Genomic DNA, 71,707 nt, shown 5'->3' with positions numbered 1-71,707 from the left:
CTACACTCAATTTGTCAGCAAATTTGGAAAACCCAACAGTGGCCACAGGATTGGAAAAGATCAGTTTACATTCCAATTCCAAAGACAGGCAGTGCCAAAGAATGTTCAAACTATCGCACCATTGCACTCATTTCTCATGCTAGTAACGTTATGATTAAAATTCTACAAGCTAGACTCCAGCAGTATGTGGATCGAGAACTACCAGAAGTACAGGCAGGATTTCGAAGAGGCAGAGGAACAAGAGATCAAATTGCTAACATATGCTGGATCATGGAGAAAGCTAGAGAGTTCCAGAAAAACATCTACTTCTGCTTCATTGACTATGCTAAAGCCTTTGATTGTGTGGATCATAAACTGTGGCAAGTCCTTAAAGAGATGGGCATACCAGACCATCTTATTTGTCTCTTGAGAAACCTATAAGAAGCAACGGTGAGAACTGGACACGGAACCACTGATTGGTTCAAAATTGGGAAAGGAGTCCGGCAAGGCTGTATACTGTCACCTTGCCTATTTAACTTATATGCAGAGCACATCATGAGAAAGGCAGGGCTAGATGAATCAAAAGTTGGAATTAAGATTGCCGGAAGAAACATCAACAACCTAAGATATGCAGATGATACCACTCTAATGGCAGAAAGTGAAGAGGAACTGAAGAGTCTCTTATTGCGAGTGAAGAAGGAGAGTGCAAAAGTTGGGTTGAAACTAAACATTAAGAAAACCAAGATCATGGCATCCGGCCCTCTCAATTCCTGGCAAATAGATGGGGAAGAAATGGAGGTAGTGACAGATTTTATTTTCCTGGGCTCCAAGATCACTGCAGATGGGGACTGTAGCCAAGAAATTAAAAGACGCTTGCTCCTTGGGAGGAAAGCCATGGCAAATCTAGACAGCACACTAAAAAGCAGAAACATTACCCTGTCAACAAAAGTGCGTATAGTCAAGGCTATGGTCTTCCCAATTGCAATGTGCAGCTGTGAAAGTTGGACCATAAGAAAGGCTAAGCGCCAAAGAATTGAGGCCTTTGAACTGTGGTGCTGGAGAAGACTCCTGTGAGTCCCTTGGACTGCAAGGCGATCAAACCGGTCAGTCCTAGAGGAGATCAACCCTGACTGCTCTTTAGAAGGCCAGATCGTGAAGCTAAAACTCAAATACTTTGGCCACCTAATGAGAAGGAAGGATTCACTGGAGAAGAGCCTAATGCTGGGAATGATTGAGGGCAATAGAAGAAGGGGACGACAGAGAATGAGGTGGCTGGATGGAGTCACTGAAGCAGTAGGTGTGAGCTTAAATGGACTCCAGAAGATGGTAGAGGACAGGAAGGCCTGGAGGAACATTGTCCATAGTGTCGTGATGGGTCGGACATGACTTCGCAACTAACAACAACAAAGTCTACACAGAGACGAAGAGACCCATCTTTTTTCTCTTGGAACAACACGGGCTCGCTCCCACAGTAGACTTGGTCCGTTCAATGAATCCCCTCACCATTTCAAGGGGGGATATAGCGTACTTTCTTGGTCGTGGAAATTTGGCCCCTGGCAACAGTTCAATGGAACAATCATTGGGCTGGTGTGGGGGCAAGATATTGTATTTTTTTCTCACTAAATGCCTCCGCTAGGTCCCAGTACTCTCTGGGGATGAGCAGCTCGCCTGGTGGCCGTGAGGCTGCCATGTGCGGTCGCTCATTGGATGGGCTAAAATCCCCTGTAACATCTGTTGAATCAACAGGGGGATTGGGCCCTGTGGGTAATCTCACAGTTCTGATTCCTTTCTCCCACCAGATAAACGGCTTCCATTTGTCCAACCAGGATAATCCTAGAATCACAGCCTCAGTCATTTTTTGAGCCACCAGGAAGCGAATAAATTCCAAGTGCTCACCTATTTCTAGGCGTAGGGGCTCCGTTAATTGCATGACTAAAGTCCCTCCTATCAGAGCCATCGGCTTGCTCGAACCTCACAGGTTTGGAGAGTAGTTTTGCTCGTATGCCCAGTTTCATGGCAAATGGCAAGCTAATGATGCATCGGGAGCATCCAGAATCAATTAGCACCTTTAAATCTACCTGCATACCCGAGTTAGGGATTATGAGCTTGGCAGGTAACGAGAAAGGTGGGACATGTCAGCTTACCATCGGGTCGTTCTCTCTGTCATTGCTGTCGAAAGAGGGTAGAACGGGGGTGGATCCAGCCTGAGTTCTGGCGTCCTCCTGTGTGGGGGATGTGACCTGGGCAGCAGGTTTCTGCACCATCTGGTTGGACTTCTCTCCAGTTAGCCGCTGTGCAGGTTTCTTTTTCACTACTGGTCCTGGTCTGTTCTGCTGTTTTGGGAAGGGGACCGGGCATTTTGCTGCCCGATGACCCTGCTGTCTGCATTGGAAACACTTAATTGCCTGGCCTACAGGTGGCCTGGGTCTTTCAGCCATCACAGTAGCTGGAGATTTTCGTGGGGTTGATTGCAATTTGGGTTGTTCTGACCTTGGCTCGGCTTCAGGTAGGAGAGGCTTCTTAGAGCGGGTGAGCTGAACATCTAATTTCACCACTGCCTGGTACCATTCATGCAGCTGGTCAGGCACAGCTCGGTAGATACATGCCTGAGAAAGGTGGTCGTCTAACCGTTCTCTGAAAAGATGAATTATGGATTGCTCAGGCCATCTGTCGAAACTCCCACACATACTCCAGGGCAGGCCAGCCAGCTTGTTTTATCTTGTGGATTTGTTCTTCTGCTTTGAGGGCAATGGATGGGTCCTCAAATCTTTCCCTCAGCCCTAGAAGGAAAAGGTAGGGGTCCTCCAAGTCAGGTCCTTGCTCGTTATATAAATTGTTCAACCATTTGGATGCTTCTCCCTCTAGGCTGGACGCAATCACATTGACCATAGCACCCGAATCCGGGTAGAGATGGGCCCAGTGATTCAAATGAGAGCATACTTGGTTGTGGAAGAAAATCAGTTTCTCTGGGTCCCCATCGAAGGTTGCTCTGAAGGGTGGGCTCATCATTGGTTGCTGGGGCCCCCATTGCTGCTGGCCCCACCCTGGTTGTTGGTTAAATGGTTGCTGGGTCCCCCACTGCTGTTGTGTTTCCAGTTGCTGCTGGCCTTGCTCTGGTTGTTGATTTAACGGCTGCCAGGGCCCCCACTGCTGCTGCCCCCACTGGTCCTGCTGTATGTTCAGGTTTGCACATTCGGGCCCTGCTGCTGCGACCCTTGCTGCTGTTGTCCTCCCACCAGCTTCTGATCTCCAGGCTTCTGCACCACCCCCAGCTGTTGCAATACTAGCTGGGGCAAGCTCAGAGGTTGTTGGCCTTTCATTTGTGGGGGTTCCCCAGCCTCTCATTGCTTCAGAGGCCCCAGGTTGGGGTCCTCTGTCTCTGTGGGTCTGGAGGACCTGGCAGGGGACAGACAGGATTTTCCACTCACCCAAATTTTCAGTTGCAGATGGTCTGGCAGCTCTCCACCATTCTGCTTTTGGAGGCTCCAGCAGTGCAGTCTCAAGGAACCACTGGAGTGGTTCCAGCCTGACGACCAGCTGATCTCTGCTAACTGCTTGGGTTCTGCCCCCATATGGGAGTCCTGCAAAAACTCATCTTCCCACATTCATGCTCTGAGCTGTCAGCAGCTGCCAGGTCACCGTCTCCAAGCCGATTCTCTTTTTCCATGATAAATTCTCCCCTGAATCTTTGCCAGCTTCTCTCAAGGCTAGAGACAGCGGCAGATTCTGGCATGATGTCATGGTTCCGATTAATGAGACAGTTCAAACAACATTCAGGCATTGCTTTATCTAAAAAGTCTATAATAATGAAACAAAGCATTGGCACTCATGGATGGATGCCAGAATCTGAATTCTCCCCTTGACCCCCACATCATACAGAATTTCCTTCCCTTATTTACATGTCATGAATCACATTTACCAATTAATTTAACACACGAAGTTTCACTTCCTTTCTGAAGTGGCTCCCTTATCTTGTCAAAACATCCGGGTTGCATTTCTCCTGCGTTTTAGTGATTCAAAACCCAACAGTTAAAGCAAAAGGCTGCTCACTCACCCTTCCTTACTTGCTGCTCCACTTGCTGTTCCTCTGAAAACAGGACGGTCTGCCCCTTTTATACTTTTTCTTCTCTCCGCCCTCCTCCTTTTCCGGGTGCACCGGAAGCTCCAATTAGCATGTTGCCACAGATCCTGGGGATTCTGGCAAGCTCTGCAGCTCCAGCTAGTATTACCATCTACAGGTCTGTGCGGCTCTGTTTTGACTCGTTCCCTTCCCCACTATAATTAGCTAGGCTGGGCTCGCGTACCACTGGACTAAACCACTTAGGGCTGTAGAGCACCGTGAAGTACTACTACTACTACTATAAGTCTAAGTGCTATTGCTGTTGTTATGGAAAGTTTGAATTTTCAGTATTTTTGAATAAATACAACCTTCAAAGCAATATGATCTCCACACACAAGCTCTTAAGACTACATAAGAACCCAATTAATCAAGTAAAAATCATTTTTCGATTGAGGAAAATGATCCAAAGGTATAAAAAGGTAAAGGTTCACCCGCACATGCGTGCTAGTCATTTCCAACTCTAGGGGCCGGTGGTCATCTCCGTTTCAAAGCCAAAGAGCCAGCGCTTGTCCGAGGACGTCTCTGTGGTCATGTGGCCGGCATGACTAGCCGCCAAAGGCACACGGAACGCTGTTACCTTCCCACTGTAGTGGTCCCTATTTTTCTACTTACATTTTTACGTGCTTTCGAACTGCTAGGTTGGCAGAAGCTGGGACAAGTAACAGGCGCTCACTCTGCTATGCGGCACTCGGGATTCGACGTGCCAAACTGCTGACCTTCTGATCGACAAGCTCAGCGTCCTAACCCACCGTGTCCCTAAGGTATAATTTGTGGCAAAAGTATGTGAACCTTTGCTTTCAGCAACTGGTGTGCCCCTTGAGGCAGCAATTATTGTTGTTAATTGTGAAGTCGTGTCCAACCCATCGCAACCCCATGGACAACGCTTCTCCAGGCTTTCCTGTTCTCTACAATCTTCTGGAGTCCATTTAGGCTCACACCCACTTCTTCAGTGACTCCATCCAGCCACCTTTCTCTGTTGTCCCGTTCTTCTATTGCCCTCAATCTTTCCCAGCATTAGGCTCTTCTCCAGTGAGTCCTTCCTTCTCATTAGGTGGCCAAAGTATTTGAGTTTCAACTTCAGGATCTGGCCTTCTAAAGAGCAGTCAGGGTTGATCTCCTCTAGGACTGACCGGTTTGATCGTCTTGCAGTCCAAGGGACTCGCAGGAGTCTTCTCCAGCACCACAGTTCAAAGGCCTCAATTCTTTGGCGCTTAGCCTTTCTTATGGTCCAACTTTCACAGCTGCACATTGCAATTGGGAAGACCATAGCCTTGACTATATGCACTTTTGTTGGCAGGGTGATTTCTCTGCTTTTTAGTGTGCTGTCTAGATTTGTCATGGCTTTCCTCCCCAGGAGCAAGCATCTTTTAATTTCTTGGCTGCAGTGCCCATCTGCGGTGATCTTGGAGCCCAGGAAAATAAAATCTGTCACTATCTCCATCTTCCCCATCTATTTGCCAGGAATTGAGAGGGCTGGATGCCATGATCTTGGTTTTCTTAATGTTTAGTTTCAACCTAACTTTTGCACTCTCTCTCTTCACCTGCAACAAGAGGCTCTTTAGTTCTTCACTTTCTGCCATTAGAGTGGTATCATCTGCATATCTTAGGTTGTTGATATTTCTCCTGGAAATCTTAATTCCAACTTTTGATTCATCTAGCCCTGCCTTTCACATGTGCTCTGCATATACGTTAAACAGGCAGGGTGATAGTATACAGCCTTGCCAGACTTCTTTCCCAATTGTGAACCAATTTAATCTCTTGTTCCTCTGCCTCTTCAAAATCCTGCTTGTACTTCTGGTAGTTCTCGATCCACATACTGCTGGAGTCTAGCTTGTAGAATTTTAAGCATAACTTTACTAGCATGAGAAATGAGTGCAATGGTGCGATAGTTTGAACATTCTTTGGCACTGCCTTTCTTTGGAATTGGAATGTAAACTGATCTTTTCCAATCCTGTGGCCACTGTTGAGTTTTCCAAATTTGCTGGCAAATTGAGTGTAGCACTTTTACTGCATCGTCTGGAATACAGTCACCTCCACTAGCTTTGTTGTTGCTCATCTTTTCTAAGGCCCACTTCACTTCACATTCTAGGATGTCTGGCTCAAGGTCAGTGACCACCTCATTGTGATTATCAGGGATGTTAAGCTCATTCTTATATAGTTCTTCTGTGTAATTTTGCCACCTCTTCTTAATCTCTTCTGCCTCTGTTAGGTCCCTGCCATTTTGGTCCTTTATCATGCCCATTTTTGCATTAAACGTTCCCTTCATCTCTCCAATTTTCTTGAAAAGATCTCTGCTCCTCCCTATTCTATTGTTTTCTTCTATTTCTTTGCATTGTTCATTTAAGAAGGCATTCTTATCTTTTCTAGCTATTCTCTGGCATTCTGCATTCAATTGGGCGTATCTTTCTTTTTCTCCCTTGCCTTTCGCTTCCCTCCTTTCCTCAGCTATTTGCAAAGCTTCCTCAGACAGCCATTTTGCTTTCTTGCATTTCTTTTTCTTTGGGATGGTTTTGGTTGCTACCTGTTGTACAATGTTGGGAATGTCCATAGTTCTTCAGGCACTCTGTCTATCAGATCTAATTCCTTAAATCTATTTGTCTCCTCTACTGTATATTCAACAGGGATATGATTTAATTCATACCTGAGTGGCCTGGTGCTTTCCCCTATTTTTCTACAGTTTAAGCCTAAACTTTGCAATGAGAAGCTCATGGTCTGAGCCACAGTCAGCTCCTGGTCTTGTTTTTACTGACTGTATAGAGCTTCTCCATCTTTGGCTGCAGAGCATATAGTCAATCTGATTTCTGTGTTGACCGTCTGGTGATGTCCATATGTAGAGCTGTCTCTTGGGATTTTGGAAAAGAGTGTTTGCTATGACCATCGTATTCTCTTGACAAAATTCTATCAGCCTGTGCCATGCTTCATTTTGTACTCCAAGGCCAAACTTGCCTGTTATTCCGCTTATCTTTTGGCTTCGTACTTTAGCATTCCAATCCCCCATGATGATAAGGACATCATTTTTTGGTGTTAATTCTATAAGGTGCTGTAGGGCTTCATAGAACCGGTCAATTTCATCCTCTTCAGCACTGGTGGTTGGGGCATAGACTTGGACTACTGTGATATTGAATGGTTTGCCTTGGATTCGAACTGAGATCATTCTGTCATTTTGAGGATTGTATCCCAGTATTGCTTTTCCTACTTTTTTTATTGACTATGAAGTCTACTCCATTTTGTCGGAGGGATTCTTGCCTGCAGTAGTATACCTGATGGTCATCTGAATTAAATTCACCCATTCCTGTCCATTTTAGTTCGCTGATACCTAAGATGTCGATGTTCAGTCTTGTCATCTCTTTTTTGACCACGTCCAGCTTTCCTTGATTCATGGATCTTACATTCCAGGTTCCTATGGAGAAAAAATCTTTACAGCATCGGACTTTTATTTCACCACCAGATACATCCACAACTGAGCGTCCTTTTTGGCTTTGGCCCAGTTGCTTCATTCTTTCTGGCGCTACTAGTACTAGCCCTCTGCTCTTCCTCAGTAGCATATTGTACACCTTCCAACCTGAGGGGCTCATCTTCCAGCATCATATTGTTTTGCCTTTTGGTACTGTTCATAGGGTTTTCATGGCAAAGATACTGGAGCGTGACAAGAAAGGTTATAAAATAGGGCAAACCTCACTTAACAAATGTCTCGCTTAGCAATGGAAATGTTGGGCTGAACTTGGTCATAAGTCAAGGTCTACCTGTACTAGCTTTTCCAGTATGAAGTTCTCAGGAACATTTAGTGCCTTACTTGCACAAATGGAGCTTTGGGCGCACGCGAGTGCCTGTTGCTCATGCAAATGGAGTTGTGCGCATGACTTGCTGCTTGCAAGTCTTCCCCTGGTCTGCAAAGCCAGAAAGGTTGGGGACCCCTGTGGTCTACCCATTTCTTTCAGGCTTGTCTGAAAGCTGCAGCCCAACTATGTTCTGCTCCACTTTATTGTGAAAGGGAAGATTGGAGATCAGAAAATTGTCCAAAATTGTTGGATCCATTGCTTCCCTCCCAGACTAAGTGGCCAAATTAACAATCACACAGTCCTGTTTATTTCTTAGAAGTCACAGAAACAAATACTTCCAAGTATTTGTTGAGACAACAGGACATCACCACAGCAGTTTTATACTTAGAATATTCTTTACAGTAACTCGATATTCCAGCATCATTTTAAACAGAGTTGCTGACTGATTATCTAAATAATGACATTTTACAATACTTATTGCAATGGTGTAAGCCTTGGCATGTGCTTACATGTGCTCAGATCAATGGTTTTGGCAGGTCACAACACTTTCTGGGCACACCAGTACAAAATTGTCAGTTATTAGCAGCAATGAGAATAAAGTTCACAAAAGATTTTAAAAATCTTTTCCAAAGATTTTGGAAGTTGAATCTGCTTAAATGTAAATTAAAAAATAATAATTGAAATATCAAAAAATATCAAAAGGAGTTGATGAAACTCCTTTTTCTAGAAACCATGATTATTAAATATTTTAATATTTCTCATTGGAAGGGTTAGCATAATTAATTATAATCAGATGCGGTAGTTGTCTAATTTAGACAAAACCATGACTCTGAAGAGGTTTGGATGTGCCAATTGCAGTAATGGCATGTAGGGAATGCTGGAGAAAGACAAATTGTGCTGTATATTGTGACGGCTGTGCCCTAGGCAGAGCAGTGTGTGTGTGTGTGGTCTCAAGAGAGTGTGTGAGTGTATATTAGGGGTTGAGGAAGGGACATAACTATGCAAAGAGAATAAATCATTCTGACCTTCTGTTCTTGGGAAATCTTTAGCAAGGACAATATATTGAGCAGCCTTTCTCTGTTTTCACAAAAGATATCATAAATCCTGATAGATTGCAGAAAAATCCTCAGAATTTCAACATGGTCACCAGCTTCTTGGGTTAGGAATGAAGTTTCCAGTTTGCCAGCAGTTCTCTGGATCAGAATGACCCCTGTCCTGTGATTGATCAGTTGGTCCTCCCAGGCTTCTGACCTGGAACTCTGGAATGGGATGTTCTTTCCATCTATTCCATGAACTGGATGTTCCACCCTTCTCTCGTATTCAGGTTCTGTCCATCCATTGCCCTCATACTTTGGGGGTTCGTTTGGGCTAGCAATACTGATTAGCTATTTTGTTTGGGAGAGTTAGCAGGCCATTGAAGAAGCCAGGCCATCTGTCAGGACCCACTTCAATCCCACATCTTAAGAAAGCAGAATTCTTGGAAGCAATTTCTTCCAAGAAAGAGTAGTTGATAGTAGGCATAATAGACAAGATCTGAGATTTCCTGCACAGAGCGATAGATTAAAGTATCCTCAAACAAGACCCCAAAAGGGGAGATAACATTGGCTCGTCTCAAGTTCACACAGCGATGGTCAGTAGCTTCTTCACACAGGAAGAGCGTAGAAATAAACCAGGCACTGAGGTTACATTCCTTATTTCCTCCTTTGTTCTAGCTGACAGTTTAGGGAGATAAGTTCAGAGAGAGAGAGAGATAAGGCAGGAACGAAATTGTTACATTGCAGCTGGAAGAGGACACAGGCAATAAATGAAGCAAAAGGTTACATTGTAGCAAATAGAGGAAGCAAAGGCACATCCCCCCTCCCCCTTGGGAGTATGGCAGAATCCAGGGAAAGGTGAGATTTGATTTGGGTCAGAGGGGATAGATAAAAATGAAATAGGAATGGGTTCTGACACCATCCAAGAACATGGCTTTGCTTCCTATGCTTACTCAGAGAAGGAGGATCTGAATGGTTTACACTCATGCAAGATAAGTCTGACTAGTGTAAACATGTAGTTAATTGAAAGTTTATTTTCACTATTATGTATTTAAATACATAATAAATATTATATAGAAGATATTTAATATAGATTTTCTACATTTCTATTAAATGAAATAATTCTGAATATTTATACATTCTCAATATTATAAGCTTATGATGCATACCTTTTCTTCATAAAGTTCCTCTTGCCTTTTTCTTGTTTAGGGAGTGGGTGTGGAATGTGTAGTCCCTGATGCTACAGGGACTATTTATGTTGCTGGGAAACACAAACTCAGGTGGGGGACCTAAAGTCTCTTGTTCTCTAAGTCAGAGGTCCCAAACCATTTGAACATCAGGGACCGGTTCTGTGGAGAGGTATTTCTGCGGACAGGAGGGGGCGTGGTTTCATGTACTGCTTGCATCCCACAGATGGGGCTTTGCTTGTTTGCATGGACTGGTTTCTGGCATGCCACAGATCGGTGCTGGCCCATGGACTGGGGACCGCTGCTCTAAGTCCACCATAAATAACTGGGTTTATGTGCCATCAAATCATTGTTGACTCTTAGGAACAAGAGTTGACTCTTAGGAACAATAGTTCCAGAAGGAACTATTACTAACCTGGTTCTTCAGTTCTCACAACGATGAACTCATTGCCACTGTTCTCCTCTGGTTTGTGTTCTCTAGAGAATTGTCTTTGATCAATTCTCAGGGACTCCATGGTAGCACATGACTATGGCTACTTGCAGAAAAGGAGCTTCATGTGTATGTGAGAGTGCCTGCTGCTTGTGCAAATAGAGCCTCTCTATGCTCTTGTACTGATGTCACCTGATGCTGACAAGGTTGACAGCTGTTTTCCAGGCAGGTCACGGACATCCCTCTGATGAGTAATCCTCTGAGAGATGCTTATTAGAGCATGTAGCCAAAGAGAAAGATCCTGTGCAGAGGGATCCCTCTGCAGATGGAAGAGAGTTCCATTGGAAGCCACGGGCAGGTCTGTGCCAGGAGGGAAGTAAGCAGACAAAATAGCTGTGAGTTGAGGAGGGAAGAGAGCTGCAAGCCTCCAACCTTTGATTAAAGTCAGAAAGGAGAATTTTCCAAGTAAACTGGTATATAGTTAACATTTACTCCAAAAGAATAGGAAAAGGTTAGAATTAATTTATTATTAAACTTAGAAGTTTAAGAAGTTTAGCTAAAAAGTAAGTTTTTGAATGTATTTTTTATCTTTGTAAAAATCAGTTTATAAAATTTTCTTTATGACTTCTAATAGCAGATCAAGATGATAAAGCATCTTAAAAGAATTTTCTCATGTTCAGAGTAAATTTAATGTTCTTCCATTTAAATTTCCATTGTTGCATCTCTATCACTGTATTCAAATTCTGCATCCATTTGATCATGTCTTTACTTAATCTGTACTTTGACTTCTTCAAATGTCCCACGTTATGAATTGAATATTTTATTTAGCCAAGTGTGAGATGGGCACAAGGAATTTGTGTTGTGGCCCCAACCCCCGTGCCTGTCCTAACCGAGGAAGAGGACTCTGAGGATGACGGGGAGGAACTGGCAAGGCCTCCCTCTCCGGGACCCTCCGCTCTGGCAAGGCCTCTGTCTCCATCTGAAGGCCGAGAGGAGCAGCCTGGGAGCCAGGCTGGGACGGAGCTCGAGCAGCTGCAGCAAATAGAGTCTAGTGAAGATGACTCATGGCTAGACCCTCAAGAAAGATGCAGGGCCAAGCGTTTGCAGCAACGTAGGATGAGTAGGAGGGCCAGGGAGTAGCTGAGTCATTGAGCCACACCCCACAAGGTACAAAAGGGCGTGTGGCTGCTCTCAGAACTTTGTGACAAACAATTAATTCACCACAGCTTCTGGTCACGTCTGTCGTCTCTACCTATGTGAACCCTGGTCTGGATTTTGTGACTACGCTTCTTCATCTCTGCTTTTGGGTTTTTTTGTCTGGACTTTCTTGGAATTACTTGTTGGCAATTATATCAGCGAACGTTTGAGATAACTAGCTTATTTTGGCTGACTGTGGGTAGCTTGCTGCCAAGACTTTATCAGACAGCAATTATATTGTAGTATAAAGAATTAACCCTTTTGTTTCGTACCTGCTTGTACGGCTGTTTGTACCTTGAGGGAGGGGGAACAGAACAATTTGTCTCCCTTGCAGAAGCTCAGTGTACATGCAATAGAATAACGATAACCCATAATTATACTAATAAGATGGGATAGTAAAGAAGGATAAGACAGATAGTTCTCAACTTTCAACCGTTCAGTTATAAAGGCACTGAAAAAAGTGACTTATGACCATTTTTCAGTTACGACCTTTGCAGCATCCCCTTAAACAAGTGATCAAAAGGACTTCCGGGTGGCAAGGCTTTGTCGATGGCGGTCATTTTTGACCGTCAGCCCCGTTGTTCCGTTCAAATCACGAAAACAGCGACTATCAGCTGTCTCACAGTTTGGAAATCCCCCCTTTGGGAGAAGAGAGGGGGGTGAGTATTCAGGTAGAGGTAGAGCTCCCCTAGATCCCCAGAATGATTAGTCTGGGGAGCGAAGGGCGAGAGCTCCCTCGGAGCCTGAATTTAACTCTGGACTCGGGGACTCCTCTGTTTTAAGGCTTTAAAACAGAGCAAGACACTGCAACCATCCTTGCACTCAATATTGTACTTTGGATTACTCGGATTCAGGCAGAGCTGAGCAGGAGAATATTGAAACAGCAAGTATATGATCTTTAACTCTGGTTTAACTTAAAAGAAGGGGAGGAAGATGGCGCTGGAATAAATTTTTTGGAGAAAGCGCAAAGAACAAAAGAAGGAAAATAAAAGATCAAGGAGGAAAACAGAAAGTGGATTTTTAAAGTTGTAAAAGACTGTTAAAAACATTTGAAGTTGGCTTAAAAGAGATTTAAAAGATTTGGATATTTAACAGTGAAGCAACAAAGTTGCAATTTGGGCGGAAAAGTGAAAGTGAGAAACGAAAGTTAATTGGATGTTACAATGGCTTCCAAACCTCCTAGATATACTGTCTCTAAAAGTGCGGGGGCATCACCAGTTCAACAATCTGGACTTCAGACATTGATGCCATCCCCTGCAGCACCTACACTCACATTAACATTAAAAGATTTACAACATGCTTTAAAACTTCAATCTGAGCAAATGGCAGAGCTTATTAATGAGAAAAATAAGGAAATACGAGAGGATATTTTGCTGGTATTTCAGAGACTGACAGTTTGTATTGAGAGTTTGGATGAACGTGTGGAAGAAGTTAATCAAAATAATTTGCTATTGGAGGCTAAAATGTGTGAAGCCGAGAATAAAATGGATAAAATTGATGATGAGGTGGTAATGATACAATATAGAGACATGGAGTTTGCCTTGAGGATAAGAGGTCTGAAAGAAAATCCAGAAAAAAATTTGCAAGAGATATTGGCAAAAGCTGTGGCGCCTATTCTGGGTTGGCGAGTTGAAGATTTTATATTGGAAATAGATAAAATATTTTGTGTCAACTCCTGGATTGCTAGGCAAAGAAAACTACCAAGACATGTGGTTGTTTATTTTACAGAGAACGATCAGAAAGGCGATTATTCAAGCTTTTTATAATAACAGATTTAAAGTGGCTGATCAAGAGGTTTTAATTTTGAAAGAAATTCCAACAAGAATTTTAAGAAAAAGGAAAGAGTTTGTTTTCCTGACAGATGAATTAAAAAAACGACAGATCCAGTTTAGATGGGAGATACCAACTGGGATAGTGGTGAATTATGCTGGTACAAGATATCGTCTTAATACAGTTCTGAAGGCATGAGACTTTTATTGTGATATACTGAAAGCAGACTCACTGCCATCCCCAGAATCTGAAAGAGGGAAGGAAGAAGGAGCGCAACACATGCAATCGGAAGGTATACAGCGAGATGAAGAAATCACCTCACTGATTCCAAAAGAAGTACAGCAAACTCTGGAAACTGCGCAGCCCTTGGTCTCATTAGAAGAATTAAAGGCTCCGACAGTGACACGGGCTGCAACCAGACAAAAGGCACAACAACAACAGAAATAGTATTCTACAATTATAACTTAAGAATCTACTAATAGTGAAGTAGTGGGGGGAGCGAGATCAAGATGCAAATGCTTGAGGATTAGCAAGACACGCTCCGAAAGCTTCAAGTTGTAAAAGATGGTAACAAAGTTTCTAATATGAAATGTTAATGGTTTAAATTCATCGCAAAAGAGAACTCTTATATAATAAAATAGTTCAATGGGATTATAAATTGTGTATTTTAATGGGAGATTGGAACGGAGTGCTGGATAAACAGAAAGATTAAAAAAGGACCTTTTAAAAATACTCCAATCATGCAAGATTGCCTAAATCCTTTTTTGATATGAAAGATGGGATGTGATTTATATGGCTGGCATGTTTTATTGTATGATAAAAAGGTGGATAATGTTTTTATAGAAAATCTAAGTTTGGGATTTAAATATGATGTGATTACATATAAAGGTATTCTTAGACTGGAACCCAGAATATTCAGGAGTTAATAACGATGGATACCTGGAAAAAAAATGGGTTAGAAATGTAAAACTTATTCAGGCACAAAATTTATGAGAGAATTTTTATAAAATGTTTTATAGATGGTATTTAGATCTTAAAAAAATTGTATGTATTTAAATTATCAGTCTAAATGTTGGAGATGTGGTTGCAAAGATGCAATGTACTATCATATATGGTGGACTTGTTGGGTATTATTACTGATTGTACTGTTATAGAAACTAAATTGATGTTGAATTTAATAATGGCACCAAGACTTTTGGTTTCGCAATACTGGAAGAAGGAGGAACTGCCTACTATAGAAGAGTGGACTTTAAAAGTTTCAAACTTGGCAGAAATGGTAACAATTTTAGCATATTTGAAAGAGCAATCGCAACAGAGATATATTTTGGAATGGAGAAGATGGATCAATTATATTTAGAATTTATATGGGACTAAAAAAATTCATTTAATATATGAATATTAGAATTATAAGATGTATTATTATTTAGTTATGTTTAAGTGGAGTTAAAGTGTGATAGGATTTAAAGTGTATTTATAGTTGGTTAGCATATTTTAGCTTAAGTTTGTTAGAGGCAATAACCTGTATTCAGCTCTGGGTAGTCAGGGTGGGGGAGGGGGAGGGAAGGAGTTTATGTTTAAAATGTACTGTAAAACTTTTCAATAAAAAAAACAAGTGGTCAAAATTCATATACTTGGCAACTGGTTTATAGTTATGACAGGTACTGTGTCCCAAGGTCATGTGATCACATTTTCTACTTTCCAACAAGCAAAGTCAATGGGGAAGCCAGATTCACTTAAAAACCGAATTACTAACTTATCAGCTGCAGGGATTCACTTAACAACTGAGGCAAGAAAGGTTGTAAAATTGGGCAAAACTCACTTAACATAAATTTTGAGATCAGTTGTGATTGTAAATGTAGGACTACCTGTAGTAATACTACAGCCATACAACATGGGTAAATTTACTGAGAATAAAACACAGTAGTGCTCACCAGAGTGATGGCATGAGGGGAAAAAAGTCCGTGTTCTGTGGCTTCTGCATGCAATGCCCTGTAACAGATGCAAAAGGCAAACAGAGAAACTGGAACAGTGGGAAATAAGAGGCTCAAAAGAATTTGCCTTCGTTATATTCATTATCACATCTTGCAACATTAAGCAAATATCTTCACGCTTGTCATGAAAATGTATAGGTGAGAAAGGAAAAATGACGGATCTCCCCTCCTGGGGTAGGAGGGCATGGAGATGCCTCGAGCCCCTCTAATCCAGAAGACGCCAAGCCCTCCAAAGCTCCTGCTCGCCCAGCGCCCCTCTCTCGTCACCAGCGACTCCAAAGAGCCAGACGGACCAGCCTCGCCGCCTCCCTCCCCTTCGGCCCTGGTCCCGGAGCAGCGGCGGCCTTGCCGTCGAGGCGCGGCTGCAGCGCCGCCCGGAGCTCGGCCAGGGTCAGGCCGGGGCCGGGGCGATGACTAGCGGGCAGCCTGTGCGGGCTGGCCAGGGAGGGGCCCTCGGGCTGGGCAGGGCCGGGAGCCTCTCCCCCGGCCAGGGGACGCAGCGGGCAGTCGTAGCCGAGGCTTCTCCTCGCCGCCACCGCCGCGGAGATGGGCAGCGTCCCCCTTGAGGCCCCATGGGCCACGGAGTCTCTCTTCCCGGCCGCCCCCGAGCCCCGCGGCCCCGTCAAGCGGGACTACCACCACCGGTGAGGGCGGGGGGGGGAAGGCGCCGGGCGGTGGGCGAAGGCAGAAGCCGGAAGGGCACCGGGCGCGCTCCCTCCTTCGCCGGCCGCCGCACCCCGCGACCCCCGGCACCTTCTGCGCTGCGACGGTGTTGTCGAGCGAAAGCGCCTCTGCCTCGTAGGCCGGGGAGCAGCCCCCTGCCGCAGAAGCGGGGGTCCCGCGGGTCTGCCCAGCGCTGCCGTCTCGGGAGGCCGCGGCGTTGGACGGGCAGCGCGGCGAGGCTCGGCCCGGAGGCCGTCGAAGCGGACGAGCGCAGCTGGGAGAGGCCACGGAGGGAGCGGGCGGGGGCGACGGCTTTGCCAGCGAGCCCCTCCATTCGCCTCCGAAGCAGGCGGCGCCCGGCTGGGGTCCTGGAGGGGCTCGCTGGGAAAGCCGCTCGGGACCGCCTTTTCTCAGGAGTCTCCCCCGGCTAAGCCCTGAAGGCCGACCGATCTCCTGGCCCCCGTGTGGTGGGGGGGTGGGCGTCCCGGATCTGCCGAGGAAAAAGTCCTTGTTGAGAAGACGCCGCCGTTGAGGAAGGAAGGAGACGCCTCTGCGGGACTGCCCAGCCTGCCCTAACCCTAACCCCCCCAGCAAAGTCGCCTCGAAGCGGAAGGGTGCCGAGGCAGTCACCACTTATTCATTTGGCCCCACTTAGCCAATTCTTAATTAAAATGCGTGGAATGCCACGCCCTTCCTTATTCAGCAATGAATAAGGTTGTGAGTTCATTATGGGATGTAGGTGCTCCATCCCTGGAGATGTTTTCAGAAGAGAACCATTGTTGGAAATGGTAGAGGGTCTCTTGCTTGTGCAGGGGTTGGACTAGAAGTCCTCCAAGGTCCCTTCCAACCCTATTATCCTGTTTTGTGAATAAGCATTGGAATAAGGTCTGTTTCTATTACATACTTCTCCTTGGAAAAATGTCAGAATCCAGTGTGGTTGTAAGATTGTAAGAACATACATATAGGATTTTATGAATGGGATATAAATGGATTTTGACATTGGCTCTATATGTACTGATAGGCAGATTCTGATCTCATTTTTGTCTCCTGTTGAAAGGGCCAGAAATGGAGGGGATTTCACTTAACCCATTATCGCTGTTAGTTCGTGCCCTGGGCCAGTTACTATTGCTACTCTTGTGGAACTTCCTTAAGGGAGAGGAACCAGTTTGGATGGTTTGCCTCCTGTTGTTTGGGGATTCTCCTGGATTTCTGATGAGGAAATTCTGTTCAGGTAGTAAGCCAGGTGCCTTTTTCTGGGTCTGACTGGGAATGGCACCTTGGTTTACTGAGGGAAATGAAATGCCAGAAACAACACGTGGAGCAGCTTTGGAAGACGTCTCCAAGTGAATCTGGCTGAGCATGTATACATGTCCATGTTTGGGTCTACACCATGTCAATGTGTGTGTGTGTGAATTATCCTGTTGTTAGCTGCGAAGTCATGTCCGACCCATCGCAACCCTATGGACAATGTTCCTCCAGGCCTTCCTGTCCTCTACCATCTTCTGGAGTCTATTTAATCTCACGCCTACTGCTTCAGTGACTCCATCCAGCCACCTCATTCTCTGTCGTCCCCTTCTTTTATTGCCCTCAATCTTTCCCAGCATTAGGCTCTTCTCCAGTGAATCCTTCCTTCTCATTAGGTGGCCAAAGTATTTGAGTTTTAGCTTCACGATCTGGCCTTCTAAAGAGCAGTCAGGGTTGATCTCCTCTAGGACTGACCGGTTTGATCGCCTTGCAGTCCAAGGGACTCTCAGGAGTCTTCTCCAGCACCAGACTTCAAAGGCCTCAATTCTTTGGCGCTCAACCTTTTTTATGGTCCAACTTTCACTGCCATACATTGCAGTTGGGAAGACCATAGCCTTGACTATATGCACTTTTGTTGACAGGGTGATGTTTCTGCTTTTTAGTGTGCTGTCTAGATTTGCCAGAAGTAAGCATCTTTTAATTTCTTGGCTACAGTCCCCATCTGCAGGATTACTATCTTGGAGCCCAGGAAAATAAAATCTGTCACTACCTCCATTTCTTCCCCATCTATTTGCCAGGGAATTGAGAGGGCCGGATGCCATGATCTTGATTTTCTTAATGTTAAGTTTCAACCCAAGTTTTGCACTCTCCTTCACCCGCAACAAGAGGCTCTTTAGTTCTGTTTCACTTTCTGCCATTAGAGTGGTATCATCTGCATATCTTAGGTTGTTGATATTTCTTCCAGCAATCTTAATTCCAACTTTTGATTCACCTAGCCCTGCCTTTCACATGATGTGCTCTGCATATATGTTAAACAGGCAGGGTGATAGTATACAGCCTTGCCAGACTTCTTTCCCAATTTTGAACCAATCAGTGGTTCCGTGTCCAGTTCTCACTGTTGCTTCTTGGCCCACATATAGGTTTCTCAAGAGACAAATAAGATGGTCTGGTACACCCATCTCTTTAAGAACTTACTGCAGTTTGTTATGATCCACACAATCAAAGGCTTTAGCATAGTCAATGAAGCAGAAGTAGATGTTTTTCTGGAACTCTCTAGCTTTCTCCATGATCCAGCGTATGTTGGCTATTTGATCTCTAGTTCCTCTGCCTCTTCGAAATCCTGCCTGTACTTCTGGTAGTTCTCGATCCACATACTGCTTGTAGGATTTTAAGCATAACTTTACTAGCATGTGAAATGAGTACAATGGTGCCATGGTTTGAACATTCTTTGGCACTGCCTTTCTTTGGAATTGGAATGTAAACTGATCTTTTCCAATCCTGTGGCCACTGTTGAGTTTTCCAAATTTGCTGGCAAATTGAGTGTAGCACTTTTACTGCATCGTCTTTTAAAATTTTGAATAGCTCAGCTGGAATACTGTGACCTCCACTAGCTTTGTTGTTGCTCAGCTTTTCTAAGGCCCACTTCACTTCACATTCTAGGATGTCTGGCTCGAGGTCAGTGACCACCTCGTTGTGATTATCAGGACATTAAGCTCTTATAGTTCTTCTTCTGTGTGATTTTGCCACCTCTTCTTAATCTCCTGCCTCTGTTAGGTCCCTGCCATTTTGGTCCATTATCCTGCCCATTTTTGCATTAAATGTTCCCTTCATCTCTCCAATTTTCTTGAAAAGATCTCTGGTCCTCCCTATTCTATTGTTTTCTTCTATTTCTTTGCACTGTTCATTCAAGAAGGCATTCTTATCACCTCTAGCTATTCTCTGGAATTCTGCATTCAATTGGGCGTATCTTTCTTTTTCTCCCTTGCCTTTCGCTTCCCTCCTTTCCTCAGCTATTTGCAAAGCTTCCTCAGACAGCCATTTTGCTTTCTTGCATTTCTTTTTCTTTGGGATGGTTTTGGTTGCTACCTGTTGTACAATGTTGCGAACCTCTGTCCATAGTTCTTCAGGTACTCCGTCTATCAGATCTAGTTCCTTAAATCTATTTGTCACCTCTACTATTGAACAGGGATATAATTTAATTCATACCTGAGTGGCTTAGTGCTTTCCCCTACTTTCTTCAGCTTAAGCCTAAACTTTGCAATGAGAAGCTCATGGTCTGAGCCACAGTCAGCTCCTGGTCTTGTTTTTACTGACTGTATAGAGCTTCTCCATCTTTGGCTGCAGAGCATATAGTCAATCTGATTTATGTGTTGACTGTCTGGTGATGTCCATGTGTAGAGCCGTCTCTTGGGTTGTTGGAAAAGAGTGTTTGCTATGACCATCGTATTCTCTTGAGAAAATTCTATCAGCCTGTGCCCTGCTTCATTTTGTACTCCAAGGCCAAACTTGCCTGTTATTCCGCTTATCTTTTGCCTTCCTACTTTAGCATTCCAAACCCCCATGATGATAAGGACATCATTTTTTGGTGTTAGTTCTATAAGATGCTGTAGGGCTTCATAGAACCGGTCAATTTCATCCTCTTCAGCACCAGTGGTTGGGGCAAAAACCTGGACTACTGTGATATTGAATGGTTTGCCTTGGATTCGAACTGAGATCATTCTGTCATTTTGAGGATTGTATCCCAGTATTGCTTTTCCTACTTTTTTATTGACTATGAAGGCTACTCCATTTCTTCTGAGGGATTCTTGCCCGCAGTAGTATACCTGATGGTCATCTGAATTAAATTCACCCATTCCTGTCCATTTTAGTTCGCTGATACCTAAGATGTCGATGTTCAGTCTTGTCATCTCTTTTTTGACCACATCCAGCTTTCCTTGATTCATGCATCTTACATTCCAGGTTCCTATGGAGAAAAATCTTTACAGCATCGGACTTTCCTTTCACCACCAGACACATCCACAGCTGAGTGTCCTTTCGGCTTTGGGCCAGTCGCTTCATTCTTCAATCTTTCTGGCGCTACTACTCTTCCCCAGTAGCATATTGGACGCCTTCCGACCTGAAGGGCTCATCTTCCAGCATCATATCGTTTTGCCTTTTGGTACTGTTCATATGGTTTTCATGGCAAAGATACTGGAGTGGGTTGCCATTTCCTTCTCCAGTGGATCATGTGTTGTCAGAACTCTCTGCTATGACCTTTCCGCCTTGGGTGGCCCTGCACGGCATAGCTCATAGCTTCATTGAATTATGCAAGCCCCTTCATCATGACAAAGTAGTAATCCATGAAGGGGGAATTATCCCTACCTCTCCCTTATTTTATTGGATGACTGCCATCTAGCAGTCTTACGAATGAATTAGCTTTATAATTTCCTACATGGTTGCTGTGACAGTTTGTGCAAAATTTTGCAAATAGAGTTGCTTAAAATCACTGTAGGGTGGACTTTTCCACATGGACCATCCTTATTGGTGACTGAAACATTTCCTCCTCCTCCTCCTCCTCCTCCTCCTCCTCTTCCTCCTCCTCTTCCTCCAGGGAGTCCCTTGGGATGAGCTTTCTGAGGGAGCAAAGGGGCTTCCTTAGAAAGGGAGCAAAGTGGTTCCCTTCTGCTACCTGCTGGCTGGACCCCTGCATTTCCTTAGCTTATACTGGAAACGGGTCAGGATTTTGCATCTGGGAAATTGTGAATGCCTCATTGTGGGAAGGGGAACTTTTGGCAGCCTTAAAAGAATTGTGACGCAACCCCTCATGAAGAGAGCATTGATAGACCCCCTAATTTGTTTTCAAACTTCTCTTTTTAGGGCACATTGTTAAGATGGTGGTGGGCCAGTTTCATAGCAACCTATCTGGACTCCTTTCAGATAAAACTGAGGCCTGTTTTGGAATGAAGATAGCGTTGTTTCCTCTCTTGGGTGACCTGCATTGTGACATGGATGGGGAAAATAGCCCTCTCCTGGTTTTATTAGATCTATTGACAACTTTGGTATTATTGATCATCTTTGGACTGTCTGTGAGGGTTGGAGTCATAGGTGTTATTTTACAATGGAGGAATCAATTTGAACTGCTCATTCCATATTGGGCAGTTCCACTGAGTGTTGGTGGGGGAGGCCCGTTACTTCTGAGTTGCCACAGAGGAGAGAGGTCATCCAATGGTTCTTGGTACTGCATCATCAATGTGCTAGTAATACTCAATTGTACATCATCAATGGGCTATTAAGGGAGATGTTTTTGACATCGTTTAGCAGTTCCTAGAGATTGTCAGGGTCTGGATGGAATTGGACTGCAGTTGATTCCTGGATATATCAGGTTCCTGTACTACACTTCAAGAAGTAGGTTCACAATTTGGGTGTTTCTGATTAATGTTTTTTGTTGGCTCAGCAGATGGAAGTTACAGCCAACAAAGGCTATGCCCATTTTGGCAGGTGTGCCAGTTGCAACCTTACCTGAGGAAGAAGGACCCGACTGCAGTAATGTCCTTATAACCAGCAAGTTCAAGTACTGTAATGTGCAGACTACAGTTCTTGGGGGTTGTTCTTAAAGAGTATTTGAGAACCATGATTGGTCCAAAATGCAGCAGGCCACATCTTTACAGACTCCTGTGTACACAGGTGCAAGAACACCATGGGAATGGGCTAAAACAAGGGCATACAAGGTCAAGAATAAACAGAGGGTCTGAGACATTTTCCATGACTTATATGGCAGGATTCTGCTTCTGGCTGTTGGGCGTTGCTCCCTCTGTTATTGAACTCTTAACACACTGAGTAGCCATGTGGAAAAAAAATGAGAAAATGAAGATAGTGGCGAGGAATGAGACAATGGAATATCCTACAACTGTATCTGAACATACTTTTAGCTGAGGAAACAGTTCAATGCAATTACAGGTTCCACTAGGAAATGTAGGAACAATTGACTCTGAAAGCATTGATAACATGGATGCTATATCTAGCCATGGTTTGTTTGCTCATCCTGAAAGTCCACTCTGGCTCTTCTCTCCTGCCCCACCTACCAGCATAGCCACTCCACACCCCCCCCACAATCTGCATTGTTTTCTTTGTAGATCAGGCCTTGACCTAGGAGGGAAGGCTGTAGAGTGCCAGGAGGGGCGGGGTGGTGGTGGTAATAGCAACCTGGGTGAGCAAAGAAAGGACTGACAGGCAGTTTGCAACTATTGACACATTACATGAAGCAACGTCCTGTTAAAGAGGATTGCAGACAATGATGAAATGCTCTGACACAGAGGCTGAAGTCCAGGACCTTCCCGTTCTCTTCAGCAGGTGAACAGACTTTGCTGGAAGAGGTCAGGCATCCACCAGTAGAGAAAGCTGTTGGTGCTCCAATGGCAGCTGGCAACGGTCCTTCAAGCAGTTGGACATTTTCCATCAGAAAACCTCTTTGGGGAGCCAGACAGGCTCTGCAACCCCTGGTGGTTGAACAGGCTCAGTGAGCAGATGGAATCCAAAGTGACCCTTGGAAGGGTGGAAAAGGGCTCCAAGAAATGTTCGTACAGGGTGGTACTGATGAATGATTGGCTGCACAGGAATCCGGAGCAAGCTTAGGGGCTGCTGAGGCCATGCCATAGACAGCAGCCAATTCCTAAGGGGTAGCTTGACCAGAGAAAGTTCATTCAAGGCAGATTCTGTCCTCTGCCATGCCGGTGCAGTTAGTAGAGCTCTCTAGCTGGCAATCTGAAACCCTAATGCAACACAAAGACTGGAACACAGGCTCTTTGAAGGAAACACCCAGACTTGAGAGAAAAGCAGCCGCTGGGTTGTGTAAGAAAGACCATGACACCCACTTCTGAAAGCTTCCACACAAGTCTCTGGTGGCCTCCAAAGAAATTCCCACTAGTGGCTTGGGCAGTTCTCTTGGGAGTTTGTTTGGGTTCTTTTCTAGGCTGCTTCATGTGGCTTCTGCCTTTGGAACTGCTGCTGATGGCCAGAAGACTAGGCCTGGGTCAATATGTTTTGCAAAACTCTGGCTACATCTTCTCTCTCTCTCTCTCTCTCTCTCTCTCTCTCTCTCTCTCTCTCTCTCTCTCTCTCTCTCTCTCTCTCTCTCTCTCTTAAAAAAGAGAGACACAGAAGACCTAGAGGAAGTTTAAGGGGTTTTGGCAAATATACATGAAATCTCAGGTCTGACAAGAGGAAGGTTGGCATTAAACCATTTCTGAGTGTTCCCAATGGAATATTTGTGTTGCCCATTTCAGTTGAAAGGTTCAGCTGGACTTTTTCTAAGTTTGCTTGATTTTTCCAAGCCGAGTATCAGGCAAATGTAGGTGCTCATTGTAAAGAGTGTGAGACTTTGATTATAGCTAGACCAGTTCACAGCATCTCATCTCTTGCTATCCTGTCTCCTTCCCAGGATCTTTGTGAACCGGAGCTTGGCACTGGAGAAGATAAAATGCTTTGGTTTTGATATGGACTACACCCTTGCAAGTAAGAGGCCTGGAATGCTGAATTGCTGGAGTGCATGTGGTTGCGGAGGGATGGGGTGATAACCAGCTGCAGGTTTCCTTGCATTTGGGGCACTTTTTTGCTGAGATGTTGCCCAACATCTTGTGGTCTGTTATTAAATTGCATGCATGTCTCCTGATTCGACCCATCAGGGCCAATATGTTCTTGGGATGAGAAGAGAAGGTCTGTACTGAAGCTAACTCAAGAGTACTCAGTCTTTGGGAACTAGCAGGGGGGGAGGGAGAGTTGCCCATTCACAAAATAAGTGACATGGAGGACATCTATCAGTCTGAAATATTACCTGCCCCCCTCCAGCAAGTGGGTCCCTTTTGTCTTTTGCCTCCCACCCCCATCCAGAATCACCACTCTCCTCTCAGTCAGTCATGGCTGCCTTAGCCTACAACTGATGATGATGGCATTTTGTTAATTACTTTTAGTGAGAATAAAATGTATTTGTGTGATAATAAAAATCCTTACAGGAAACCCATACAGATGGATACAGGATTCTAGCTAGTTACAGGATAGAAAATCAGGGTAAGAAAACTCAGCCCACCAGCCATGATGGCTAAATTGGAGTTTTTAATTCAGGAAATTGCTGGGACCTTTGGCAGCTCTGGTGGGCTGCTTTGATCTCATTCCAACTGAGCATTACCAGGTTGCTTGTGTTATTCTGCATTCATGACCAGTTCACCATTTCACAAATAGATTTCAATATTTGTGCTGTTTTGAACCCCACTTTTCAATTTTTGAGATGACCATGAGAGCAAGCACAAAGCTCAGTTAGAAACTGTTGGTCTTTTACATTTTCTACTTTTCCTTTGGGCTTTGTGATAAAAAGATGAACCAGGAATGGTAGGGGACTCTGCTCTTTTCTGCTGCAGTGTACAAATCTCCAGACTATGAAGAACTGACCTTTGAGCTGTTGCTGGAGCGACTGGTGTCTATTGGATACCCTCACGAAATTCTGGGCTATAAGTACGATCCTGCCTTCCCTACCAGGTAACAAAATACCCAGTTATTTAATCCTTCCAGTTGCTGTTGGAGACTTTGATGCTGGACATGAATTGTGGGAGGGAGGAAACCCAGTAATCTTTTCTTTTCATTCTTCAGGGGGCTGATCTTTGATGCCCAATATGGGAACTTGCTAAAGGTGGATTCCCATGGCAATCTGTTGGTGTGTGCACATGGCTTCCATTTCCTCAAGGGGTAGGATTCTCATCCCTCCTTTGTTGCTATGGGGTTCATCTTCTGGTTCTCTCCTGAGACAACTGTAGTACAAAATGACAGAAAATATTATAGAATAGAAATAGAAATTTAGAAATAGATATAGAAATAGAATAGAAGATAGAATAACCTTGAGAGCCTTGGTGGAGCAGTGGGCTAATGCCTCCTTAAGTAACACCAGCTGCCTGCAATCAGTGCAGGTTCGAGTCCCACCAGGCTCAAGGTTGACTCAGCCTCCCATCCTTCCGAGGTAGGTAAAATGAGGACCCAGATTGTTGGGGGCAATTAAGCTGACTTTGTAATAATGCCGCTTGGGGGGGGTGTATGAAAGCCCTAATAAGCAGGCATATACATAGAATGAAGGCTACTGCTAACCTTGTAAGCCGCCCTGAGTCTTCGGAGAAGGGCGGGATATAAATGGAATTAAAAATAAAAAAATAAAAAAAAATAACAGAGTTGAAAGGGAACTTGGAGGTCTGCTCAGGCAGGAAACCCTATACCAGGGGTAGGCAACCTTGGCTCTTTTATGACTCGTGGACTTCAACTCCCAGAATTCCTCTGCTTTATACCATTTCAGACAAATGGTTATCCAATCTCTTCTTAAAAACTTCTAGTGTTGGAGCATTCACAGCTTCTAGAAGCAAGTTGTTCCACTGGTTAATTGTTCTGTCAGGAAATTTCCTCTTAGTTCTAGGTTGCTTCAATCCTTGATTAGTTTCCATCCATTGCTTTTTGTCTTGCCTTCAGTTGCTTTGGAGAACAGGTTGACACCCTCTCGTTTGTGGCAACCCCTGAGATATTGGACCACTGCTATGGTGTCACCCCTAATTCTTCTTTTCATTAAACATACTCAATTCCAGCAACCGTTCTTTATATCCTTTAGCCTGCAGTCCCCTGATCATTTTTGTTGCTCCATTTGCATTGCCCCCTTCTTTTCCTGAAGGAAATCCTTGAAGGAGAGCTATTCCAAGGCCTCGTTGAAATTCCAGAAGATTTTGAGTCTCTCCTGCCTCTTTCCATTTCTGACTGCCAGAAACCCAGCCTGGAGCTCAAGAGCAAAGGCCCTGGGTCCCTACTAATGAGCAAAGATGCAGCCTGGATTTGGGGCAGTCACCCCTACAAGAGAGCAGGTCTCATGGGGAACCGAAAAGAGGTTTTCTGGATGGTTGGGAGTTCATTTCATACTTTCAACAAGACCGGTAGCTTGGGACAAAAGTCTTAGTAATGTTTGCCTTCAGTACAACTACATCTCTATCTCAGTGCTGATTTTTTCTGTTTTTAGGAGTGAAATCTGGAATTATTACCCAAACAAATTCATTCAGAGAGACGACATGAAACGTTTTCATAGTCTGAATACTTTGTTTAATTTAACAGATATTTACAAAGGGAGAGTTGGGAAGAGGGGTCAACCTCAGGCCAGGGCACTGCTTGTCCCAAAGGAGGGTTTAATCTGGCTGTTCCTGGGTTGGGAGGAATTCTGGGCACAGCCACCTGTTAATTTCTGTGGAAGTGGAGTGCAAATAAAGCACCAAGTTTCCACTGTTTCCTATAGCCGGTAAGTATAAAATGTAGCTTTTTCTCCCTAAATTCAGCTCTCCAAGCATTCAAAGATTGCTTCAAGTTGGATGCTTTGTTCTAAACGTAAAACAAATTGCAAAATTTGACAAACTTTCTTCAGAGTGGCAACTGTTTTGGACCACAGCTAGAATGTTGAAAGGAAGAATAAAGGGAAAGAACTTGGAAGCAAGTGCAGATTGTACTCCTTGCTCCAACACACCCCTTGAACCCTGGATTGCTACTCTATCACCAAGAGCCTTGGTGGAGCAGTGGGCTAATGCCTCCTTAAGTAACACCAGCTGCCTGCAATTAGTGCAGGTTCGCATCCCACCAGGCTCAAGGTTGACTCAGCCTTCCATCCTTCCAAGGTAGGTAAAATGAGGACCCAGATTGTTGGGGGCAATAAGCTGACTTTGTAATAATGCCACTTGGGGGGGGTCCGAAAGCCCTAATAAGCAGGCATATACATAGAATGAAGGCTACTGCTAAGGTTGTAAGCCGCCCTGAGTCTTTGGAGAAGGGCGGGATATAAATGGAATTAAAATAAAATAAATAAAATATCTTGGGGCTTCCTCTAGTGATGTTCCTGAAATTGGGGACAAGGTTTTCTGCATAGGATTGACAAGGAAGTGAGGGGTAACTGCTGAAAAATTTATTAGAGCAATAGTACTATTCCTTGTGTAGGGCAGTGGTCCCCAACCTTTCTGGTTTTAAGGACTGTGGGGAGGAGGGGGCAAGAAAATGGTTCTGTGTGAGCAGCAGGTGCATGCACTTGTAGCTCCATTTGTGTGGATCTTCACATACAGAAACAAACAAATGCCCTCCACTCACACAGATGGAGCTGCATGTGTGTACTTGCCTGCTGCTTGCCCAGCCCTGTTGCAAACCATCCACAGCACAGTACTGAGCCACAACCTGGCGGTTGGGGACTCCTGGTCTACACATTTTCTTTCTAAAGCATTTTGTATATACAGTGGTACCTAGGTACTCATCGTTAGTTGGTTCTGGGAGGTGCAATGAGTACCAGAAATGATAAGTACTAAACAATTTTTTCTCATAAGGAATAATGTAGTCACAAGACAACCGAAACTGACAAGTTGTAGCTTGTTGTGATTCAGGGTCAGCCTGTGGGTTCGGCAGTTGGGTCGGACGATTCAGAGGAGGAGGAGGGGGGTGTTGGAGAGCTTGCTGAGGATAGTATTGAGGCTCCACAGAGCCCTCAGCCAGGCCCCTCCCATCTGGTTACGACGCAGACCCAGCTGTGTGAGCCTGACAGTGTGGATGAAGATGACCTGCCCTGTTTAAGGACGCCCGACGCAGGAGGCAGTCAAGCAGGAGTAAACAGAGGAAGGCAATGGGGCACCTTGGAAGGAGGCAGAGAGAAGCCACGCCCTGAACTGTTTAAAAGGGGAATGTGTGGGAGGGCTGGTTTGCTGAAGGCAACCGTTTGAATAGCTCCTGTTTCATGGTTCGTGTCTTGTTTTGCTCTGTTTGCTTTTGTGTCCATAAATTTGGCAGGCTTAGTTCCAGCCTCTTGCCTGGAGGGGTTGTCCCTGCCTTATCTGCAGGGCCGGTAGTAGGCTGGTACAGAACATAGCTTGGGCATTGGGTACTAAACAAACAATGAACATTGTGACAAAATTTTTGCACCAATGCGTTGAGTTCCAAATTTGATGAGTTTCAAAGCAGTTGAGCAGTTGAGCCACTGTACTACTGTATTTTAAACCATTTTCCTGTGACTTAACTTTGGCTAAGTTTATATAACTTAATTAGCTGAGCCAGTTTAAGATCCAGCAGCTGCATTTGCACAATACACGAACCTTGTTTTAACATTGGTTAGGTTTTTTTTTGTGATTTAGCATGTGGCACAAATCCAGACCTTGAGGTCCATGAGGAAATGGATTCCTTTGATGAGCAAGTGAAGATGTTTGGCAAGTGCAATCTTTGTACTCATGGTGTGGTGCAAACAATTTCCCAAGCATGGCACCTTGCAGGCTAAAGTTGACTACTTCTGGTTTAAGTTGAGCTGCCAGAGCCAGATGGATTTTCCAGGCAGTGCCAGCCCGAAGTGGGCCTCCCCCATGGCCTAGAGGGGGCTTCCGCTCACCCTTTTCTCCCTCCCCACAGAAACCTACCTCTTGGCCTGTCTCGTGGACTTCTTCAACAACTGCTCCAGATACATGAAGTAAGCCTTGTGGCTGAAGCCCTTGGGTGGTCTAACCTGGCCTCATCTGGGTGGAGGGTGCGGCCCGGGGTTTTAGAGCCTTCTGGGATGCCAACCCCAGTGTGACAAGGGGCAGAGGCTGGGAACTCTGTTCCAGTTTGCAAGTTTGCTTTTGTTCCTGGGCTCTCCCTGCTGTGTGGAATCATGGCTGATCTCACCTTGGACTTGTTCCTCTTTCACTCTCAGTTATGAGACTGGCTACAGGCAGGGCAACCTCTTCATGTCCTTCCGCAGTATGTTCCAGGATGTCCGAGAGGCCATGGATCATGTTCACCTTTCAGTAAGCAGAAGAGTGGGGAGGAGGAGGAGGAGGCATGGATGCGGCAAAGCGCTTTGGATAGACCAAGATATTTCCTTGCATTATTTATTGTAGTGAGCCAAATGTAAGAGCCTGCTTGGTCTAGTGGTTGAGATGTTGGATCAGGAGTGGGGAATGATGTGAGCTGGGTGATTTTGAGCCAGCCCCTCTCACTAGGAAGAAAAAGGCCATGCAAATCACTTTAAAGAATGATGCCGAAAAAGTGCAGTGTTCCAGGAGTCAAGAGAGACTCAAAGCCACTAAAAACCAAACCAAAATTCACCACCTAGTCATGTCTTAACATTTGCAGTTCCAAGGCAGCTTAAAAATAACTTCAAAATACATTGATAAAGTCATATTAACTATTGGTAGTAAAATCTTGGATATGAGGGAAGAGTTAGAACTTTGGGCCTGCCTTGATCTACTGGATCACTTTCAAGCTGCCATGGGCATTCAAGAGACCCACAATTGCTTGGCCTGGGTAGTGACATTGAGCTCATGTGGCCTCCTCATCTATTGCTCTCCTAGGGCTGCCTCAAGGAGAAAATGCTGAAGGACCTGGAGAAGTATGTGGTAAAAGATGTAAGTGAGCTTACATCTTGGCTTGGAGAGAGAGTTGTTGCAGAAGAGGCCCCTTTTCAGCCCCTGAAATCCTATCTTGATAAGCCTTCTCTTGAAGACACTCGGAATGCTGCTGCAGGCAGGCTCTGAACTGCCAGGCTCTGAACTGCAGCTTGTTTCCATTTTCTTTCGTACAGCCCCATATTCCTCTTCTGCTGAGTCGCATGAAGGATGCAGGGAAAATGTTTCTTGCCACCAACAGTGACTACAACTATACAGATGTAAGTCGGGCCTTCCAAGAGTAGGTGAGGTGGGACCTGCTGTCCTCCATGCTTACCTCAAGAAATGGTGGTAGTGCCAAACTGACCATTTGGCTGGCTGACCCTGCAACTGCTCATGGACCCAGATAGTTTGGAGGGAGGAGGTCAGTGGCAGGGAGATGCATGGAAGAGACCCTGATGGCTTTGCATCCTGCTTTATCAACCTGGGTTGATTTTTCACTGCAGAAGAGAGTAGCACTGGGCTTATCTCTTTCCAGGCAATCATGACATACTTACTTGACTTCAGTGAAGAAAACATGGTAAGTCAATCGGTGAGTTGGTGAGATGTTTCAGGCCCAGGTGGCCATTAGCAGCATCTGGGTGGGTCAAGTCATGTGGATTGCAGCAAGGTAGTTGGGCTGGGGTTATAGGCCTTCCTGTCAGACAGTAAGGAATGTTGGGGCTGCCCTTCCTTTCATGTCTCCTGTATTTGTCTCCATGGGAAACAATCCCATGTACTTTAGTGATGTAAATTGTCAGACAGCTTGCAGTGTAAGGTAGCACTTATTAAAGTCCATATAACCTCCCTGTAACTGAGGAGGGAGAGAAAGACATGTATGCAGTCATTGTGAGCTGTGACTAATAGGAAACCTTCAGGACTTTCCAGTATGCCAAGTAGCCTAATTTGTTCCTTTTCCAACAGCAGGATAAATCCCAGCATCGACCATGGCGCTCTTACTTTGATCTGATTGTTGTCGACACTTGCAAGCCCCTCTTTTTTGCTGAGGGAACTGTTTTGCTGCAAGTCAACACAGTACGTGTTGGTCAGGGCCAAAAGCAGGGAGGATAGCAGAGAAGAGTGGGGCAGGATCCAGGAGGAACTTCATGAAAACAGGGAAGGGTTCATTGTCATCTTGCCCAAATGGGCCAAGATCAGGGGAGATCCATAAGAGGTGATTGTGTACAATAGTGAGACTTATTCAGCTAATGATCATAATGGATCAATGGGCAACAAAATCTCACCAACACTTAGCAAGATTTGTTCTGCTTCTGCTTACTCCCAGATTACATATAGGTGTTCCTGATTATAGGACCTTATGGCATCTACCTGCATAGTGTGTGAAGCTCTTTTCTAGCCTTGGTTTTTGCTTATCTGGCTGATTGTACTCCTTTCATTTTGGATCTGACCCAAAAAGGCTTTGGGTGCTGCAGAGTGAGCCCCACATGACTCTCCACAGATATTGGTCAGACTAATACATGTTTGAGGAAGTGCATCCTGTTGCAACATAGCAAGAAGCAATTTCAGCTGTTGGATGCAGAGCATCAGTCCATTCCCTCTTTCTCCTTGAAAAGCGTGTTCCTATGCCACCTTTTGGCCATGGATTACAGGGGGGAAAGCACACCTTTGTTTTGGATATTCTGCAATCTTCTTCCCGTGGGTTGCATTGCTCAGCTAATCTTGAAGCTCCAAGTTTATAAGAAGGTAGAAATTCTTAAAACTGACTACACAACGGGTTCCCTTCTTTGTGCCACTCAGTGTAAAATGAAAGTCAGACAAATCCAAACTGGTTTTGCATGTATCACCAAATCATAAACTTTCTAATAATACTGAGGAATTATGACATTAGATGATTAGAAATTATAGTAGATAATATAAAAATGAAATTTAGATTGAAAGTTAGAGTTTTAATATAAATTGATATGTATACCTGTTGTAAAAGAAAGTTGAGAGTCATTTCTTTGTATTTCTCTTATTTTTGCACTTTGACTTTGCTTATCTTTTTCTGCCTCATCTTTTTTCTGTCATGTATTAGTTCTTGTTAGTTTTTACCTCTTTATTTTAAAATCTAATAAAGTTATTTTAAAAAATACCAAGGAGTTGGGTGATTAGCCAGATATTACTTAAGGCTCAGAAAGTTTAAAGAGGCTGTAACTTGCTTTGAAGCTTAGTGATCTTTACCAGAAGAAAGGCAGAAGCAGAACCATACAGGTTCAGGGTTTTAATGCCATGAGCTGGTCCAAATATTAAGACCAGGGGCTCAGTGCAGGGTGACAATCTATCTTAGAGTGACAAAGAGATACTCTGGAATTGGAGAGTTGGAGATGCTGGTTATTTTGCTCAGCCCTCCTAGACTGGTATTTGCTTGGGATGTTCCCTCTGCCAAAATCTAGTCCTCATTACTTGAATATTGCTTGCTCAGGCTAATTGGTCTATTTGGGGTCCTTGGTGCTCTTGGAACTTGGTTGTTTTCTTGCAGATGTTTCATTACGCAAACTAGGTAACATTATTAGTGCTAGTTTGTCTCTTGAAGCTGCCACAGGTTCCTGGTTGACGTTGGTAGTTCTTCAGGCTGATAGTTCAGAGGATCCAGATGAGACCATTATATCTGTAGATTCACACTTCAGAGACCTCATACAGATCATGGTGGCACTCAGGCAGTTCATTGAGAGCCTGCCCATCCATGCTGACTGCTCCTACCAATAGAGTGTATGGTAGTATGCAGGCTGAAGCCAAGAAAGCAAACTAACACACTAAAAGCATCCTTATGGGGACAGAATTGAATTTTTGAAAGGAAAGGTGACCTTTTGAAGAATTAGAATGGTAGACACAACAGGTGAGCAAACTTTCCTTCACTGCACACATTGAGTTAGGATGCCTATAAACAAATAGATGTGGATTAGTTTAAAATCAGTCAGCTCCTCTCTTTGGCTGTGGAACGTTGCTTTGACAGACCCAAAACTTGTGCTACCATTGTGGATAACATGCCTGCTTCACAGGAAGTGGCTTTTAAGAACCAGTTCTCACCCAAAGCATTATTAAGCCTTTTATTTATGGAGCCTTTTGTTGATGAAGCGGTAACTGTTACAGATCTGGTTGTTGGGCAGTGAGTTGCTCCCAGCTTCCAAAAATTCAGAAGTCCAAGCAGCTGAAGATTAAGTGGAATCCAAACATGTAGAGAATAACAGAATAACAGAGTTGGAAGGGACCTTGTGAGGGCTCTATTGGCATCTTCTAGCTTACTCTCTGATGATACTTGATAAGCTTTGATAAGCCTTGATGATACTTGATAAGCCTTGATAATTTATTTCAGGGGTTGATTGTAGCCAGTTTATTTATCATCTTATGCCTCATATCACCTATGCCTCATATCACCTACTGTGTTCTGTAATGGAAGGGGTTACAATAATGTTTCAGCTTCAGGTATGGGCTGCACATCCCATTGTTCTTTAGAATAATAATAATAATAGAAGAATAGAATAGAGTTGGAAGGGATCTTGGAGGTCATCTAGTCCAGCCCCCTGGTCAAGCAGGAGAACCTATACTATCTCAGACAAGTGACTAGCCTTTTCTTAAAAATCTCCAGTGAGATTTCTCTGGGCAAGCTATTCCACTGATTGATTGTCCTCGCTTTCAGGAAGTTTCTCCTTAATTCCAGGTTGCTTCTCTCTTTGATCAATTTCCAACCATTGTTTCTTGTCCTGCCCTCTGGTGCTTTGGACCCCCCTCTTCTTAGTGGCAGCCCCTCAAGTACTGGAACACTGCTATCATATCTCCCCTATGTCTTCTTTTCTTTAGACTAGCCAGACCCAAGTCCTGCAGCGGTTCTTCGTATGTTTTGGTCTCCAGGCCTTTGATCATATTAGTTGCTCTTCCCTGAATTTTTTTTCAAACTCTCAACATCTTTTTTGTGGTATGGTGACCAAAATTGGCTGCAGTATTCCTGCTGTGATCTTTTGTTGTTGTTAGCTGCGAAGTCATGTCCGACCCATCGCGACCCTATGGACAACATTCCTCCAGGCCTTCCTGTCCTCTACCATCTTCTGGAGTCCATTTAAGCTCACGCCTACTGCTTCAGTGACTCCATCCAGCCACCTCATTTTCTGTCGTCCCCTTCTTCTATTGCCCTCGATCTTTCCCAGCATTAGGCTTTTCTCCAGTGAGTCCTTCCTTCTCATTAGGTGGCCAAAGTTTTAGCTTCAGGATCTAGCCTTCTAAAGAACAGTCAGGATTGATCTCCTCTAGGACTGACCGGTTTGATCGCCTTGCAGTCCAAGGGTCTTCTCCAGCACCATAGTTCAAAGGCCTCAATTCTTTGGCGCTCAGCCTTTCTTATGGTCCAACTTTCACTGCCATACATTTTATAAAGCGGCAATAATACTTCATGTGATCTTGATTCTATGCCTCTGTTTATACAACCCAGGACTGTATTAGCTTTTTTGGCTGCTGCTGCACATGACTGGCTCATGGTCAAGACCTTCTGTACTACACCAAGGTCCCTGTCACAGTTGTTGTTTTTGAGCCAGGTCTCGCCCAGTCTGTATTTGTGCCTTTGATTCTTCCTGCCTAAATGTAACACTTTGCTTTTCTCCACAATGAAACTCATTTTGTTGGACAGGGCCCATTGTTCAAGTTTGTCAAGATCTTTTTGGATCCTGAGTTTGTCTTCTGGGGTGTTTGGTGTCATCTGTTAGTTTGATGAGTTCCCCTTCAATTCCCTCATCTAAGTCATTTATGAAGATATTGAAGAGTACTGGGCCTAAGACAGAACCTTGTGGTATTCCACTGCTTACTTCTCTCCATGTGGATGTAGTGCTATTGAGGACTACTCACTGAGTATGGTTTGCCAGCTAGCTACAGATCCATCTGGTGGCCATGTTGTCTACTCCACCTTTTTCTAGCTTGCCTAGGAGTAGGTTGTGCTCTACCTTATCAAATGCCTTACTGGTCTAGGTATACTATGTTCACAGTATTTCGCTGGTCTATTAGTTTAGTCACTTTATCGAAGAATGAAATAACATTGGTTTGGCATGATCTCTTTTTAATAAACCCATGCTGGCTACTAGTTACAACTTTGCTTCTAGTCATTTGCAGATCTGTTTTTTTATTATCTTTTCCAGGATCTTCCCAGGTATTGATGTTAGACTGATTGGTCTGTAGTTTCCTGGGTCTTCTCCAGTCTGGGATGTAATAATTTGTTGGTCTAGTCAGTGGCTATATATATAAATAGACTCTTCCTCAGAACCCAACTTGACTTTGCTTCTTCAAGAAGACAGGACGTAGGTTATCTTGGAGTAAAGCAGATACTTGTATGGACAGTCATTTGCTCTTATTTTGCTTGTTCCCCCACTGTGAGAATTGCTTACTGTGGAAAAAACAGACTACAAAGGTCAGGTTGCAGAGGGAAAAATGGGAACAGATGAACAAGGATGATAACTAGAAGGAGCTGGAGGGAAGGAGATCCTGCTGGGTGTTGAGCTTCCCAGCCTGTTCATAAACCTGTGGGTTGGAGGGGTTGTCTGTGCACAGTGCTGCATGTGTTTGGTTACTCTAAGTATACCCCCATCTTTGTGTGCAGGATACAGGAAAGCTGCGAATTGGGACCTACAGAGGACCACATCAGCACTGTGCTGTCTACTCTGGAGGTAAAGTTGCCTGGGTATCCCTTTGGGCCTGCCACCTTTCTGATAACCGTTCCCCTTGCGTACCTCGGAAAATGCTTCTCATTGCAGGTGGATAAATAAGACGTCTTTTGCCTCCCCATGGCAAGGTGGGGTAAAAAACACAATTCTTCAGTCTCCATGGGCTTGGAGGACTGGCAGCAAAGTAGCTGTTCTTGCCGTTTATCACCTGTGAGAACTGGCAACCAGACCAGTTTCCATTCCTTCTGCTGTTGGGTGGGCAGACGTGGCAACAATGGCTTTCGGGCACAACCATTGCCAAAAGGTGACTGGGTGGCCAATAGAAGAGGGCCCTTGGAACGAATGATTGCTCTACGTAGGTCTGTGCTGACAGAAGAGGAAAAGCCCCTCCTTTGAAGTGAAACAAGCAAGCGCCAGAGATGGTCTGGAGGGTGGTGGACAAGGCCATGTGTTCCTATTGTCAACAAATGATTACGGTCAGGGGTGTCTTCTCCCAGGGCAAGCAGGGCACATAAATAAGCTGTGGGACTTATGAAATTGTGGATGTGGAGGAAGGGCAGTTGCACTGGTGCTCTGACAACATCTCAAAGGCTTTCAGCACATCTACCATTCGCTCTTCTAATCATTCTGACTGCTGGAGAGGGTATGCCAGTAATTCTGGAACTTTGGGATGTGTTGTGCTCCTGGGAAATTGTCCTCAAGGCTTCGGCTGCCTCGTAAGACTTTATTCTGTCCCTTCTGCTACTAAATATCTATCTGAAGATAGAAGGTAGTGGAGTGCTGGAGTGAATTGCCCCCAATATGCCAATATTAGTACATTGCTTGAAGGTGAAAATTGAAAATTAATCCACACAATACAGTATGGAATTGTTATTTTCTGCACAAAATCTGGGTTGGGAACCTGAAAAGGATAAACAGAGCCATCCAACCTTTTTGCATACAATATACTGTAAATGTCAAGTTTCTGACATATGGGCTTTTCAAGTGACTCTGAGGCATTGTTCCCCTTCATGGATTACTGCCTTGTCGTGGCGAAGGGGCTTGCGTAATTCAATGAAGCTATGAGTTATGCCGTGCAGGGCCACCCAAGACAGACAGGTCATAGCAGAGAGTTCTGACAAAACGTGATCCACTGGAGAAGGAAATGGCAACCCACTCCAGTATCTTTGCCATGAAAACCCTATGGACAGTACCAAAAGGCAAAACGATATGACGCTGGAAGATGAGCCCCTCAGGTCGGAAGGCGTCCAATATGCTACTGGGGAAGAGCAGAGGGCTAGTACTAGTAGCGCCAGAAAGAATGAAGCGACTGGGCCAAAGCCGAAAGGACGCTCAGCTGTGGATATGTCTGGTGGTGAAAGGAAAGTCCGATGCTATAAAGATTTTTTCTCCATAGGAACCTGGAATGTAAGATCCATGAATCAAGGCAAGCTGGACGTGGTCAAACAAGAGATGACAAGACTGAACATCGACATCTTAGGTATCAGCGAACTAAAATGGACAGGAATGGGTGAATTTAATTCAGATGACCATCAGGTATACTACTGCGGGCAAGAATCCCTCAGAAGAAATGGAGTAGCCTTCATAGTCAATAAAAGAGTAGGAAAAGCAATACTGGGATACAATCCTCAAAATGACAGAATGATCTCAGTTCGAATCCAAGGCAAACCATTCAATATCACAGTAGTCCAAGTCTATGCCCCAACCACCGGTGCTGAAGAGGATGAAATTGACCAGTTCTATGAAGCCCTACAGCACCTTATAGAACTAACACCAAAAAATGATGTCCTTATCATCATGGGGGATTGGAATGCTAAAGTAGGAAGCCAAAAGATAACCGGAATAACAGGCAAGTTTGGCCTTGGAGTACAAAATGAAGCAGGGCACAGGCTGATAGAATTTTGTCAAGGGAATACGATGGTCATAGCAAACACTCTTTTCCAACAACCCAAGAGACGGCTCTACACATGGACATCACCAGACGGTCAACACAGAAATCAGATTGACTATATGCTCTGCAGCCAAAGATGGAGAAGCTCTATACAGTCAGTAAAAACAAGACCAGGAGCTGACTGTGGCTCAGACCATGAGCTTCTTGTTGCAAAGTTTAGGCTTAAACTGAAGAAAGTAGGGAAAAGCACCAGGCCAGTCAGGTATGAATTAAATCATATCCCCGTTGAATATACAGTAGAGGTGACAAATAGATTTAAGGAATTAGATCTGATAGACAGGGTGCCTGAAGAACTATGGACAGAGGTTCGCAACATTGTACAAGAGGTGGCAACCAAAACCATCCCAAAGAAAAAGAAATGCAAGAAAGCAAAATGCCTGTCTGAGGAAGCTTTGCAAATAGCTGAGGAAAGGAGGGAAGCAAAAGGCAAGGGAGAAAAAGAAAGATACGCCCAATTGAATGCAGAATTCCAGAGAATAGCTAGAAGAGATAAGAATGCCTTCTTAAATGAACAGTGCAAAGAAATAGAAGAAAACAATAGAATAGGGAGGACCAGAGATCTTTTCAAGAAAATTGGAGAGATGAAAGGAATGTTTCATGCAAAAATGGGCATGATAAAGGACCAAAATGGCAGGGACCTAACAGAGGCAGAAGAGATTAAGAAGAGATGGCAAAATTACACAGAAGAACTATACAAGAATGAGCTTAACGTCCCTGACAATCACAATGAGGTGGTCACTGACCTCGAGCCAGACATCCTAGAAGTGAAGTGGGCCTTAGAAAAGCTGAGCAACAACAAAGCTACTGGAGGTGACAGTATTCCAGCTGAGCTATTCAAAATCTTAAAAGACGATGCAGTAAAAGTGCTACACTCAATTTGCCAGCAAATTTGGAAAACTCAACAGTGGCCACAGGATTGGAAAAGATCAGTTTACATTCCAATTCCAAAGAAAGGCAGTGCCAAAGAATGTTCAAACCATGGCACCATTGCACTCATTTCTCATGCTAGTAAAGTTATGCTTAAAATCCTACAAGCTAGACTCCAGCAGTATGTGGATCGAGAACTACCAGAAGTACAGGCAGGATTTCGAAGAGGCAGAGGAACTAGAGTTCAAATAGCCAACATACGCTGGATCATGGAGAAAGCTAGAGAGTTCCAGAAAAACATCTACTTCTGCTTCATTGACTATGCTAAAGCCTTTGATTGTGTGGATCATAACAAACTGTGGCAAGTTCTTAAAGAGATGGGAGTACCAGAACATCTTATTTGTCTCTTGAGAAACCTATATGCGGGCCAAGAAGCAACAGTGAGAACTGGACACGGAACCACTGATTGGTTCCAAATTGGGAAAGGTGTCCGGCAAGGCTGTATACTGTCGCCTTGCCTATTTAACTTATATGCAGAGCACATCATGAGAAAGGCAGGGCTAGAGGAGTCAAAAGTTGGAATTAAGATTGCTGGAAGAAATATCAACAACCTAAGATATGCAGATGATACCACTCTAATGGCAGAAAGTGAAGAGGAACTGAAGAGTCTCTTATTGCGAGTGAAGAAGGAGAGTGCAAAAGTTGGGTTGAAACTAAACATTAAGAAAACCAAGATCATGGCATCCGGCCCTCTCAATTCCTGGCAAATAGATGGGGGTAGTGACAGATTTTATTTTCCTGGGCTCCAAGATCACTGCAGATGGGGACTGTAGCCAAGAAATTAAAAGACGCTTGCTCCTCGGGAGGAAAGCCATGGCAAATCTAGACAGCACACTAAAAAGCAGACACATCACCCTGTCAACAAAAGTGCGTATAGTCAAGGCTATGGTCTTCCCAGTTGCAATGTATGGCAGTGAAAGTTGGACCATAAGAAAGGCTGAGCGCAAAAGAATCGAGGCCTTTGAACTCTGGTGCTGGAGAAGACTCCTGCGAGTCCCTTGGACTGCAAGGCGATCAAACCGGTCAGTCCTAGAGGAGATCAACCCTGACTGCTCTTTAGAAGACCAGATCCTGAAGCTAAAACTCAAATACTTTGGCCACCTAATGAGGAGGAAGGACTCACTGGAGAAGGGCCTAATGCTGGGAAAGATTGGGGGCAAGAGAAGAAGGGGACGACAGAGAATGAGGTGGCTGGATGGAGTCACTGAAGGAGTAGGCATGAGCTTAAATGGACTCCAGAAGATGGTAGAGGACAGGAAAGCCTGGAGGAACATTGTCCATAGGGTCGCGATGGGTCGGACACGACTTCGCAACTAACAACGAGGCATTGTTTACCTTAAAAGTCCTTTATTAGCCTAATACACCGGCAAATGCTTGCTCGAAGGAAGCTGGAATCCTGAAATCTCTGCCCCTTGCACAATATATTAAAACACAATTCTCCACCTTTCTAATTTTGTCATTAATCATATTCTCCAATTAATTTAAAGAATCAGCTTCCCTTCTGTTAGAAGAACCGCCAAAGTCTTATCTTCTTTAGAGAGACAAATGGCCATCCCACCAATTTTAAACTAAAACAATACACAAGTTTAACATATGGAATAGCTACTTCTTCGTCTCATGTCAAGCAATAACATTCGATCTTAGCAGCGTTGACATTAAAATTATCAATCACATTCCTCCCCCCAATCTTGGGAGGCTTAAGGAGTAAAATATGGATATCAAACTTCAGAAATGCATCACAAACATTTTGCTCCTCATTTCTGCCTGCCTTCAAAGGAAAAAAAAATCACACCCCTGATAATTGGTGATATGATATTTGGCTGCCCAGATCATGGGTTGCTAACTAGTGACCCCTGATTGAGCTCCTACACTCTTTTTTGACCCCTTAGAGCTTACTCTAACCACAACTAAGAATTCAAGGTGTTTACTACTTTGAGGTAGGAACCTAAGAACAGTAGAACAAACTCTATCACTGGCCAAAGAATTCAGCCCCTGCCCCACAGCTGCAGAATCCCATCTTCCCCAAATTTGCATCATGTGCAGAACCATCATTAAACATGCCTTCTCCTTCCCTAGCAGCTGCAAACATGGGCCTGGAGCTGTCTGTGGCCACTAAATGATGTTGACCTAGATCTTCAGCTACTGGTGGGGCAACCCTGACACTTACTGGCTCATCTCATAGTCATCATGAACCTCCCCCAATTATTAAAATGTGCAGATGAGGCTGTTTGATGGACTCTTGAGGAGAGCCATTTTGGTGATACATAGAGGATATCTTTTCCTCTCATTTAATTCCCACAGGGAAAACGGGTGTGCTCATTTCCACTTTCAAAAAGTGTGGCTAATAGTTAAATTCCCCCATAATTAATATATGTGAGAATGAAACATGTTTCCCGTTTCTAGGCTCCTCAGACATGATATGTGACCTCTTGGGCATGAAGGGCAAGGAGATTCTTTACATTGGTGATCATATCTTTGGAGATATTCTCAAATCTAAGAAGAAGCAAGGATGGCGCACATTCCTGGTGGTCCCAGAAGTGGCTAAGGAGCTGCAAGTGTGGACTGAGAAGAGTGGTGAGGTTTCATCTGCCTGTGGGGATAGAGATGCCCCAGGTGAGGGCCTCTTGCTGGAACTTAGAAGGAGCACCACCTGTGGTTCAGTCACCTTCCATCCCATGGTCTGATCTCTCCCTGGCTAGAAGCTGCACCCATTTCAGAGGTCTTTCAAAGAGCCATGTTGCCCTCAGTCCCTGGGACCTGCTCTGTCTGGTTTTTCCATCCTTTTTGGACAATCAGCTAAATCAAGTGCTGCCATTTTCTCTTTACAGAACTCTTTGAGGAGTTGCGGAGTCTGGATGTGCTTTTGGCTGAACTGTACCAGTGAGTAAGACCTTTTTGATCCATTAGCATTTTGCCTGGATTGTAAGGGATGTTTTTCACAGCCACATTGATATGGCCAGTCATAAACTCGGCTGCCCTACCCAGCTTGGCCCGAACCTCTTCAGAAGTGAGGCGAGCAGTTGGTGCTGTCCTTACAGTTTCAATACAGAATCATTTAAGGGAAGTGATTGGTGGATTGTCCTGGCTGTTTTCGCTCCACTCAAAATCACCTGCTGCCTGGCAAAACAGTCATTCTGCTTAATATGTGGGTGGATCTAGAGAACAGAACAGAATAGAATAGCAGAGTGGGAAGTGATGTTGGAGGCCTTCTAATCCAACCTCCTGCACAAGCAAGAGACTCTATAGAAATCTGGACAAATGGCTGTCCAATCTCTTCTTTAAAAACCTCCAATAAGGAAGCACCCACAACTTTTGGTGGCAAGCTGTTCCACTGGTTAATTGTTCACATTGTTAGGAAAATTCTTCTTAGTTGTAGATTGCTTCCCTCCTTGATTAGTTTCTATCCATTGTTTCTTGTTCTACCTTCTGGTGCTTTGGAAAATAGTTTGGCTCCCTTGTCTTTATAGGAGCCCCTTAAATATTGGAACGCTGCTATCATGTCACCCCTGTTCCTTCTTTGCACTAGACTAGACATACTCAGTTCCTGCAACTCAGTGTGAGCAAGGGAAGGCTTCTGGCTCAGACTTCCTTGTCTTTTCCAGGCACTTGGACAGTGGAAGCAGTGAATGCCCAGACATCGGCTCCATCAAGAAGCGGATCCAGGTCTCATCCCTCTCCCTTGTCCCTGTGTTCTTTGGGTTCTTAATCCTGCATGGCAGGTCTTGTATCCAGGCTTAGTTCATTCCTTGCTCTTCATGGAGCACTGGTGGTACCCCTGCCTTCCAGAGAAAGAACTACAGAAAATTCCCAAAGAAAGGTGGAACAAAGTACAGGGCAGCCTCAAGAGGGAACTGGCTGCAGGGAGAGCAGTTGGTGGGGAATTCGGCGGGAGGGGAGCAGCCTCTCCCAGGAAAGAGGGAGGCCTGGGCAGCACCCTGCGAATGCCCCCCCCACTGATGGCAGCTCCTGTGGTATCTGGGAGTCTGGAGAGAATTTCTTTCACCTCTGCTTTCTTGGCATGGAAATCTACAATTAAAGGACAGGAAAGGCCTGACAGCCCAACTTTCAGTGGGTGTTTGCTTATGTTGTTCTGGTGATCCACCAATGTTATAGAAGTCATAGAATAACAGAATTGGAAGAGACCTCGGAGGTCTTCTAGTCCAATCCCCTGCACAAGCAGGAACCCTATACTATTCAGATAAATGGCTGTCCAGTCTGGTTATAATTTTCTAAAAAAAATCCAACTCTGTAAAAATCAGGCTGATGGCTGCTAGAGCGCAACTTTTCTCTTGCAGAAAGTCACCCATGAGATGGACATGTGTTATGGGAAGATGGGAAGTCTCTTCCACTGTGGCTCCCATGAGACCCTCTTTGCCAATCAGCTGATGCGCTATGCAGACCTCTATGCTGCTTCCTTCGTGAACTTCCTCTATTATCCTTTCAGCTACCTTTTCCGGGCACCAGCGGCTCTGGTATGTGGGCAAAATCAAGAGGTGGGGAAAGGAAATGGGGTGCAGGGGTTCTGTGAACTGACCTAGAGGACGGCCTTTTTTCCAGCAGCTCCCTGCTGCTTCTCGTGGAAGGGGCTTTGGCTGCTTCCGTTGGCACCTGAATAGGAATCCTCTTCACTCTCTATTTCATTTCGATCTGTTCCCTATCAGTTGCCCCATGAATCAACCGTGGAGCATATTAAAATGGAGACCACCGAGATGGACTCTCTTTCAGGGCAATTTATGCACCAGCTCAGGCAGCAGGTGAGTAGACTTAGGCCAGAGTCATTTGGTCTTTCTTCCCTGCTTCTTCTGTTGGCAGCTTGGCAGCTCCCGTTTTGCCTTTCCCTCAGTTCTTGAAGATGACTTTATCGACTTTATAGAAAAGGCCCTGTGCCTCTGTGCTACTCCTGCCCTTGCCAGGAACAGGAGGTGAGAAGGAGCAGGTCCAAGCTCTTAGCCAGGGAGATGCCACTGACCTAGTCAGGGTTCCATATTGGCGCTCAGGAAGACCACGTGTAGAGCAAAGCTGGCATAAGAGATACTTTTGGGGTAAAAATAAAACAAAAATGGCATCATGTACTGAAATCTGGTCTTTCTCAGCCATTCAGCTATGGGAAATTTAAGCGATTAACAGTCGAGGATACTGCAAAAATAGACTTAACTGCTGTGCAACAAAAGTCAGAGCAGTCTCTCACTAGGAAATATTTTTAGATATGCTGAAACGTTATGATTCCCCAGAGTACTGGTGTCACAGATTCATGTTAGTGTGTGATAGCTAACAATTGAGTGTTGCACTCTGATCCCGTTAAAACCTTTGGGTGGTCTTCAAAGACAGCCTCATATAGAGCACATTTCAGGAGTTCGGGTCTAGTGGAGTCCCCACACTGTGTCCCTGTGTAAGGACACAATGCCCAAGAGCTAAAACCAGGTTTTTTTTGTCATAGAATGCTCAGAACAGAGTTCTGGCACCTTTTTTGGATGGAACCTTGTAGGCAAGGCGGGTTTATTTTTATTTTATTTATTTTATTTTATTTGACTTATATACCACCCTATTCCCATAGGACTCAGGGTGGTTTACAGGGCAATTAAAACCATACAATACAAAAGTTAAAATAAATTTAAAACAATTAATTAAATTTAAAGCCCAAAAGTTAAAAATTAAAACTTTAACACCCAGTTAAAAACCCCTCAGTCTAGGCCAGACAGGTCAAAGAGCCAAGTTTTTAGGTCCCAGCAAAATGAGCAGAGGTTGGAGGCAGTCCTGAGTTCCATAGGAAGTTGGTTCCAAAGGGCAGGCACATCCACAGAGAAGGCCCTCCCTCTGGGAGTCACCCGCCGGCAATCCTTCACCGGCGGTACCCTAAGAAGGCCCTCCCTGTGGGAGCGCACAGGACAATGGGGAGTTGATGCCGGCAGCACCTTGAATCTCACTCGGAGGGCAACTGGAAGCCAATGCAGCTCGCGGAGAAGAGGTGTTACACGGGAGTATCGAGGGACTCCCATCACAACTCGTGCAGCTGCATTCTGTACCAGCTGAAGCCTCCGAGTGGTCCTCAAGGGCAGCCCCATGTAGAGAGCGTTGCAGTAGTCTAGGCGGGAGGTCACGAGCGCATGGGTGACTGTGCGTAGGGCATCTCAGTCCAAATAGGGCCGCAACTGGCGCACCAGGCAAACCTGGGCAAAAGCCCCCCCTGGCTTCAAAACTGAGTCGTGAATCCAGGAGGACGCCCAAGTTGCGAGCCCTATCAACGGGGAGTAACACCTCACCCCCCATCATTAGTGATGGAACAAACTGGTTAACCCGAAATGCCGGTATTCACAGCCACTCAGTCTTGGCAGGATTGAGACGAAGCCTGTTTCTCCCCATCCAAACCCGGACCACCTCCAGGCAATGGGACATCACGTCGAGGGCATCACTGGGTTGGTTCGGGGTGGAAAGAAAAAGTTGAGTATCATCGGCATACTGATGATACCCCACCCTGAAACCACGAATGAGCTCACCCAGCGGCTTCATATAGATGTTGAACAAGAGGGGAGAGAGGACCGACCTCTGAGGAACTCCACAAACGAGAGATCTCGAGGCTGACCTCTGCCCTCCTGTCAACACTGACTGCGAACGGCCCAGGAGATAGGAGGAGAACCACTGTAAAACAGTGCCTCCCACTCCCAGCCCCCTGAGACATCGCAGTAGGATACCATGGTCGATGGTATCAAAAGCCGCTGAGAGGTCTAATAGGACTAGGACGGAGGAACTTCCCCTGTCCCGAGCCCGCCAGAGATCATTCACCAGCGCGACCAATGCCATCTCCGTGCTGTACCCGGGCCTGAAACCCGATTGGTACAGGTCTAGATAATCAGTTTCCTCCAGGAACAGAGGAAGCTGATGCGCCACCACACTCTCAATAACCTTCGCTAAAAAGGAGACCAGATGATAGTTATTCAAAATCGCCGAGTCCAGGACAGGCTTCTTGAGAAGGGGCCTCACCACCGCCTCCTTCAAGGCGGCGGGGAATACACCCTCCCTCAAAGAAGCAGTTATTACTGCTTGGAACCAGCCTCGTGTCTCCTCCCGGGCCGCATAAACCAGCCAGGAGGGGCACGGGTCCAATAAACAGGTGGTGGAGCTCAGTCTCCTCATGATCCTGTCCACGTCATCAGGGGAAACAGGATCGAACTCAGTCCAGATAACATGCTCAAGACCGCTCGATTCCTCCACGCCAGACTCTGCCCAGTCAGAGTCCAAACCGGCCCAGATCTGAGCGATTTTGTCCGCCAGATGATGACTAAACTCCTCAGCCCACCCCTGTAAAGGCTCCTCCCTCATCTCCTGATTAAGGAGAGAGCGAGTCACCCTAAACATCTGCGGACGCAATGAGGACAGCGAAGTAGTTAGACTTCGCCATCCTCATTGCCGCAAGGTAAGACCTTGTAAAGGTTCTTAGTCGCAATCGGTCAGATTCAGACCGGGTGGACCTCCAGCCGCTCTCTAGACCCCGCCTCCGATGCTTCATCTCCCGGAGCTCCACAGAAAACCATGGGGCCCAACGGGATCTGTGCCGGGTCAGGGGTCGCAAGGGTACAACACGGTCGAGTGCCTCGGTGGCTGCCCTTTCCCAGGCATCCACCGGGCTGTGAGTGAGGGAGATAGGTAAAGACCCAAGCGCCATCTGGAACCATTCCGGGTCCATTAGGTGCCTGGGGCAGAACCACCTGGTAAGCTCCACAGCCCAGCGGCAGGGGGTGGCATAGCGGAAGACCAGCTGCAGGAGATAATGATCGGACCATGACAGGGGGACAATAGTTGGCAAACCGCCTCCCAGATCATCCAGCCATTGTCCAGATAAGAAAACCAGGTTGAGAGTGTGCCCCCCCCATGAATTGGGCCCTGAATTACTTGGGTCATGTCCATGGCCGTCATGGAAGCCATGAACTCCTGAGCTAACTCTGATGACCCTCCCAGGGAAGGCAGGTTGAAGTCACCCAGAACTATGAGAGGATGTCGAGCAGCCCGGGCAGGGCCGTTGCCACACAGCTGGGCACCAAGTATGTTAGCAACAGGCCCAACTGAGCCTGAGGGCCGCACCTCAGGAGGAGGGACTCACTCCCGCCTATCTGCACAACGGTGGTCTCCCGCGGACATAGGGTCTCCCGTATAAACACCGCCACCCCACCACCCTTACCCTGAGCCCGTGGCCGGTGTAGCACACAGAAACCTGGAGGGCATAACTCAGTCAGAGGGACCCCTCCCTCCGAGCCCAGCCAGGTTTCCGTAATGCATGCCAGATCCGCGTGTTCCGCCTCGATAAATCCCGGACGAGGGGAGCCTTGTTAACAATGGATCTGGCATTAAAATACACTAGCCTGAGCTCAGGGGCCTGATCCCCCTCACCCCCAGACAAAAGGGTGCCAACCGGAGGGTTGGAGCACGCCACCGCTCAAAGACAGCGGGGGCGCAATCCCAGATGTTGATATGGCCCTCCGTGCAAGACACCTGCTGCCATTCCCAATCGTTGTGGGGATTTGCAACCCCACCCCAGTACTAAAGGAACCAGAAGCCCCAAACCCCAACCCCATCCCACCGGAGACCATCACAGGCCCAGACTGACAGCCGGTTGATATACACCCCAATTTCCTCCCAACCCTACCCTTCCCCCCCTCCCCAACCCTTTAAAATAACCGGCTAAAGGCTTCCGGTGGCTGCGCGGCGCCAGAGACAGCCTTCCCGGGCTGCCCGTGGCTCAGCTGAGTTATTTTCGCCCGAAACAGCGCCGATCAGCTGTTCGGGCGAATTTGAAGCCCCCTCCTCGGGAGAAGAGGAGGGGGTGAGCCCCCAGGTAGGGGTCGAGTTCTCCGGAGCCGCCTGAGCTTGTGGCTTGGGCGGCTGAAGGATTGAACTCCCCCGTAGCCTGGGCTGCTCCCAGCTGGCCAGCGCCTCTGCTCCTGATTTCTTGGAGCAGAGCCAGGCGTCTGCGACCACCCCTGCCTGAAGGAATGACTATGGATTAAAGGAGCAGGCAGAGCGGTACAAGAGGAAAAGGTGAAGAGGATTATTATATTTTACTCTCCAGCTTGATGGACTTTTTTGGATTTTAAATCTGAAGTGAAAGTGCGTCACAATTGGTAAAAGATGGCGGCTAAACCACCCTCTAAAACTCTTCGGAGTGCTGGAACTTCTCCGGTGCAACAATCATTACTGCAGGCGCTGCATCCTCCGGATGTATTGACATCAAAGGACTTACAAGATGCTCTTGAAAAACACACCCAGGTAATTTTGGAATCAATTAATGATAGATTTGCACAGATGGAGGAGAAATTGGAGAAATTGGAGGAGAGAATGGAGGAGAGGATGGAACAGAAGTTCAGAGTGATGAAGGTAGACATCTTGTCTTCAGTGTATAAAGTGGCTGGATGTGTGGAAGAATTGGAGGAAAAGCTAGAAGATTTGACTCAAAAGAATGCTATATTAGAAGCAAAAGTATTGGAGAATGAAGACAAAATGGATAAGGAACTGAGTCTTGCTGAATATTACCAGATGCAGTTTGCCATTAGAATTAGAGGCTTAAAGGAGAATATTAAGGAAGATCTAAAGCAGCTGGTTTCTGAGGCTTTCGAAGTAGTATTGAAACAGCCAGCATCTGAAATAAAAGGAGGCATGGATAAAGTGTTTCGTGTGAATTCATGGATTGGTAGACAGAGAAAGTTGCCTAGAGATGTGGTGGTATATTTTGCAAAAAGGGAAATTAGAGATGAAGTTATACGAGCTGCTTATGATACTAAAGTTGTGATTGCTAATCAAGAAGTTTTGGTTCTAAAAGAAATTCCTCCAAAGATTTTAAGGAGAAGGAAGGATTTTACATTTCTTGTGCAAGAGCTCAAGCAAAGAGATATAAGGTTCAGATGGGAGATCCCAGTTGGGTTGATGGTGACGCACGAAGGTAAAAGGTACCGTCTGGTTACTGTGATGCAAGTGCGTGATTTCTACAATAATGTTTTAAAAGCAACGCCATTAACACTTCTGGAAGCTGAAAAGGGATCTGGAGAAGGAGTGCATCAAGAGGCCGAAGATGGTCAGATAGAAGACAACGGTGTTGGAGGAGATCAAGATACAACTTCGTCGGATGATCCTATAGAACAGAGGGTGACGCGTGCTGCTGCAAAACGATCTAAAAAGAGAAAATAGCAGGATTTGCAGAAGTCTATGGATTTTTTACAACGTATTTATAGTCAAGTAATGGGAGGTGGGAAAAGATTTGGGTGTAGACGCAATATATTTTTATATGTGGTGGTTTTCTGGAAAGGGTGAGGTTTTTTGGATTAAAGTTTGGTGGAATATACAGAAGATTCTTAAATGGAGGTTAAAATTTTGTTTGCAATCTTTTTTTTTTGTTTGGAATAATTATAGATGTGGCACTGGAAGAGGAACTGCCGATTACAGAAGAGTTGACTTTAAAGTTTTCTGATTTGGTTGAGGTGGCGAAGATTTTGGTTAATTTGAAAGATTATCTGTAAGAACGTTATATCATGGAATGGACAAAATGGATGGAGTCTATTTAGGATAAGTATAGGGTTAAGAAGTATTATGTAGTATTTGAATAACTCTTTTTTCCTTTTTTTCTTTTTCTTTTTTTCTTTCTATCTTGGGGTTTTTTTCTTTTTTTTTGTTGTTTTTAATATATATTTAATATTATTAAGGTTTGTTTTATCCTATATAAGCTAGAGAGTGCTTCTTTTTCTATCTTAGTTTTTTATATATATTTAATATTGCTAAGGTTTGTTTTATCCTATATAAGCTAGAGAGTGATGGATTTTAGAATTTATAGTTGTTAGTATATGGTTGTTTATGTTTGCTTTTTTTTATATATATACCTTGTATTTAGCTCTGGGAAGTCGGGGGGGGAGGGGGGGAGGAGGGAGGGGGGGAGGGGGGGAGGTAGGGGGGGGAGGAGGGAGGGGGAAGGGGGGTTTTTTAAAGGAAAATTGTATCTTAAAACTTTTCAATAAAAAAAAATAAAAAAAAATAACCGGCTAAAAACATACCAGGGGCCTCTTAATACATTTCCACCAGAGGCCCCTGTATAAGCCCAACCACCTCTCAGGGTCCCAACAATTGGGCCCGTCCTTAAGGGAAGTAAAGGACATAGCGGCAGGTTGTACCCAGGAGGGAGAAACCCCCCTGAGAGCATACAAATCAGAACTTGACTAATGCAGATGGGTTGTATGACATGTATGAGTTCCGGCACCTTTTTCTTTTACAAAAAATGCACGCGCTAAAACCCTTGTTGAACTCAGCAAAAGATTGCTGGGCCCAGTCTGCTGGGACTCTGGAGGGGTTGGTGCCATGAGGCTGTCTTCCGAGAGACAGAGAATTGGCAGAATCAGCTGAGATTGCAATGCCTTTCAAAGAAGAATCTGAATTTTGAAGTCTTCTGGGTTTGGGATGGGTTATAAAAACTAGCAAAAATAATAAATAAATCTTGTCAATCATTGTCAGGTTACTGACTCTTGAGTTAAAAGGACAGGTCATATTTGTCCTATGACTAGGAGACCTTCTAAGTTGTATCCATCCCACTATGATTCTCAAGGAAAATCTAAATGGGACAGATGTGGGATCTGTTTCTCTTTGAAATGAAACCTTGGCCACCTCCACAGCCCTGCCCAGGCACGACCTGTGGAGCCCCTGATTTTGTCTTCTCAGCAAAAGGCAGGTATTGCTGGTAATACTAAGTGACTGTGATATTGTGTTTTACAGGTGCCTCACTTAGTGAGAGTAACTCTAATCTCAATTGCCATCATCTGTGGGTTGTTATGTATTTATTACAATGAGGCTTTAATACCCACATAAGCCAAAGAGAGTGCTGTGTCCTCTCTCTGAAATGAAATTTCCTACATACCACCAGAGGCATTCTTTAATTTAGTTTAGTTTAGTTTAGTTTTATTGGATTTCTATACCGCCCTTCTCCCTAGGGACTCAGGGCGGTTCACAGGGCATATATAAATAGGTATACAAAAATTAAAAGAGAATTAAACCATGCCCAATTAAAATACAGCAATAAAAATAATAAAACCAATTAGAAAACCCATATTCCCCTTCAGGCCAGACCAGCTAACTCGAACAAGTGGGTCTTCAACCCGCGACGGAAGGATCGGAGGTCCGATGCCATCCGGAGCTCAACCGGCAGTTGGTTCCATAGTGCCGGGGCACCCACAGAGAAGGCCCTCCCCCTGGGGGCCACCAGTCGACATTCCCTGACTGGAGGCACCCTGAGGAGGCCCTCTCTGTGGGGACGCACAGGGCGGAGGGGAGTTGACGCCGGCAGCAGGTGGTCCTCGAGGTATCTCGGACCCATGCCATGTAAGGACTTAAAGATCATAACCAAGACCTTGAACCTCACCCGGAAGACAACTGGTAACCAATGCAGCTCTCGGAGCAAAGGTGTAACATGTGAGTACCGGGAAACTCCCAAGACAACTCTCGCGGCCGCATTCTGTACCAGTTGGAGCCTCCGAGTGGTCTTCAAGGGAAGCCCCATGTAGAGAGCATTACAGTAGTCTAGGCGAGAGGTCACGAGCGCATGAGTGACTGTACACAGGGCATCCCGGTCCAGATAGGGCCGCAACTGGCGCACCAGGCGAACCTGGGCGAAAGCCCCCCTAGTCACGGCTACTATATGATCTTCCAGGGTAAGTCGTGAATCTAGGAGGACTCCCAAGTTGCTAGGGGTTCTTAGAAATTTACAGAAAACTTTGTAACTATATTTCGTACTCTGACTTTCATTTATAGATGGAATGATTTACTTGGAGTCAAGATAAATCGCAGCGATACAATTAAAATCATTTCACATGCAATACATTCTTAGCCTTTGAGCTCCCAGAATCCAATTGATGGATGCTTCCACAATTTAATTATCTCTTCTTCCAAAGATGTATATTTTCTTCTAAAGAGCTTAGGAAAGAGACACCCAATGGCAAATGCAGGAAAGAGTACTCCTGCCCTTGCTTTTCCCAGGCAAAAGCAGCCATGTTCTCCATCTCTCCAGTTAGACCTTTCCCTTAAATGGGCAGAAATTCTTAGTTGTATTTGGTTACCAGGGAGACAGGTGGATTCTCTGGGTGGGTGGGGAAAGGCAGAATTCAAATCACTGTAAGATTGCTGCACAGACCATTGGGGAAAGAAAACAATAGCAATAGCACTTGGACCTATATACTGCTTCACAGTATTCTACAGCCCTCTCTAAGAGGTTTACAGAATCAGCCTATGGCCCCCCAGCAATCTAAGTCCTCATTTTACCAACCTCGGAAGGATGAAGGCTGAGTCAACCTTGAGTTGGTGAGAATTGAACTGCTTAACTGCAGGCAGCCAGCAGTTACCAGAGGTAGCCTGCAGTGCTGCATTCTAACCGTTGTGTCATCACGGCTGTGTCTTCTGCTATATCAATTCCATCATCGTGGTTGAACCCCCAACTCTGCACTTCCAGAGCCATCACCCTGCCCAAATAAATACACTTATGTGACCTCTCCTTGAACAAAATGATTTCATTGGGGTTGGAGTGGCTAAGAAAGAAGTTTTCGTATTTATATTTTATTCTATATCTCAGAAAAAAATAACATCTGAAATACTTCTTTTAATTTAAGGCAGCAACTCTTATTTTGGTTTCACATTTATTTTTATCAAGAGATGCTCTTTGTAGGTTTATAGCAGCTACTCTAGAAAATCCCAGATTGGCTGCTGGTTGGAATGATTTCTGGGCAGTGATTGTGCAGTTGTTGCCACACAAGCACCAGCACCCCTAAATTTGCAAGTGCTTTAAATCTGTGCCTCACAGGCATCAGGGACCACAGTTAGACACCCCCAGCTTAAAGCACTTGTGATAGAGATTTGTTGGGCCTTTGAGGGCATCCAGATTCACTCATCCGAGGGTTTCTCACTGGATGGATGGAGAATTCTGGGAGTTGAAGTCTGAACTTGCTGAGGTTGAGAAACGTTGCTTTAAAACATGGCACCATGGTGAAATTCCCCTGAGTTGCAGAAAAATGTGACTGTAAAACTTTGAACATCAGTGATGTTTTTCCTGTGTGGTCCTGTTTTTTCTTTTTCTTTTTTTCTTTTCTAATGTCAATAAATTCACTAATTTCAGAAACCACAGAGAAATTAATTCACTGCATTTTGCTTACAGTATAACTCTTACATTTGGCTCCTTGTTTTAATTAGAGGCTGTCTGCTTAGATAGAATTCTATCATGTCCCTTCTAGGAGAATATTAATATTAATATTGGAGAAGGATATAAATGTTTTAACTCTCCTTTCTATATTTTTCTATCAGGATTTCTATATCTTTTAAAATCTGTATTTCTGTTAGTACTATTTTTTCTTTTCTTTATTTTATTTTTATTTTTAATCCTATTTATATCCCGCCCTTCTCCGAAGACTCAGGGCAGCTTACAATCTAAGAAGCACAAATCAATGTGCTTAGCAATAGCCTTCATTCTATGTATATGCCTGCTTATTAGGGCTTTCAGCCCGCCCCCCCGCGGCATTTTTACAAAGTCAGCTTATTGCCCCAACAATCTGGGTCCTCATTTTACCTACCTCGGAAGGATGGAAGGCTGAGTCAACCTTGAGCCTGGTGGGACTCGAACCTGCACTAATTGCAGGCAGCTGGTGTTACTCAAGGAGGCATAGGGGAAATAAATAGACGTTCTTCTTCTAAGCACCCTAAAACACCCACAAAATAACATACAGTATTATAAAATATACAATATCATACAATTGGATATAATATCTGTAGGAGGTGGAAACTCTTATGTCTGAGGGATGAAATTTAACTCATCTACCAACATGAGGGGGTCTTGGTTTGCCTAGATGATATCCTTATCCTCACTGAGACCAAAGAGGAACATATCAACTTAGTCAGAGCAGTCCTAAAAAAGTTGCAGGCTGCCCACTTATATGCTAAACCAGGGGTCGGCAACCTAAAAAAGAAAAAGAGCCACTGGGAACCGGTTCCATCACAAATTAAAAAAAGAGGGAGCCGTGTGCGTGTGTCCATGCACGCGCATGCGCAAAAAGGTTTTTTGCGCATGCGCGGACGCACGCGGCTGCCATTTTTAAAAAAATGAGATGGAACCGGTTCCCGGTTGCCCGATGGCGATGGCCCGTCTGCAAAGCTGCCGCTTTCGGCAGCTTTGCAGACGGGCCGTGGCAGCTTCCTCAAAGAGCGGCGCCCCTGCCCATTCCGAGAGGTGCGCGCGCACCTCTCCGAACGACCGGAGTTGCGCGCGCACCTCCCCAAACCTTTGGAGAGGTGCGCGCGTACCTCCGCGCGAATGGGCAGCGGTGCCGCTCTTTCAGGAAGCCCGCCGCGGCCCGTCTGTGAAGCTGCCGAAAGCGGCAGCTTAGCAGACGGGCCGCGGCAGCTTCCGCAAAGAGCGGCGCCCCTGCCCATTCCGGTGCCGCTCTTTCAGGAAGCTGCCGAGCAGCGCCGCTGCCCCTTCGCACGGAGGTACGCGCGCACCTCCCCAAAGGTTTGGGGAGGTGCGCGCGCAACTCCGGTCGTTCGGAGAGGTGCGCGCGCACCTCTCAGAATGGGCAGCGGTGCCGCTCTTTCAGGAAGCCCACCGCGGCCCGTCTGTGAAGCTGCCGAAAGCGGCAGCTTAGCAGACGCGCCGCGGCAGCTTCCTCAAAGAGCGGCGCCCCTGCCCATTCCGAGAGGTGCGCGCGCACCTCTCCGAACGACCGGAGTTGCGCGCGCACCTCCCCAAACCTTTGGGGAGGTGCGCGCGTACCTCCGTGCGAAGGGGCAGCGGCGCCGCTCGGCAGCTTCCTGAAAGAGCGGCACCGCTGCCCGTTCGCGCGGAGGTACGCGCGCACCTCCGGTCGTTCGGAGAGGTGCGCGCGCACCTCGGAATGGGCAGGGGAGCCGCTCTTTGCGGAAGCTGCCGCAGCCCGTCTGCTAAGCTGCCGCTTTCGGCAGCTTCACAGACGGGCCGCGGCGGGCTTCCTGAAAGAGCGGCACCGCTGCCCATTCGCGCGGAGGTACACGCGCACCTCCGGTCGTTCAGAGAGGTGCGCGCGCACCTCTCAGAACGGGCAGGGGCGCCGCTCTTTGAGGAAGCTGCCGCGGCCCGTCTGCTAAGCTGCTGCTTTCGGCAGCTTCACAGACGGGCCGCGGCGGGCTTCCTGAAAGAGCGGCACCGCTGCCCATTCGCGCGGAGGTACGCGCGCACCTCTCCAAAGGTTTGGGGAGGTGCGTGCGCACCTCCGCCCATTCGGGGAGGTGCGCGTGCACCTCTCCAAACGGGCGGTGCCACTCTCCATTTTGAGAGGTGCGCGCGCACCACTGCCCGTTGGAAGAGGTGCACGCGCACCGGGCGGCTGGGAGCCGCAAGAGACGGCTCAAAGAGCCGCATGCGGCTCCGGAGCCGCAGGTTGCCGACCTGTGTGCTAAACTATTGAAATGTTAATTCCACCAGGAAAGAATAGACTATCTGGGGTATCACATATCCCCAGAGGGCATCGAAATGGACCCTGGGAAAGTCAGGGCAGTATTAGAATGGGCACCCCTCCCCCCGCACACGGAAGCAATTGCAAAGTTTCCTGGGATTTGCAAATTTCTATCACCAATTCATCCCTTCATTTGCCCAAATAGCCCTACACCTCACAGACTTGTTGAAAACAAAGGGGGGGGTCCCCAGTGAAACTCAGCCAGCCTCTGAAGTGGATGTGGCGGTGGGAGCCATATTATTACAGGAAAATGATGAGGAAACTCACGGAGACAGAACAACGTTGGCCCACGTGGGAAAAAGAGGCATATTCGGTGAGATGGGCTTTACCACTTGTGCCTGAACAACAACTGGCAGCACCAGTCACCACCAGGGCTCAAATAAAAATGAAGCCAAAGGTGGAGAGCCAAACTGGAATAGAATTCCGAAAGTCTTTGGAAAGTGATGAATGGTTCCAGAAAAATAGACATGTGTGCACAATTAAAGATGGACTACCCTGGGTGGGTGAGACGTTATACATACCTGCCACCCAGAGGATCAATTTCATGCAACTATGCCATGATACAAAATCAGCAGGGCATTTTGGGTTTGTAAAAACCTTACACTTAACTAAAAGGCAATTTTGGTGGCCATCTATGGCTGTCTATGGCTGTCAAATTTGTGCGATGGCCAAGAGGCTGCAAGGGAAATCACCAGGACTGTTACAACCAGTGGCGAACCCCTCAGCCCCAGAAATAGCCATGGATTTTATAGTGGAATTACCAGAAAGCAACGGGAACACGATAGTCTGGACTGTCACAGATCTGTTTTCTAAACAAGTGCATTTCATACCTTGCCAAAAGATCCCTACCGCAAAAGCTTAGCTTTTCATACAGCATATTTACAGATTGCATGGGGCACCACAACACGTCATATCTGATAGAGGGGTGCAATTTACGTCAGCATTTTGGAAAGAATTTTTATCCCTTTTAGGAACCACCTAAGGACTGACATCTAGTCATCACTCTCAATCGAACGGTCAATGTGAAAAGTCTAACTCAGTGCTTGAGCAATATTTAAGATGCTTTATTAATTTCCAGCAAACTGGACGGACTTACTGCCTTTCGCAGAAGTGGCATATAATAATGCAGTCCACTCCAGCACAGGTTTCACTCCTTTTCAAGTAGCTACTGGTCAAAGTTTCAACCCCATGCCAGAACTAACCCCAACCGAACCGGTAATTCCCAAACTGAAGGAATGGATTGCTCAATTACAGAACATCTGGCCAATCGTTAGGAAAGCTTTAGATGAAGCTAGACAAGCATACAAGACACAGGCGGACAAAAAAGGAGTCGATCCCATACCATTCAGGGCGGGAGAGATGGTATATTTATCCACAAAATACCTTAAATCACTACAACCCTGTAAAAAACTCGGACCAAAATATATTGGACCTTTTCCAATTAAAAGAATCATAAACCCAGTAACTGTTGAATAAGGAGTACCTAAAAATCTTAGACAAATACACCCAATTTTTCACTGCAGTTTACTAAAAAGAGAACAACAGTCACCCCTACAAACAACCCCCACCACCACCACCTCCCATCATTGTGGAAGGAGAACAACACTTTGAGGTGAAGGAAATCCTAGATTCCAGGAAACACCATGGAGCAATTCAGTATCTAGTACAGACATATCAAACACAAGGCCCGGGGGCCGGATCCAGCCTGCAAAGTGGTTTCATTTGGCTTGCGAAGCCATACTGGAAACAATGAGGGAACGGCCGCCACTGCCTTGGCCCTGGCCCAGAGACCCTCCTTCTGCCAGAGACCCTCAGATCTGTCCCACTCCTGCCCAGGCCCCCATAGGCACCCTTGATGCGAATGATGTAGAGCTGGCCATGCCCACCCAGTAGGTCATACGCACTCTAGCCATGCCCACCCAGTAGGCCACGCCCACCCTGGCCATACCCACCTAGCCCCTTGAGGGCAACTGCAATGCTGATATGGCTCTCAAGGAAATTGAGTTTGATACCCCTGATCTAGTAGCTTGGAAACACCTCCCCTCCTCAGAAAATGAATGGGTCAATAAACACCACGTTAAAGCACCAAAGTTGCTTAAGAGGTTTCATACAGAATATCCAAACAAACCGGGCTAACATTTATGTTTTATTTCCTCTACAGATGGACCTATCTTTCTTTTAAGGGGAGCAGATTGTCAGAAACCATTTATATCCCAAAATCCTACATCCCCCACTGGAGAAGAGGTTAATTGGCCATCCTTATCCATTTGTTGCAAGGGTGTTTATTTCAGCCTGCCTGGAGGCCGTCATTAGACCAGGGGAAGAACCTTTGAACTGAGAAGAACAAAGAAAGGGAGGGGGGAGAGATCTGGTTTGTATCTCCGATTAGAATCTGAAAGGGAGGAAGGAAATGTCGTAAAGGCATGGAAGATCCCTCTTTCCTTGGAAGGTTTTGACACCTGAACCTTAATTGATCCGGGACTGACCAAATGGACTGAGGGGAGGGGGTTCACTCGGGGACACTTTAAAAGTATCAATCTGTAACACAGTTTTCAGATCCTGTCTAGATTTTCCACTGATAATCATGTTTTAGTAAAAAGTTCCTTTTTGGACAATTCTGTCTCCAAGAGTTCTTTCCTAGGAGGGCCATTAGATCTGCAAAAAAGGGGCTGGGGGGTTCTTTTGGTAGGAGTTGTTCTGCGCTTCTCACTTTAAGTTCTTCAAACCGTTCTGCTAAATTGTCAATTGATTGGGTTTGGGCTGCAGACGGATATTTCCACTCACTCAAGTCTTCAATCTCAGCTGGCCTGGCTGTTCCCCACCGGTCTGGGGAATACAATGTGCAGGATTGTCTTTGTTGTCATCCCACCTCCTCTGCCTTTCAAGCCCTTGGGAATGGCAAGGCTGCTCTGAGGCACCTGGAGTCTCCGCTGGGCTAGCTCCCAGCTGGGAGGATTGCTGAAACTCTTTCCCTGCTGGCTTCTTCGCTGGCCCTTCCCCCACTGGGGTGGCTGCTGGTGCCGAGGAGCTGGCTTCAGGCAATTTCTCTTCCTCCATTTTTTTTTATTGAAAAGTTTTAAAATGCATTTTATCTTTAACAATCCCCTCTCCCCCTCCCCTACCTATCCCTCCCTACCCCTCCCCCCCTTTCCCCCCTCCCCCCCCGACTTCCCAGAGCTAAGTACAGGGTATAAAAACAAAGAACAATCATAAACATCCATATGCTACCAACAATAAATTCTTAAATCTATCACTCTCTAGCTCATATAAGATAACTACAAACAATACTAATATTTCATATAGAAAAAAAAAGAAAATAGAAAGGAAGACTTATTCAAATGCTAAATGAAACTTTTTAGTCCCATATTTCTTCTGGATATATTCAATCCATTTTTTCCACTCCATAATATAGCGTTCTTGCGAATGATCTTTCAAATAAGCCGAGATCTTTGCCATTTCTGCCAGGTCAGAAACCTTTAAAGTCCATTCCTCTATAGTCGGCAGTTCCTCCTTCTTCCAATATTGACCTATTAAAAGTCTTGCTGCTGTAATTAAATTCAACATCAACTTAGTGTCCACAACAGTAGCTTCTGTAATTATACCCAACAAAAAGAATTGCGGACAAAACTTTATCTTTTGCTTGAAGATCTTCTGCATATTCCACCAAATTTTTATCCAAAAAGCCTTAACCTTTCTACAAGTCCACCATATGTGAAAATATGTTGCATCTTCACCACCACACCTCCAGCATTTTGGCTGATAGTTCGGATACATACTTGCAAGCTTTTTAGGATCTAAATGCCATCTATAAAACATTTTATAAAAGTTCTCTCTTAAGTTTTGAGCTTGTGTAAATTTTACGTTCCTCACCCAGATCTTTTCCCACGTGTCCATTGTAATAACTTCTTGGATGTTCTGGGCCCATTTTATCATACAATCTTTAACAAGTTCTGTTTCTGAGTCAATTTCTATCAATGCAAGATATATCCGTTTGATATGTGCTGGACCCTGATTTCTAATTTGCTTTATCAAATTTTCATCAGTCATTGCAAAACCAGTTTTCTGATCTTCTTTCCACCTGGCCCGTGACTGAGTATATTGAAACCAGGTTTGAACAATCTTCTCATCTCGCAAGAGATTATACGATTTTAAACACCATACACTTCTTTCCAAGCTTAAAATCTCCTTATACGTGGTCACGTCATGTTTGAATCCAACATTTATGTTTTCTATTGCGTGTTTTGGAATTGCCCACAATGGCATCTTACAGTCTAACTTGTGTCTATACTTCTTCCAAACTCTCAACAATGCCTGTCTTAAAATATGCACTTTAAACACATTATCTACCTTCTTATCATACAACAAATATGTATGCCAGCCAAATAACAAGTCGTGGCCCTCAAGATTTAATAATCTCTCTTGTGTCAAATTAATCCAATCACTTATCCCTGCTAACGCAGCAGCTTCATAGTATAATTTAAGATTGGGCATTTTAAGACCACCTCTTTCACGAGTATCCTGCATAATCTTAAGTTTAACTTGTGGCCTTTTCCCTGCCCAAACAAATTTATTGATACCCCGTTGCCATTCTTCCAAATTAGAATCTTTCTTAAGAACCGGTACATATTTGACAAAAACACCCCCAAATATTTGACCCTTTTAGCAATCTCAAATCCAGTTAATCCTTCTAAAAGGGCCATTTGCGATACTGTCATATTTTTGGCCAGAATTTTAGTTTTTTGTACATTAATCCAGAAACCCTCCCATATTGCATTATTATCACCATCAGGTCCACAACAGAGTTTTCTGGCTGGGTCACTGTAACAACCAGATCGTCTGCAAACGCCCTCAGTCTATAATCCTGATCTCTAATTTGTATACCCTTAATTCTTTCCGAACTCCGTATTTTTACTAGTAATATCTCCAATGTTAACACAAATAGTAAAGGCGATAACGGACACCCTTGCCTTGTGCCCTTCTCAATATTACATGCTTCAGTCAAACTATTGTTAACTATTATTCGGGCAGTTTGTTTTTGATACAATGCCCTAATTGGTTGCAAAAATTTATCCCCAAAATTCATTTTATCTAAAACTTTCATCAAAAATTGCCAATTCAATTGATCAAAAGCTTTTTCAGCATCTAAAAAAATTAGCGCCGCAGGGATCTGGTTGTTCCTTTCCAAAAACTCTAACACATCAACTATATGCCTCACATTATTTTTCATTTGCCTACCACTAATAAACCCAGTTTGATCCCCATGAATCACCTGTTGCAGAACCCTCATCAATCTGTTAGCCAACACCTTAGCAAATATCTTATAATCTGTATTTAAAAGTGATATCCCCTTCATGGATTACTGCCTTGTCGTGGCGAAGGGGCTTGCGTAATTCAATGAAGCTATGAGCTATGCCGTGCAGGGCCACCCAAGACGGACAGGTCATAGCAGAGAGTTCTGACAAAACGTGATCCACTGGAGAAGGAAATGGCAACCCACTCCAGTATCTTTGCCATGAAAACCCTATGGACAGTACCAAAAGGCAAAACGATATGACGCTGGAAGATGAGCCCCTCAGGTCGGAAGGCGTCCAATATGCTACTGGGGAAGAGCAGAGGGCTAGTACTAGTAGCGCCAGAAAGAATGAAGCGACTGGGCCAAAGCCGAAAGGACGCTCAGCTGTGGATGTGTCTGGTGGTGAAAGGAAAGTCCGATGATGTAAAGATTTTTTCTCCATAGGAACCTGGAATGTAAGATCCATGAATCAAGGAAAGCTGGATGTGGTCAAACAAGAGATGACAAGACTGAACATCGACATCTTAGGTATCAGCGAACTAAAATGGACAGGAATGGGTGAATTTAATTCAGATGACCATCAGATATACTACTGCGGACAAGAATCCCTCAGAAGAAATGGAGTAGCCTTCATAGTCAATAAAAGAGTAGGAAAAGCAATACTGGGATACAATCCTCAAAATGACAGAATGATCTCAGTTCGAATCCAAGGCAAACCATTCAATATCACAGTAGTCCAAGTCTATGCCCAAACCACCAGTGCTGAAGAGGATGAAATTGACCGGTTCTACGAAGCCCTACAGCACCTTATAGAACTAACACCAAAAAATGATGTCCTTATCATCATGGGGGATTGGAATGCTAAAGTAGGAAGCCAAAGGATAACTGGAATAACAGGCAAGTTTGGCCTTGGAGTACAAAATGAAACAGGGCACAGGCTGATAGAATTTTGTCAAGAGAATACGATGGTCATAGCAAACACTCTTTTCCAACAACCCAAGAGACGGCTCTACACATGGACATCACCAGACGGTCAACACAGAAATCAGATTGACTATATGCTCTGCAGCCAAAGATGGAGAAGCTCTATACAGTCAGTAAAAACAAGACCAGGAGCTGACTGTGGCTCAGACCATGAGCTTCTCCTTGCAAAGTTTAGGCTTAAACTGAAGAAAGTAGGGAAAAGCACTAGGCCACTCAGGTATGAATTAAATCATATCCCTGTTGAATATACAGTAGAGGTGAAAAATAGATTTAAGGAATTAGATCTGATAGACAGAGTGCCTGAAGAATTATGGATGGAGGTTCGTGACATTGTACAACAGGTGGCAACCAAAACCATCCCAAAGAAAAAGAAATGCAAGAAAGCAAAATGGCTGTCTGAGGAAGCTTTGCAAATAGCTGAGGAAAGGAGGGAAGCGAAAGGCAAGGGAGAAAAACATAGATATGCCCAATTGAATGCAGAATTCCAGAGAATAGCTAGAAGAGATAAGAATGCCTTCTTAAATGAACAGTGCAAAGAAATAGAAGAAAACAATAGAATAGGGAGGACCAGAGATCTTTTCAAGAAAATTGGAGAGATGAAGGGAACGTTTCATGCAAAAATGGGCACGATAAAGGACCAAAATGGCAGGGACCTAACAGAGGCAGAAGAGATTAAGAAGAGGTGGCAAAATTACACAGAAGAACTATACAAGAATGAGCTTAACGTCCCTGATAATCACAATGAGGTGGTCACTGACCTCGAGCCAGACATCCTAGAATGTGAAGTGAAGTGGGCCTTAGAAAAGCTGAGCAACAACAAAGCTAGTGGAGGTGACAGTATTCCAGCTGAGCTATTCAAAATCTTAAAAGACGATGCAGTAAAAGTGCTACACTCAATTTGCCAGCAAATTTGGAAAACTCAACAGTGGCCACAGGATTGGAAAAGATCAGTTTACATTCCAATTCCAAAGAAAGGCAGTGCCAAAGAATGTTCAAACTATCGCACCATTGCACTCATTTCTCATGCTAGTAAAGTCATGCTTAAAATCCTACAAGCTAGACTTCAGCAGTATGTGGATCGAGAACTACCAGAAGTACAGGCAGGATTTCGAAGAGGCAGAGGAACTAGAGATCAAATTGCTAACATACGCTGGATCATGGAGAAAGCTAGGGAGTTCCAGAAAAACATCTACTTCTGCTTCATTGACTATGCTAAAGCCTTTGATTGTGTGGATCATAACAAACTGTGGCAAGTTCTTAAAGAGATGGGAGTACCAGACCATCTTATTTGTCTCTTGAGAAACCTATATGCGGGTCAAGAAGCAACAGTGAGAACTGGACACGGAACCACTGATTGGTTCAAAATTGGGAAAGGAGTCCGGCAAGGCTGTATACTGTCGCCCTGCCTATTTAACTTATATGCAGAGCACATCATGAGAAAGGCAGGGCTAGATGAATCAAAAGTTGGAATTAAGATTGCCGGAAGAAATATCAACAACCTAAGATACGCAGATGATACCACTCTAATGGCAGAAAGTGAAGAAGAACTAAAGAGCCTCTTGTTGCAGGTGAAGAAGGAGAGTGCAAAACTTGGGTTGAAACTTAACATTAAGAAAACCAAGATCATGGCATCTGGCCCTCTCAATTCCTGGCAAATAGATGGGGAAGAAATGGAAGTAGTGACAGATTTTATTTTCCTGGGCTCCAAGATCACTGCAGATGGGCACTGTAGCCAAGAAATTAAAAGACGCTTGCTCCTTGGGAGGAAAGCCATGGCAAATCTAGACAGCACACTAAAAAGCAGAGACATCACCCTGTCAACAAAAGTGCGTATAGTCAAGGCTATGGTCTTCCCAGTTGCAATGTATGGCAGTGAAAGTTGGACCATAAGAAAGGCTGAGCGCCAAAGAATTGAGGCCTTTGAACTCTGGTGCTGGAGAAGACTCCTGCGAGTCCCTTGGACTGCAAGGCGATCAAACCGGTCAGTCCTAGAGGAGATCAATCCTGACTGCTCTTTAGAAGGCCAGATCCTGAAGCTGAAACTCAAATACTTTGGCCACCTAATGAGAAGGAAGGACTCACTGGAGAAGAGCCTAATGCTGGGAAAGATCGAGGGCAATAGAAGAAGGGGACGACAGAGAATGAGGTGGCTGGATGGAGTCACTGAAGCAGTAGGCGTGAGCTTAAATGGACTCCAGAAGATGGTAGAGGACAGGAAGGCCTGGAGGAATGTTGTCCATAGGGTCGCGATGGGTCGGACACGACTTCGCAGCTAACAACAAAAAAGTGATATCGGTCTATAGTTTTTAACTTGAGTGGCATCTTGATCTTCCTTCGGAATCAAAGAGATAAAAGCAGTTCTCCAAGATGGAGGCACCTTTCCCCCTCTCTGAATTGTCTGGAACAGTTCCTTTAACGGCTTTATCAACTCCATTTGTAAATTTTTGTAGTAAACTGCAGTCAAACCATCCGTACCTGGCGCTTTATCCAACTTCAATTCCTTAATTGCTATGAGAATTTCTTCTTCTGTTATCAACTGGTTAATCTCCTCTTTTTGTGCTTGCGTAAGAACCGGGATGCTAGCATTCTCCAAATATACATCAATGTCTTTTTCATTAATCTTCTCCTTAGCATATAATTTAGAATAAAAATCCACAAAGGCTTCCTTAATAAGATCCTGTTGAAACACAACCTTTCCCTTATGTTCAATTTTATCTATATTAGAAGCCCTTTGCTTTTTCCTTAGTCTATAAGCTAGCCATCTACCTGACTTATTAGCATTGCAAAAAGTATTATGCCTAGCAAACCGCAAGTTGGTTGCCACTTGGTCAGCCATCAATTTATCAAATTGTCCTCTTAATAGCTTAATAACCTCCTTAGTCTTCACATCCAATGAATTCAAAATTAAGACCTTTTCTTTTTCCCTAATTTCATTCTCCAATTCTTTCCTTCTGGCTTCCAAAGTACGTCTGTATTTATTATTCATATATATCAACACCCCTCTCATGTAGGCCTTGCTAGCATCCCAAACCATGTCCATAGAGGTATCCTTATTCATATTAATTTCAAAAAAATCCTTCATCCGCTGTTTACATTCTTCCACATTTCTCTGATTTCTAAACAAATTCTCATTTACGCGCCACGAGCGCCTAGCCCTATTGTCCTTATTGATCTCTAACCAAACTGGACTATGGTCCGAAATAGTTCTTGCACAAATCTTTACCTTCTTAATCCTAGAAAAAAAATCATTAGTCAGCAAAATAAAATCAATCCTAGAAAAAGATTGATGTCTGTCAGAAAAAAAAGTATAAATATAAATGGATATAAATGGAATTAAAATAATAAAAATAAATAAAAAATAATCCTTTTCATGTAGGTGTATGTCACGCCAAATATCTCGCAATTCCAAGTCATCCTTCATTTCAAAAAAAGATTTAGGCAATCTGGCATGGCTCGGAGCACACTTAAAAGAACCAGCCTTGTCCATCTGAACATCCAAAACTCCATTCCAATCCCCCATAAAAATAAACGATTTGTAATCCAATTGAGTAAGCTTTGTATGAAGTGAATCAAAAAAATCAGCTTGTTGTTGATTAGGAGCATACAGTCCAACTAAAAGCGTTTTTTTACCTTCTAACAACAAATCTATCATGACATATCTTCCTTGCTTATCTGCTTCAATTAGTTCCGCTGTTAGAGTACTTTTAACATAGACAACCACTCCATTTTTCTTATTCATCGCAGAAGCAACAAATTGCGTGCCCAACCTTGAGTTCGATAAATACTTTTGGTCCCCCTAATATGCGTTTCTTGCAAACATATAACATCAATCTTAAATTGTTTTAAATATTGAAAAACTTTCTTTCTCGGGACTTCCGGTGGCTCCGCGGCGACGGAGACAGCCTTCCCGGGCTGCCCGCGGCTCAGCTGTTGTTTTTTTGCCCGAAACAGCGCCGATCAGCTGTTCGGGTGAATTTGAAGCCCCCTCCTCGGGAGAAGAGGAGGGGGCGAGCTCCCAGGTAGGGGTAGAGTTCTCCAGGGCCGCCTGAGCTTATGGCTTGGGCGGCTGAAGGATTGAACTCCCCCGTAGCCTGGGCTGCTCCCAGCTGGCCGGCGCCTCTGCTCCTGATTCTTGGAGCAGAGCCAGGCGTCTGCGACCACCCCTGCCTGAAGGAATGACTATGGATTAAAGGAGCAGGCAGAGCGATACAAGAGGAGAAGGTGAAGAGGATTATTATCTTTTACTCTCCAGCTTGATGGACTTTTTTGGATTATAAATCTGAAGTGAAAGTGCGTCACATTTGGTAAAAGATGGCGGCTAAACCACCCCCTAAAACTCTTCGTAGTGCTGGAACTTCTCCTGTACAACAATCATTACTGCAGGCGCTGCATCCTCCTGATGTATTGACATCAAAGGACTTACAAGAAGCTCTTGAAAAACACACCCAGGTAATTTTGGAATCAATTAATGATAGATTTGTACAGATGGAGGAGAAATTGGAGAAATTGGAGGAGAGAATGGAGGAGAGGATGGAACAGAAGTTCAGAGTGATGAAGGCAGACATCTTGTCTTCAGTGTGTAAAGTGGCTCGCTGTGTGGAAGAATTGGAGGAAAAGCTAGAAGATTTGACTCAAAAGAATGCTATATTAGAAGCAAAAGTATTGGAGAATGAAGATAAAGTGGAAAAGGAACTGAGTCTTGCTCAATTTTACCAGATGCAGTTTGCCATTAGAGTTAGAGGCTTAAAGGAGAATACCAAGGAAGATCTAAAGCAGCTGGTTTCTGAGGCTTTTGAAGTAGTGTTGAAACAGCCAGCATCTGAAATAAAAGGAGGCATGGATAAAGTGTTTCGTGTGAATTCATGGATTGCTAGACAGAGAAAGTTGCCTAGAGATGTGGTGGTATATTTTGCAAAAAGGGAAACTAGAGATGAAGTTATACGAGCTGCTTATGATACTAAAGTTGTGATTGCTAATCAAGAAGTTTTGGTCTTAAAAGAAATTCCTCCAAAGATTTTAAGGAGAAGGAAGGATTTTACATTTCTTGTGCAAGAGCTCAAGCAACGAGATATAAGGTTTAGATGGGAGATCCCAGTTGGGTTGATGGTGACGCACGAAGGTAAAAGGTACCGTCTGGTTACTGTGATGCAAGCGCGTGATTTCTATAATGTTCTAAATGCAACGCCATTAACATTTCTGGAAGCTGAAAAGGGATCTGGAGAAGGAGTGCATCAAGAGGTCGAAGGTGGTCAGATAGAAGACAACGGTGTTGGAGGAGATCAAGATACAACTTCGTCGGATGATTCTGTTCTGAACCAGCCCTCTTCTGGCCTTGTAGTAAGGCAAACCCCTATTCAGAAAGAAGAGACTGGAGAGCGTCCAAGGCTAAAAGGCATCTGCCAAGATTTAATTACGCAGTTAACAAAAACACAAGAGCTTGTCTTCTCAAGCGGAAAAGTTGCTTTCAGCAACCAGCCCCTCCCCAAACACTCCTTTTATAGAGAGCTCAGGGCGTGGTCTCCCTGTGCCTCCTCCCGAGGAGTCCCACAGCCTTTCTTTGTTTGTTCCTGCTCGACTGCCTCCTGCGTCAGACGTCCTTGAACAGGGCCAGCTGTGGGTCATCTTCCTCCGCACTCTCGGGCTCACGCAGCTGAGAAGAGGTCCCCGGCTGAGGGCTCTGCAAAGCCTGCAAACCATCATCAGCCGGTTCGTTTCCCTCCTCCCCCTCATCTGAGTCATCCGATACATCGGAGACGGCTGTCGGACCCACAGGCTGGCCCTGAGTCACAACACTATCCCGCACCGCAGGGCCCTTCCCCCGGGTCTGCCGATCCGGATGCGGTCGGGATGGGAACTGTTCGTGAAAAGCAGTCACCAACGCAGGGGCATGAACGGCGGTCGCGTCTTCCCATGTGAAGTCCTCCGGCCCGTACCCTTTCCACTCGATCAGGTACTGGAAGCGACCTTTCAGCCAGCGGGAATCCCTGATGCTGGCGACCTCGTACTCGGGGGTGCTGCCTCCATCACGAGGTCCTGATGGGGGAGGTTCCGCTTGGCGAAGTGGACAAGCCGGTTGTTCGGGGACCAACAAGGACCGATGGAAGACGGGGTGCACGCGCAGGGAACGTGGCAGAGTTAAACGATAGGCGACCGGGTTGATGACGGCCTCGACTGGGAACGGTCCAAGGTAACGGTGGTCCAGCTTCCTCGCCGGCCGAGTGGATGGTAGGTTCCTGGTGGACAGCCAGACCCGATCCCCCACCGATAATGGAGGCGTATCCCTTCTCGACCGATCGGCGAACCTCTTGTAGTCGGCCTTGGCCTTCTCCAGCTGCCGACGCACCAACCGATGGATCGCCTGTAATTCCGCCATGAATTCGTTCGCTGCCGGCTCCGGTGAGTCCACGGGAGAAAGGGGGAAAAACCTGGGGTGATAACCCACGTTGGCCAAGAACGGTGTCATCTGCGTGGAGGTGTGCTGCGAGTTGTTAAAGGCAAACTCGGCTATGGCCAAATAGTCCACCCAATTGTCCTGCTGCAGGTTAACATAGCAGCGCAGATACTGCTCTAAGATGCCGATGACCTTCTCGGTACCCCCGTCGGTCTGAGGATGATGCGCGGACGAGAGGCAAACCTTAATGTCCAACGCCCGCATCAACTCCTGCCAGAAGCGGGCTGTAAACTGGGCCCCCCTATCGGAGACGACCCTATCGGGAAGGCCGTGCAGCCAGAACACCTGTTGGATGAACATGCGACTAGTGGCGCGAGCTGACGGTAAGCCGCGACAGGGGATGAAGTGCGCCATCTTGGTCAACATGTCCACCACCACAAACACTGTCGTGAAGCCGGAGGATGGGAGTAGGTCCGTCAGAAAGTCCATGGACACAGCCCCCCAGGGTCTCTTGGGCGTTGGCAAAGGCTGCAGTAAACCAGGCGGGGCCCCTGTCGCTGACTTGGCCTGCCTGCAAGGAATGCAGGAGGTGACATAAGACTGGACATCGTGTCGGACTCGGGGCCACCAGAAAGTACGGGAGACCAAGTTCAGAGTCTTGAACAGGCCAAAATGCCCCGCAGCCGGGTTATCATGACACTGGCTGAGGACGAGTCCCCTGAGTGGCCCTCCACGCAGGTCCAGTTTCGTGAAGATCTTAGCCTCCCGGAGTCGATCCAAGAGCTCGGGGATGAGGGGCAGCGGGTAGCGGTTACGCACCGTGATGGCGTTGAGTTTCCGGTAGTCACAGCAAAGCCGTAACTCGCCCGACTTCTTTTTGACGAAGAGCACGGGCGCAGACACTGGCGAGGACGAGGGCCGGATGAAACCACGAGCCAAATTCTTTGTCAGGAAGTCCCGCAATGCAGCCAACTCGGGCTCCGACATGGAGTACAAACGCCCCACTGGGAGAGGCGCATCAGGGACTAGGTCAATGGAGCAGTCGTAGGGCCTGTGCGGGGGTAATTGGTCCGCCTCTGACTCGCTGAACACGTCAGCAAAGTCGGACAGTTCGGGAGGCAAGGAAACCCCTGGGGAACCCTCCACCTGGCCGGCACAGATATGGCGGGTGTGGTCCATGCACTGCAAACTTGGGAAGGTGACCAAGTTCTGAGACCAATAGATCTGTGGATCATGCACCCGGAGCCACGCCAGACCCAAGACCACGGGGAAGTGCAGATCCGAAGTGACGTAGAACTGAATGGCCTCCACATGGGTACTGATGGCCATACACACGGGTTGTGTGGCGGCCGTAATAGGCCCGGACAGGAGCACTCGACCATCGATGGTCTCCACAAGCATGGGCAGATCCACTGGACACTGGGGAACAGCCCATTTGGCCACAAAGGCCGAATCCATAAAGTTAGTGGTAGCCCCAGAGTCAATTAAGGCATGGACCGGAATCCCCTCTGGCTTGCCAGGAAGGATCAGACGTGCCTCCAGAATCAAATGCCGTGGAGGTTCACAGGCACCGTCGGAACGGCGTCGCTCGGCGTGGTCGTTGTGGGTCGCCCGATCTTTCACACCGTCTAGATCGGGCTCGGGCCGTTTCCCGACAGCAAAGCAGGGGACTTTCTCGGGGCAGGCTTGGTCACTGACGCCCGCTGACGCTTCTTCGGGCAAGAAGCAGCCAAATGTCCAGGGTCCCCACAGTAAAAACACAACCCCTCTGATCGTCGTCTGTCCATTTCCGTCACTGATAGACGGGACCTGGCGGCACCCAGCTCCATTGGCTCCTCCCTCTGGACTGGGGGCACACGCTCAACAGGAGCGGCAGGGGTCTGTGGGGTGGCACGGCGACTCTTTCGCTGCTGCAGCCGGGCATCGATCCGCAGACAAAGATGGATCAGCCCATTCAGGTCTGAGGGAATGTCCACGCGGGCCAGCTCATCCAACATCTCCTCTGACAAGCCATCCTGAAAGGCATCCACGAGCGCAGCCTCATTCCAGGCGGAATCCTGGCTAAGCAGCCGGAAATCACTGATATAGGCCTGTAGAGGGCGCTGACCCTGCCTCAAAGCTTTCAGGCGTTGGGTGGCAGTCTGCGCCTTAATCGGGTCCTCGTAGATGAGGCGCATATGGTCACAAAACCCCCCAAAGTTATCCAACAAAGGGCTAGGCTGTGCCAACAGAGGCGTGCCCCAACGAGCTGCATCTCCCGACAGAAGGCTCAACACGAATCCCACCTTATCTCGGTCAGTGGGGAAATCAGCTGCTCTCACGCTGATAAAAAGCTGGCATTGTCCCAAAAAGGCAGGAAACAGTTCTGGAGTACCAGCAAATTTATCCGGCATAGCTATCTGACATTTCCTCCTGGGTGGGGGTGCAGCATGTACCTGAGCTTGCAGTTGAGCCACCTGGGCTGCCAGCAAAGTGAGTTGCTGGGTGAGCTGGGCATTCTCGGCAAGAAGCTGCTCCATCGTAGTAATAAGGGGTGGGTGGCTGAAAGCAAACTGTTCTGAACCAGCCCTCTTCTGGCCTTGTAGTAAGGCAAACCCCTATTCAGAAAGAAGAGACTGGAGAGCGTCCAAGGCTAAAAGGCATCTGCCAAGATTTAATTACGCAGTTAACAAAAACACAAGAGCTTGTCTTCTCAAGCGGAAAAGTTGCTTTCAGCAACCAGCCCCTCCCCAAACACTCCTTTTATAGAGAGCTCAGGGCGTGGTCTCCCTGTGCCTCCTCCCGAGGAGTCCCACAGCCTTTCTTTGTTTGTTCCTGCTCGACTGCCTCCTGCGTCGGACGTCCTTGAACAGGGCCAGCTGTGGGTCATCTTCCTCCGCACTCTCGGGCTCACGCAGCTGAGAAGAGGTCCCCGGCTGAGGGCTCTGCAAAGCCTGCAAACCATCATCAGCCAGTTCGTTTCCCTCCTCCCCCTCATCTGAGTCATCCGATACATCGGAGCCGGCTGTCGGACCCACAGGCTGGCCCTGAGTCACAACAGATTCTATAGAACAGAGGGTGACGCGTGCTGCTGCAAAACGATCTAAGAAGAGAAAATAGCAGGATTTGCAGAAGTCTATGGAATTTCTAAGACGTATTCATAGCCAAGTATGGGAGGTGGGAAAAGATTTGGGTGTAGACGCAATATATTTTTTAGATGTGGTGGTTTTGTGGAAAGGGTGAGTTTTTTTGGAGTAAAGTTTGGTGGAATATATAGAAGATTTCCAAATGGAGGTTAAAGTTTTGCTCGCAATCTTTTTTATTGTTTGGAATAATTATAGATGTGGTACTGGAAGAGGAACGGCCGATTACAGAAGAGTGGACTTTAAAGTTTTCTGATTTGGTTGAGGTGGCGAAGATTTTGGTTAATTTGAAAGATTATTTGTAAGAACGTTATATCATGGAATGGACAAAATGGATGGAGTCTATTTAGGATAAGTATAGGGTTGAGAAGTATTATATAGTATTTGAATAACTCTTTTTTCCCTTTTTTTCTGTTTTTTTTCTTTCTATTTTGGGTTTTTTTTCTTGTTTTTAATGTATATTTAATATTATTAAGGTTTGTTTTATCCTATATAAGCTAGAAAGTGTTTCTTTTTTATCTTAGTTTTTTATATATATTTAATATTGCTAAGGTTTGTTTTATCTTATATAAGCTAGAGAGTGATGGATTTTAGAATTTATAGTTGTTAGTACATGGTTGCTTATGTTTGCCTTTCTTTTTTTCTTTTTATATATATACCTTGTATTCAGCTCTGGGAAGTCGGGGGGGGAGGGGGGGAGGGGGGGAGGCAGGGGGGGGAGGAGGGAGGGAGGGAGGGGGGGAGGTAGGGGGGGAGGAGGGAGGGGGAAGGGGGGTTTTTTTTAAAGGAAAATTGTATTTTAAAACTTTTCAATAAAAAAAAACTTTCTTTCTCTTCTGTGGTGAGTTTAATCCATTAACATTCCAGGTTAGAAACTTAGTCACCATGCGTGGCATCCCGAAGCTTTTGGAGCACATCTTTAATAGCCCCTATATTTTCTTTGGGCCGCGCTCCTCCCACAGCTTCGCTGTAAGTACGCTTTGAGAGCTCCATAAACCTCTGCTGGTCTTGCTCTTGTACTTGTCTTGCTCGTTTTACAGCGGCACGTGTCAACCTCTGCTCTCCAGCAGCAGCCGATGAAGCTGTTAGATCCCCTCCA

The 71,707-nt window shown here is 45.6% G+C and overlaps 1 protein-coding gene across 1 annotated transcript; it reads left to right on the top strand.

Annotated features, from left to right (window-relative positions):
• The first annotated feature begins 15,954 nt into the window (after positions 1–15,954).
• LOC310643668 (cytosolic purine 5'-nucleotidase-like) lies at positions 15,955–43,343 on the top strand. Its single transcript, XM_083368157.1, has 17 exons — positions 15,955–16,131; positions 23,811–23,884; positions 24,784–24,901; positions 25,013–25,108; positions 26,409–26,500; positions 28,811–28,868; positions 29,094–29,187; positions 29,734–29,787; positions 29,964–30,047; positions 30,305–30,346; positions 30,730–30,840; positions 35,384–35,450; positions 40,729–40,899; positions 41,154–41,205; positions 41,928–41,988; positions 42,621–42,797; positions 42,987–43,343. Exons 1-17 carry the CDS (start codon positions 16,034–16,036, stop codon positions 43,173–43,175), a joined length of 1,638 nt encoding a protein of 545 aa, XP_083224283.1. The 5' UTR covers positions 15,955–16,033; the 3' UTR covers positions 43,176–43,343.
• Positions 43,344–71,707: the final 28,364 nt, after the last annotated feature.

This window comes from Vipera ursinii, assembly GCF_947247035.1.
Source record: "Vipera ursinii genome assembly, chromosome: 8".
Classification (NCBI taxonomy): Eukaryota; Metazoa; Chordata; class Lepidosauria; order Squamata; family Viperidae; genus Vipera; species Vipera ursinii.
Note: the sequence above shows the minus strand (reverse complement) of the source record. Positions and strands in the feature narration are given on the sequence as shown.

What these genes read in the sequence shown, in the direction of transcription:
- LOC310643668 (XM_083368157.1), top strand. Translation starts at nt 16,034, where the DNA reads ATGGGCAGCGTCCCCCTTGAGGCCCCATGGGCCACGGAGTCTCTCTTC. An exon ending in AACTGCTCCAGATACATGAA is followed by an intron (nt 28,869 to 29,093) that starts GTAAGCCTTGTG and finishes TTTCACTCTCAG; the next exon opens with TTATGAGACTGGCTACAGGC. An exon ending in TCCGGGCACCAGCGGCTCTG is followed by an intron (nt 42,798 to 42,986) that starts GTATGTGGGCAA and finishes GTTCCCTATCAG; the next exon opens with TTGCCCCATGAATCAACCGT.